Here is a 70,165-nt window from a genome sequence, read left to right as displayed (position 1 = left end):
TTTATGCTGGTAGGTGAGAAGTTTGTTAAGTGAGTTTTGTCCCATGTTACAATTTTTCTCGCCACATGTCTTAAGTGAATCACTGCAGTTGTTAAGTCACCCGGTTGTTAAGCAAATCTGGCTTCCCCCATTGCCTTTGCTTGTCAGGAGGTCGCAAAAGGAGATCCCGTGACCCTGGGATGCTGCGACCGTCGTAAGTGTGAAAGCTGGCTATAAGTCACTTTTTTTTCAGCGCCATAGCAAGTTTTGTCACTAAATGAACTGTCGTAAGTTGAGGACTACCTTCAATTCATGCTGACTCTTTCCTAGAGCCACTTTAGGAATAAACTATGCAGGCCGATGTCTAAGTGGTCAGCCTCCGTGTCTCTGAGCAACGTAGCGCATTCCTAGTTCAATTCCCCCACTGAGTCCTGAAGTCTTTCCTGGACCAAATTTCTTATCTGTCCAGGCAGAGTTAAACGTATGGAAAGGAAAAAAAATAAATGTTTTTTTTTCTGCAGTCCTTTTGAACCACGTTTCTCAACCTTGGCAACTTTAAAGATATTCTGGCGGAGTTCGACTGCCAGAATTCTTCAGCCCGGCGCAAAACAACAATTGCAAAAAACGATTGAAAAGAAGTGAAACCAGGGGTGTCCAACTTGATTTCTTTGCAGGCCAGATCAGCATTCTTTTTTTTAATATATATATAAATTTTTATTTTTATCAAACAGACAACACACACACACACAACAATAAAAAACAGAAAAAAAAAAGACAAAAAAAACCATCATCACATACAGCATGTCGTTTGGTTACAAATGTTTTTACGTCCATATTCTCGAATAAGCATTTACCATCACAGATTTTTCATCTAGTATAACTAAACACCTCACTTTCATTGTACAGTATATGTTCAATTACAATTAGTATTATTGTTTTTTCCCAATAAATCATAATTCCCTTACATTCTTTTTTTTTTTAATAATAAATGTTTTTTTAATTTTAATTGAAACAAGTACAGCATCTTTCTTTACATCTGTAGAAAATGTATCAATCGATTACAGATCCTCCACGGTCAACAAACATAACTCATATTAACTTAAGCATTATTATATATCCATTTTCATTTGACTGTAATTATTATTTAAAAATATTAATACAAGTAATAATCTTGAACAATACCTGCCCACACCAGTGGGTTTCCCTTACATTCTTGATTGTCTATTTGATAGCAGTATACCATTATATAATCACAAATCCCAATGTGAAAAAAAAATTACCATTTATATTTGTATGTCACTATTTTCAATTATGCATAATTCCACCAATCGACTATCGGGTATGCTTATGTTCATTATTGTCCTTGTACATCATACATTCAAACAGAAATCTTATTCCTTCATTTTTCAACAAAATATTCTAAATAGTCACTACATATATATACCGATTTTTAATTATTCCCTTATTAGAGATCAGCATTCTTGTTGTCCTCGATGGGTTGGTAGGGGGTGGGAGGAAGACATCGGCGGGCACAGGGGGCGGCCACATGTGCGTGCAAGGCCCACCATCCCAGCAACCCCATGTGCTCCTGCCGGGATAATCTGGGCTGGGCCTGTATGCCGGCACGCCTGCCGTGATAGAAGCTTCCGGAAGGGCCAGATTTGGAGGCCCTGCTGCTGGACACCTCCCCCCCCCCCGCACACATAGCTGACATAGCAATATAGCAATAGCAGTTAGACTTATATACCGCTTCATAGGGCTTTCAGCCCTCTCTAAGCGGTTTACAGAGTCAGCATATCGCCCCCAACAATCCGGGTCCTCATTTTACCCACCTCGGAAGGATGGAAGGCTGAGTCAACCCTGAGCCGGTGAGATTTGAACAGCCGAACTGCAGAACTGCAGTCAGCTGAAATAGCCTGCAGTGCTGCATTTAACCACTGCACCACCTCGGCTCGACATGTCGGTAAGCAGGGCCGTCATAGAAACAGTAAGGGGCCCGCCCGTGTCGCTTCAGCCCGGTCCATCTCATCCCATCAGCCGCGCATGCACGCAATCCCGGCCCATGCCATCCCAGCAGGCCATCCCACCCCATCCTGGCATGCACACGTGTCTTTCTCCTGTGTGCACGATATGTACCTGCAGGAATGGCATGGGCCGGGCTCGTGCGTGTACACATCCGCCTCTTGTGCAGCCGCCCACCCGCCGTGATTGGGTGGGCCTAGCCGCAGGGACCAGTGACGTGCAATCAGGGAAGGCAGGGCCTCACCACTGTCATCATGAAAATAAAAGAAAAATTAAAAGGAAAAAGGCTGAGCTAGTTGCTGCCAGAGTCACAGTGGATGACTCTGCTTAGTGCTTAACTGTTTAAAAAAGCCTCTAAAAAAGCGCCCTCTACAGGAGGAGGCAGGAGAACCACGTGCCTCATTTAGTCTATCTTTATGATCATGTATTCTTGACCGCTGATCTTGTCGGGATTCCCTCGAGCACAAACAATCTCCTTGAATAGTGAGATTACAGATCTCTTGTTGGATCTCTGTCTCCTTTAGGGACAAAGGCAAAGTCTCCCTACCAGCCAGAAGGTAAAAGTTCCCCTTGCACATGTGCTACTCGTTCCCGACTCTAGGAGGTGGTGCTCATCTCCGTTTCAAAGCCGAAGAGCCAGCGCTGTCCGAAGACGTCTCTGTGATCATGTAGCTGGCATGACTTAACGCTGAAGGCGCACAGAACTCTTGTTCCCTTCCCACCAAAGGTGGTTCCTGTTTTTCTACTTGCATTTTTTACGTGCTTTCGAACTGCCAGGTTGGCAGAAGCTGGGACAAGTAACGGGAGCTCACTCCATCACCCGGCGCTAGGGATTCGAACTGCCGACCTTTGTAGCATCTTAGCCACTGAGCCACTGCATCCTATCCAAGCCAAAATGGTTGGGTAAATGTTGAGGAACATCTCCAGATGTTCATGCTCTCGTCTTTTCTCTCTCTCTCTCTCCCCCCCCCCATTCTGCTCCTCACAGGGCCACATGGATGAAGACGTCCAGAGAATCCTCTTCCAGATTTTGAAGATGCAAAGTCTTCAGGAACAAGGCAGATGAGACGAGGCAACGGGTGGCAGACTCGAACCCGGGGTGGGGTGGGCAGGCTGGGACATTCCCTTGGAAAAGGAGGACGTCAAGGTCACGCCAACTATATCCAGTCCAACGGTGAGCCAGGAATGGGGTAGAGCAGCTGGAACCCAAATGCCTTCGAATTGCTTCACAATCCTTGGCGCCTTCACTTGGCCAATGTCCAAAGCTCTCCCGGCTGAATTTCTGCCTACGATCAAAATGTTGAAGGCTACAGGGTCATTGCAAGGAGATAGAGTAGAAACAGAGATGAAAGATTTAGGGTGGGATGGGGGCGTGACCCCTAGGGGTCAGCTGTTTATTTCCACTGCATCTAATGGCAATATATATACCAGGGGTGGGTTTCTCACCCTGTTCCAACCGGTTTGGTTGGAACAGGGCTGGCGGCGTCCTCGTGCATGCGCGCAGTGCACACATGCGTATTAGCGCCTGTGCGATGCTCCAGCTGCTCCTGGAGGATCGCGCAGGCGCTGTATGCGTTCTGCGCATGCGTGGAAGGGCAGAACTCGTCAAAACCGGGTAAGAAACGCGGGCGGGCGGGTGGATCCTTCGGCGATCCCGGAAGTTACTTACTTCCGGGTTCGCCGACCAACCGGTTCGCGGGGACCGCCGCGAACCGCCTGAAACCCACCCCTGATATATACATACATATATATATATGTGTTGTATTTGTGCTGATAAATAAATAAAGGGAGACTAGTATAGATCTATTTCAAGCTGTTTAGCTCTCATCAGCTAGTCATACCCTTACTGGGATTAGAACCTGTGCTGTATTGCATTTTAGGCAGATACAGCACAGGTTCTAATCCCAGTAAGGGTATGGCTAGCTGATGAGAGCTAAATAGCTTGAAATAGATCTATACTAGTCTCCCTTTATTTATTTATCAGCACAAATACAACACAAATGTATCAAAGGCAATAGTAAAAATATTGGGTTTCTGTCTGGATGGTCTCTTGTGACGAGCCGATAGACAGAGATAGGAAGTAATAGGCTTCCTCCCATATTTGGGCATACCAGGGGTTGTGACACTAAATACATACACACACACGCACACACATATATTGGGTCCCTACTACGCTTCCTTACTGGGGAATCTCAGGCCAGTCCGTCTCTCTGATCACAGACTACCTGCAGGGTTGTCATTTTGGTAAAGTGGGGGAGGGGGCAAATATGTAGCTTGGAGTTCTGTACCAGGGTGTCGGTGTGTGAGTGTGTGTTAAATGGTTGAGTTGGGTGGGTTGGGGGTCACTTCCGCATAATTGTTTTGTAACACGTGCAGAAAAGGATTTCGGCTGCGAAGAAGCAGTGGGATAGAAAAGTAATTTTTTTTTTAACACAGGGAAAGGACAAAGTTGAAGGTAGCCCTCGACTTATAACCCTTCATTTAACGACCAGAGTTACAACAGTACTGGGGAAAAAATGACTTATGACCGTTTCTCACGCTTATGACCGTTGCAGCCACACACACACACACACACACCCACATACACCCATGGTCACCTGATCAAAATTCAGATGCTTGGCCACTGATTTGTATTTACGACGGTCACAGTGTTCCAGGACCATGTGATCGCCTCTTGCGACCATCTCATAAGTAAAACGTCAATGGGGAAGCCTGATTCGCTTAACGGCCATGCTACTCATTTAAGAACTACCGTGATTCACTTAAGAAATGTGTCGAGAACAGTTATAAAACGAGGCAAAATTCACCTAAAGTTTGTCTCGCTTAGTAACAGAAATTGTGGGCTCAATCATGGTCGTAAGTAGAGGACTACCTGAATGGGAAGTCTGGGAGTCTGAAAGCAATTCACTGGATCTGCTGATATTTTACGGAGTGTGAAAAACAAGCCTGCTAAGATATTACATTAGGCCAATGAGTTTAAATTCTTAACATTTAATCCCTGTTAATTGTCTTTTAAAATTGAATTGATTGGGATGAAATGCCCAAAGCTGGGAAAACGTTTAGTAGCCAGGAAAAAAAAATGCAATTGTAGTCTTCCATAATTCTAGCATGCATTTAAGATTGAGTTCTCATGCGGCTTAACTTCCGGATAAGGGCCCAAATAAGATAATGTTGCAAATAAGATTTCCAGCGAAATTATGCAACCCCTTGGCCTTTCCTGTGACTTCCAATGAATTATAGCAATTTGTGCTAAAAGGTAAAATTAAAAAAAAAAAAATCTTCTTGCACTGAGCAGTCGGATATTGTCCAGGGTTCCTGTCGATCTACCTGTATGTCTGGTTTTCACAAAAACCAAGAGGGCAGCCATAGTACTGGCAGTCCTCGACTTACGACAGTCCATTGAGTGACCATTTGAAGTTACAACGGTACTGAAAAAGCAACTTACGAACTTTTTTCACGCTTACGACCGTTGCAGCACCCCCCGTGGTCACATGATTTACATTCGGATGCTTGACAGCTGACTTATATTGACGACAGTTTCAGGGTCCTGGGATCACGTGATCCTCTTTTGTGACCTTACAAGCAAAGTCACTTAACAGCTGTGTCACTAAGTTAACTATAGCAGCAATTCACTTAATAACAGCGGCAAGAAAGGTCATAAAATGGGACAAAACTCATTTAACAACTGTGTTAGGTAAGCTCCCCATTGGGAGAGTGAGTGCGTTCAGAGAAGCATTAAGAGAGTTGTGTTGGACAACACACAAACCAGCATACAGAGACACTGCAGTTGAAATAGGCTTTTACTTTCGTGGAAATAGAGGTATCAGAATCCATCAAACAGTCCAAGTCATACACGGATAAGACAGTCAGTCATCAATGCCTTTCAGTTAAGGGATAATCCAAATAACATAGTCCAGTATCATATAATCAGTCTGGTACTCTAAGTTTGCTAACAGTTGCAAAACTTACAATAGCTCATGGCACTTTCTAACAGCCAGCTTCCAAAACACTCAGATCAGATCAGCCCAGCATTTAATAAACAGAGAACTAAAAGTCATTCTGGCTCCCTCTTTTGGCCGATTGAGGAAACAGCAACCAATCACATTTTACAGTATGATTTAAAGAAACAGGCATAGCATTGTTACATGATTTATATATTGCCAAGCCAACCGTTAGTTTATATTCCTAACAAACTGTCTCACTTAGCAACAGATATGTTGGGCTTAGTGGTGGTTATACAGGTGAAACTCGAAAAATTAGACTATCGTGCAAAAGTTCATTTATTTCAGTAATGAACTTAAAAGGTGAAACTAACATATGAGATAGACTCACTACATGCAAAGCAAGATAGTTCAAGCCATGATTTTTCATAATTTTCCATGATTATGGCGAACAGCTCACGAAAACCCCAAATCCACCATCTCAGGAAATTAGAATATTACATGCAATCAATAAAACAAGGATTGGACATAGAACAATATCGGAGCTCTGAAAAATATAAGCATGCATATGTACTCAGGACTTGGTTTGGGCCCCTTTTGCAGCAATTACTGCCTCAATGCGGCGTGGCATGGAAGCTATCAGCCTGTGGCACTGCTGAGGTGTTATGGAAGACCAGGATGCTTCAATAGCGGCCTTCAGCTCTTCTGCATTGTTCGGTCTCATGTCTCTTATCTTTCTCTTGGCAATGCCCCATAGAGTATGGGGCTGCCCTTGAAGAGTATTCGGCGACTTCAGCTAGTCCAGAATGCAGCTGCGCGAGCGATTGTGGATGCACCTCGCTTCACCCACATAACACCTATCCTCCGCGAGCTGCACTGGCTACCTCTCGATCTCCGGGTGCGCTTCAAGGTGCTACTTGTCACCCATAAAGCCCAACGTGGTAGTGGATCTGGGTACTTGAGAGAACGCCTACTGCCAATTACCTCCACGCGACCTATTAGATCTCATCGATTAGGCCTCCTCCGAGTTCCATCTGCCGGTCAATGCCGACTGGCAACTACGCGGAGGAGAGCCTTCTCGGTGGCAGCTCCGACCCTATGGAACGATCTCCCTGTGGAGATTCGTACCCTCACCACCCTCCAGACCTTCCGCACAGCCCTCAGAATCTGGCTATCCCGTCAGGCCTGGGGCTAAGACTGTAACCCGCCCGAATGGTATGAATGTTGTGTTTTTAATTATGTATTGTCTTATATGTTAAATGTTTGTCTCCCCCTCCCCCTTGGGTTGTGAGCCGCCCTGAGTCCCCCCAGGGAAAAGGGCGGCATATAAATAAACATCTACAATCTACAATCTATGGGGTTCAGGTCAGGCGAGTTTGCTGGCCAATCAAACACAGTAATCCCACGGTCATTGAACCAGGTTTTGATGCTTTTGGCAGTGTGGGCAGCTGGAAAATGAAATCAGTATCCCCATAAAGCTTGTCTGCGGAAGGAACCATGAAGTGCTCCAAAATCTGGTAGATGGCTGCGTTGACCCTGGTCTTAATGGTGGTCCAAAGTCCTGTTGCTCAGTGGTCCAAAGTCCTCTTTTCTGATGAGAGCAACTTTTGCCAAAAGCACCAAAATCTGGTTCAATGACCGTGGGATTTCTGTGCTTGATTGGCCTCTCCATTCTTCCTCCATACTCTGGGTCCTTGGTTTCCAAATGAGATGCAAAAGTTATTGATTGCATGTAATATTCTAATTTTCTGAGATGGTGGATTTGGGGTTTTCATGAGCTGTAAGCCACAATCATCACAATTATGACAAATCAGGGCTTGAACTCTCTTGCTTTGCATGCAATGAGTCTCATCTCATATATTAGTTTCACCTTTTAAGTTGCATTACTGAAATAAATGAACTTTTGCACGATATTCTAATTTTTCGAGTTTCACCTGTAAGTTAAGGACTCCCCGTAGTGCGATAGGAGCTCTGCTTTTGATTAAAATATGCTTCAAGGCTGCCATCTTGTCCTTTCGGGGAGCTCACCCCATATGGACCCCCCCCGGATTCTGTGGCCAATTGACTTGGTTCCTTGATTCTATTCAGGCTTCAAATTGACGCTCTTCCAGGTAGTTTTTTTTTAAAGGTGCATCTTAAAATCTGGAATCTGGGCAGAAGGAAGTGGAGATTGTAAAGCAAAGATGCGAAGCTCTTAAATTTAGGACGGGCAAGATTTGATTGTAGGGATGAGTGAACTTGGTGGGGGCAACTGTCAAATTCTGTGGACCACTGTTGGAATTGTTAAGGAAACGGTCCAGCCTATGTTTTTTTCCCCCTCAATGAGAGATTAGATTAAGATTAGAGATTAAGTTTAGTTTTGCTGTACTGTATAGCAGTGTTTGTTTTTTTCTTTATTGGATTTATATGCCGCCCTTCTCCCAAAGGACTCCGGGCGGCGTACAACATTAAAAAAAACAAACATATTACAAAGGTTAAAAAAGAAATTAGATAAGAGTATCCAAAAACAAACCCAATTAATATTAGCAATAACATTAAAAAAAATAGATTAAAATTAACAATTACATCAATCATTTATTTTGTTTTGTTCAGGCCAGGCAGGATTCCTGGAAAAGCCAACTTTTTAGGGCGCGTCGGAAGGACCGGAGGCCGGGAATTATGCAAAGCTCCGGGCGCAGCTCATTCCAGAGGTTTGTTTACTTGGCAACTTTAAGATGTGGGAATTCTGCCTGAGGAATTCTTGGAGTTGAAGTCCACCCATCTTAAAGCTGCCACAGTTAACAAACACAACCATAGAGAGCCATGTTGCACATACAACCTTGCTTGAAATAAGTGGTGGGTTTCAAAACTTTTTGGAACCTACTCTGTGGGTGTGGCTTCCTTTGTGGGAGTGGCTTGCCGGCCATGTGACCTGGTGGGAGTGGCTTGCCGGCCATGTGTTTTCTCTCTCTCTCTCTCTTTCTCCTTCCTTTTGCCTCTCTGTCCCTTTTTTCTTTTTTTTCATCTCTCGCTCACTCTTTTTCTTTCTTTTTTCTTTTTTTATTTATTTATTTCTTCCTTTCTTTCTCTTTCTCTCTCTCTCTCTCTGTCAGTCTGTGTGTGTGTGTGTGTGTGTGTGTGTGTGTGTAGCAGTGGTGGGTTTCAAAAATGTTTGGAACCTCTTCTGTAGGTGTGGCCTGCTTTCCGGGTCCACTGGTGGAACCTCTTCTAACCGGTTCAGTAGATTTGACGAACCGGTTCTACTGAACAGGTGCGAACTGGTAGGAACCCACCTCTGCTTGAGATCAAGTGATTGAACTCAAACGTGGGGAAAAAAAGGGATTGGACTCAGCCCCCGTTGGATGACCAAATGTCCCTTCCATCTTCTTCGCTTTTTATCTTCATTAGAGCAGATGTGGGCAAATATTGTGGACCACAACTCCCAGAATTCCTGAGCCAGCATGGGAGTTGAAGTCCTCAAGTCATAAAAGGATCACCATTGTTCCCCATCTGTCTTTATAGGGACAAATTTGGACCCGGGAGAAGCTCTACCAGCCAAAAAGCTAGTTCGATGCTGAAGGAACCCCTGTCCCAATTTGCCAGTCCCAATTACCTCCTGTACTTGCGCAACTGTTCCTGACTCCTAGTAGCTCTTCGATGGCGTGCATCCAGGAACAACTCACTGCTGGCATCCGGCTCGCTCTCCCTTGTCTCCTCCCCACTGGTCCAAGGCCCAGGCACCCTCTGGTGGCCAACTAGCCTCTCTGCACCCTGCTCGGAGTCGGAACCCTGTCCAGGGTCCTCCACATCCTCCAGAGCCGACTCATAGGGCCCATCGCTGTCGGAGTCTGGTGGCAGCTCCAATGGCTCCTGCTGGGCCACAACAGGTGTCATTGTCTGATTTCCATTGTGTGGGTGAAGGTACCCAGTGGGCTGGTGGGTGAGCATCCCTGCGGTTGGCCATAATGTCTGCGGCCGTTGTATCTTTGAAACCGAGTTGCAAGTAGCTTTTGTGGAGTCGTTTGTAACTTCAAATGGTCGCTAAGTGACCCGTCATAAGTTGATGACTACCTGTATTCAGAATATGGAATAAGAGTTGGAAGGGACCTTAGAGGCCATCTAGTTCAATCCCCTGCTCAAGCAGGAGTCTTTATACCACTCTTGTCCAATCTCTTCTTGAAAGCCCCCAGTGATGGAGATTCTATGGAGATTCTTAGCCATCCAAATCATAGTTCTCCCAAAGGTGCTTTTTTTCCAAAAAGCAATTGGGCTGTCTTTGTTCTTCCTTGAACAAGGGTTCGCTTCTCATCCCAGAAGCTTCTTTGGTTCTAACTGAATGGCAGAGAACAGAAGGATTTATATTGATCACGTGAAGGGTTAATACCACTTTATAAGGCCTTGGTAAGTCCACACTTGGAATACGGCATTCAGTTTTGGTCACCATTATGTAGAAAAGATGTGGAGACTCTGGAAAGAGTGCAGAGAAGAGCAACAAAGATGATTAGAGACTAAAACATATGAAGAACGGTTGCAGAAACTGGGTATGTCTAGTTTAATAGAAAGAAGGACCAGGGGAGACATGACAGCAGTCTTCCAATATCTCAGGAGTTGCCATAAAGAAGAGGGAGTCAAACTATTCTCCAAGGCACCTGAGGGTAGAACAAGAAGCAATGGGTGGAAACTAATCAAGGAGAAAAGCAACTTAGAACTGAGGAGAAATTTCCTGACAGTGAGAACAATTAATCAGTGGAACAGAAGTTGCCTCCAGAAGTTGTGAATGCTCCAACACTGGAAGTCTTTAAGAAGTTGTTGGACAGCCATTTGTCTGGAATGGTATAGGGTTTCCTGCCTAGGCAGGGGTTGGACTAGAAGACCTCCAAGGTCCCTTCCAACTCTGCTATTGTATATTACTTGCAGTCCTTCCATTCTCCATCATTCACTTAGAACGGAAGAAGCTTCTGGGGTGAGAAGCGAAACATCTTCAAGGAAAAACGAAGACAGCCCAGTTGCTTTTTTGAAAAAAAGCACCTTAGGGACAACTATGATTTGGATGACTGAGAATCTCCTTCATTAGAAGCAAAATACTCAGACCACTCGAAATATTAAGGTGAGTCAGTTTTTGCATTTAAGCCTGTGTGTGTTGTCTGAAGGGCCAACCTAGGTCAGGGTTATTAAGTCAGCTCTCCGTTGGGAGGGCGAGTACGTTCAGAGAAGCGTTGTGAGAGTTGTGTTGGAGAACACACAAACCAGCATACAGAGACACTGCAGTTTAAATAGGCTTTTACTTTCGTGGAAATAGAGGTATCAGAGTCCATCAAACAGTCCAAGTCATCCACGGATAAGACAGTCAGTCATCAACGTCTTTCAGTTAAGGGATAATCCAAATAACATAGTCCATAATCATACAAACAGTCCGGTATGCAAAGTTTGCTAACAGTTGCAAAACTTACAATAGCTCACGGCACTTTCTAACAGCCAGCTTCCAAAAACACTCAGATCAGATCAGCCCAGCATCTAACGAACAGAGAGAACTAACAGTCGTTCTGGCTCCCTCTTATGGCTGATTGAGGAAAAACAGCAACCAATCACATTTTACAGGATGCTTTAAAGCAGCGGTCACAACATTGTCACATGATTTATATATTGCCAACCGAACCGTTAGAATTATATTCCTAACAAGGGTAGCCTAGGGAGACTGGATGTCCACAGCGACTGGGGACTAAGGGCATATCTGGAGGGGCAGTCTGGAGTTTTAAGGGGGGGAACTGACTTTCTTAAGCATCTTTTTTTTTTAAGCATCTTTAAGGCACAATGGAATTTTTAACTCTAGCAATTCTGGTTGGGCACAGAAGGAATGTTGGCAATCTACCATTTTTCATCCTCACATTAAAAAATGGCCGGGGGGGGGGGGAACCCCACTGTTTGAAGCAGGATGCAGGAAGGAATTCTTTACCTCTTCCTTGGCTTCTGGACTGGTGTGGACATCATAAGATAAAGCAACAAGGGAGCAATCCTCCAGGATTGGGCGGCCTATAAATCTACTAAATAAATAAATAAATAAGCTTGGTTAATAATTTCCTTGCATGGTGAAGCCGAGGATCTGTACGAAAATTCACTGTGTTGCTGCTTTTCTTTTCACAATCCACAGCAATAAAACATCTGCCTTCGCTCTGTTTTTAACTCTTTTTCGAAATCTTGGGGAGGTCTGTCAGGTTGATGAGCCTGTTTCTGACAGTTCTCTGACTGACAGAGACTCTACTGTAACCTTGAATTGATCCCTGTTACTGGGAGAAAGGAGGTCCCAGCTGGAGGGATAGAATCAAGATCACACGAAGTGTTAATCCTACCGTACTTTATCATGTCTTGCTAAGACCACACTTGAAATGCTGCATCTGGTTTTGGTTACCATGATAACATAATATTTTTTTTAATTAATTTTATTATTATTATTATTTTGTTACATAAACAGCACATGCCCACACCAGAGGGGAAAGAAAAAATCAAAACACAAAAAAGACAAAAAAACAAAAAACAAGGCAGAGGAAAAAAAAGGAAAAACAAAAGAGAAAAAGAAAAAAAAACTCAGGTATATATTATAAAAAAGTATATCAGCTGGTTACAACATGTTTTAGTGCATCTCTTCCATTCATTCATATTAATTCAAATATCTCAAATGTTTACCATATTGACATCATCATATCTCCACTTTTAGTTGACTACAGTTATTTAAACATCTTTCATCCTTAACTATGCCAAAGATTTAATCCATAACCACATGCTAGCATTTCATTTACTTGTTTGTAAAATCCTCTATTAACATCAAATCCTCATATCCTGTTTCAGCTAAACATCCATAACATTTAATACCAAAAATTCCATCTTCCATATATATAGTTTATTATCATTCTCCTTTCTTTATGTAATTATATCGTATATCGTAACATTTTCCCCATATTAGTTAACATTTAACTGTATATAGTTTTATTTTATTTTTTAATAGTGATAATTATTGTGATTAATAACCTTTGTATATGGTCCAAAAATATTTCCAACCTTCCCTTCTCATATCCAATTATTATTTATCATATCAACTCCACATTATATACATTACCATAATATTTTGATTACCATGATATAAAAAAAGATGTGGAGACTCTGGAAAGAGCGCAGAGAAGAGCAACGAAGATGATTAGGAGACTGGAGGCTAAAACATATAAAGAACGGTTACGGGAACCGGGTAGTTTAATGAAGAACTAAGTTTCCATCCATCGTTCCTCATCTTGCTTTTCGGTGCTTTGGAAAATAGCTTCCCCCCCTCTTCCTCTTTCTAGGAGCCCCTCAACTATTGGAAGACTGCTATCATGCCCCCCCCCATCTTTCTTTTCATTAAACTAGGCATACCCAATTCCTGTAGGAGAACGGATGAGAATGAGAATCGGTGACTCAGAAATTTTACCACAAACATTTGACTCCTACAGTATTTTGCAACGGTGTCGTTGGGTCCATTACCCTGTTGCAAAATATTGCAGAAGTTTGCCACGAGGCCGGCTGGCTGCGTAAGGAACTGATCCTGGAGGGCTGGGTGGCTTTCTCCAAATCTTAAAAATCAGTTGGGCCCCTGGAGCAAGGTTGAGTCCAGCTTGGCTGGGCTTCCCCCTTTGTTTCTGTGGCTTCTGAGCCCCAAATTCTCATTTCTCCTTCCTTTCCTCAGCTTCTGAGCTCCAGCTGATTAGGTGTCATTGTCTGATTTCCATTGTTTCTGACAGTTCTCTAACGGACAGAGACTGGACTGTAACCTTGTATTGATCCCTGTTACTGGGAGAAAGGAGGTCCCAGCTGGAGGGATAGAATCAAGATCACACGAAGTGTTAATCCTGCCGTACTTTATCATGTCTTGGTAAGACCCCTGTCAGCGTTCCAAAATATCATGTAGAATTAAATCAGAGTCCAAGGCAAAAATGACCCTTAAAATTCCAATTTAATAAATCAGACATTTTGGCATTGTGCTATGAAGTCCCAATTCTGGGAATTACATCAGAATTCCACCCAGTTAAAAGTTCATGATCTTGTCCCCACATCCACAATCCATCACATGGTCCAATCTTCTTCTTCCACGATGGCGTCTCCACCCAGCTGCTTCCGGTCAGGTGCAAAGGTGTGGAGACAAAAGATGACCTTGAGCTTCTGGAAAGGATTTTTTTTATTTTTAAAACAACACATTCTACCCCTTGCTGTTCCCCCACCCCTCTTAATGAGAGTGTGGGAGGCCAAAGATTCTTAAAGGAACCACTGCGGGCCTGGCAACCAGACTTGAAATGCTGCATCTGGTTTTGGTTACCATGATACCATAATATTTTGATTACCATGATATAAAAAAAGATGCGGAGACTCTGGAAAGAGCGCAGAGAAGAGCAACGAAGATGATTAGGGGACCGGAGGCTAAAACATATAAAGAACGGTTACGGGAACTGGGTAGTTTAATGAAGAACTAAGGATGCCATAACAAAAGGGATCCAATATTTGAGGGGCTGCCCCAAAGAAGAGGAGATCAAAGTCAACCTCTTCTTCAAAGCACCAGAAGGCAGGAGAAGACACAATGGATAGAAACTAACCAAGGAGATATCTGCGCCGAGGTGGCGCAGTGGGTAGAGTGCAATACTGCAGGCCACTTCAGCTGACTGTTATCTGCAGTTCAGCAGTTCTAATCTCACCGGCTCAGGGTTGATTCAGCCTTCCATCCTTCCGAGGTGGGTGAAATGAGGACCCGGATTGTTGGGGGCGATATGCTGACTCTGTAAACCGCTTAGAGAGGGCTGAAAGCCCTATGAAGCGGTATATAAGTCTAACTGCTATTGCTATTGCTATCGAACCTAGAAATAAGGAGAAATTTCCTGACAGTTAGAACAATTAACCAGTGACACTACTTGCCTCCAGAAGTTGTGGGGTATTCCAACATTGGAGGTCTTTAAGAAAAGATTTGACAGTCATTTGTCTGGAATGGGAGAGGATTTCCTTCCCGAGCAAGGGGCTGGACTAGAAGACCTCCAAGATCCCTTCCAACTTCATCATTTAATTATTCTGCTAGATCCCCGTTGGGAGACTGGGGCAGAAAGACACACAAAAAACCCCTGCATTTCTGTCTGCTTGAAGCCACAGCATGGCAGCCTCACACAGCGGGAAGGTTTAAGGAAACATTCATTAAAATTCGCTTCCCTGGAGCAGGGGACAATTAGCATCCAAATCAAATCATTTCCTTGTTATTTTCTCACTCTTTCCCCGCTAGCTTAGTTTCCCAAGACCCTTTTAAGGCACGATTAAGCCACAATCCATTCCATGCAGGGTGCCGTTTCTTGCCCTGTTCTGACTGCCCGGTTTGAACAGGGCTTATTATATTGCTGGCAAAAGCCTGGGAGATGTCAGACTAAATGACTGGGAAGGGAGGGGGTTGCTTCAAACATCTTCCCACAGGCGCAACAGTAGTAACCGTGAAAGGGATCTTGGAGTCCTAGTGGACAACCATTTAAATAGGAGCCAGCCGTGTGCAGCAGCTGCCAAAAAAGCCAACACAGTTCTAGGCTGCATCAACAGAGGGATAGAATCAAGAACACGTGAAGTCTTAATACCACTTTATAAGGCCTTGGTAAAGCCACACTTGGAATATTTGCATTCAGTTTTGGTCGCCACGATGTAGAAAAGATGTGGAGACTCTAGAAAGAGTGCAGAGAAGAGCAACAAAGAGGATGAGGGGACTGGAGACTAAAACATATGAAGAACGGTTGCAGGAACTGGGTCTGTCTAGTTTAAGAGAAAGAAGGACCAGGGGAGACATGATAGCAGTCTTCCAATATCTCAGACGCTGCCACAAAGAAGAGGGAGTCAAACTATTCTTCAAGACACCTGCGGGTAGAACAAGAAGCAATGGGTGGAAACTAATCAAGGAGAGAAGCAACCTAGAACTGAGGAGGAATTTCCTGACAGTTAGAACAATTAATCAGTGGAACAATTTCCTTCCAGAAGTTGTGAATGCCCCAACACTGGAAGTCTTTAAGAAGATGTTGGATAGCCATCTGTCTGAAACAGTATAGGGTTTCCTGCCTAGGCAGGGGGTTGGACTAGAAGACCTCCAAGGTCCCTTCCAGCTCTGCTATTGTATTATTGTACTAGTCCGCAGAAGTAAAGCTCAGAATTTTTCTTGAGTTACACCAAACTACACAAACCTTTCTCAATCGATAGGAGAAGAATATTTGTAGCTCAGGGTTGAAATGAGGGTTCGTCGGTGTTCACTGAGGTTGGTTGTTTCCTTGCAGATGTTTCATCGCTAATGATGTTACCCGGTTCAGTTATGAAACATCTGCAAGAAAACAACCAAGCTCAGAGAGCGCCAAGGACCCTTCTCAATATTCCTTATTTTTAGAGTGACTTTTTTTCTGCAGCACAGGATAAAATAGTTGCTAAACATATTAAACAGACAAAAAAAGAAAAACTAAAGGACTCCAATGAAAAATAAGAAACCTGTTTGATCAACATAGCCGCAGGGGATTGGTTCTCTGGAAAACAAAGAAGCAATGGGTGGAAACTAATCAAGGAGAGGAGCAACACGGAACCAAGGAGAAATTTCCTGACCATGAGACAAAATAAGTGGAACAACTTGCCTTCAGCAGTTGTGTGCGCCCCAACATTGGAGATTTTAAAGCCATTTGCCTGGAATGGTATAGAGTAGTGTTGGTTAATCTTTTGGACACTGAGTGCTGAAACTGGAGTATACACACACACACTCTGGAACCCGGAAGAGAGCCGCTGGCCAGTGTGCGTGTGCATGGCAGCCAGCGGCATTTCTGGGTTCCGTCGCATGAATGCACACCAGCGTTCTGCAAAGACCAGCTGGTCAGCGCGCATGCATGCTCCGGAACCCGGAAGAGAGCTGCTGGCCGGTGCGAATACATGTGACGGAGTTCCACCACAAAACCGCGCCCGACTAAACCGTGTCGCTGACGTCATCAACAGGGCGACAACAGCGCGGAGACAGAAGCACGCTGTAAACCCTAAACCTAAAATTAACCCCTAAACCTAAACCTAACCCCCCTAAACCTAATCCTAAACCTAACCATAAACCTAACCCTAAACCTAACCCTACACCTAACTCTTAACCTAACTCTAAACCTAAACCTAACCCTAACTCTTAACCTAACTCTAAACCTAAACCTAACCCTAACTCTTAACCTAACCCTACACCTAACCCTTAACCTAACTCTAAACCTAAACCTAACCCTAACCCTTAACCTAACCCTAAACCTAATCCTAATCCTAACCCTTAACCTAACCCTAAAGCTAACCCTAAAGCTAACCCTAAAGCTAACCCTAAACCTAACCCTACACCTAACCCTAAACCTAACCCTAACCCCCCAAACCTAACTCTAAACCTAAACCTAACCCTAACCCTTAACCTAACCCTAAACCTAATCCTAATCCTAACCCTTAACCTAACCCTAAACCTAACCCTACACCTAACCCTAAACCTAACCCTAACCCTTAACCTAACTCTAAACCTAACCCTAACCCTAACCCTAACCCTAACCCTTAACCTAACCCTAAACCTAATCCTAACCCTTAACCTAACCCTAAAGCTAACCCTAAAGCTAACCCTTAACCTAACCCTAAACCTAATCCTAACCCTTAACCTAACCCTAAAGCTAACCCTAAAGCTAACCCTTACCTTAAGTTGAATCGGCTTGCTTTCAAAGCGCTATTTAAAGCGGGGGCTGGAATGGAAGACCTCCAAGATCGCTCCCAGTACTCACCCATCCCATTAATTGCTTTCTATGTTGACTCCCGGATGACTCACTCTGTTCCTCCCATGCGCATGTCTGTGTACAAACCCAACTTCCTGCCTGCCCGTCTATGCCAACCCACATGGCCTTAAGCCAGCCCAGCTTTTCTAAGGCGTGTCGGAGGGAGTTAAGAGATTCGGGTGAGTAAACGGTGCAGCTGTGGAACTTTGCAATCTAAGAGAGCTTGAAATCCGAAGCTTTCTTCTAATTCGTTTCCCAAGGCAAGAGTGATCACGGTGAGTCTCTTTCCCTCTCCACTGCCTAAGATGTGCTTTTCCTGATTTCGGCCCATTTATTACTTCATCCTAAACGAAGCAAAAGACAGATTGGTTTTTGTGAAAAAGACCAAGAACTGCAGAATCCTGAAAAAAAATGTGTCTCCTTCAGCACTGTGGACCCTAATTGTGTATATGTGAAGAAAGAAACGTCCTTCTGGGTTCGGCTCCAAGTGGGGAAAAAGACACGGGAGACATGGAGGCTGCTTGGAAAGATGGTTTTAATGGTGGACAGGGCCACATGACTTGAGCCCTGAACAGAAAAGGGGATCACAGGCTTCAATGTTGGAGAAAAGAGAAGAGAAGCTGAGTCCCTGGTTTTATGCCCTCTCTGGCCTTTGATCTTGATCTTGTGTTCTGATTGGTTGTCAGACTCCCACGGAGCCACGCAGGGGCAACTCCCTAGGCTGCATTTTGAATCCAGGTTTGGTTGAGTCCTCAGATGCCATGTGGGGAGTTGGGTAAAGGGCCAATATTATCATGCCTCAATCCCATCACTCCGGACCTGAAGGGGAGAACTCTTTATTATGTAAAGTGGACTAGCTCAGGTTTTAATGGCTCATTGACAAAGTGGGGATGGGCAGGAAGCTGCAGTGCAGCTATTCTGTCTTTGGAAACATGTTTCTTCCTTTTCACATCCAGAGAAATATTCTGCCTTTCCAATATATCCTAGGATATTTCATTTTTTTCTGGCAGAGGGCTGGGTGATAACTTCCTACAGAATCAAAAAATTATGGGATGGAAGCGACTGTTGACAATTGTATCCTTGGATTTCCAAAAAGCTTCTGGTGACCTTCATACAAGTTTCTTGAGGGAGTTGAGTGACTGTAGGATCGCAGAGGAAGGTCCTCTGAGCGGGTGGTGCCTTGTTTACTACTGGAAAACTACTGGCAGTGAGGCGGAGTAATTCAACCCCCCCCCCAAAGAACGTGTGTGTGTGTGTGTGTGTGTGTGTGTGTGTGTGTGTGTGTGTGTGAGAGAGAGAGAGAATTGGATCAAAATTGGTGGCCAAAGGAGTGGAGGGAGGGAGGAAGGAAGGAAGGAAGGAAGGAAGGAAGGGAGGGAGGGAGGGAGGACGGGAGGAAGGGAGGGAGGGAGGGAGGGAGGTAGGGGGGAGGGAGGGAGGGAGGAAGGAAGGAAGGGAGGGAGGGAGGGAGGAAGGAAGCCCTGCCCCCTGTGAAAAAAACTGAAGATGGAGCAGTGAATGAATAAACCATAAAAGCAACAAACAGTTAATGCGTAAGTAAGCTGAGGAGCAAGTTCTCAACTAAGGAAGAAATATAAGAAAGAAATATAAAAAGCTCAATATGCCAAAACACTTATTTTAGTCTTCATTTAATTACTTGTATTGTAGTCTGATGTAACATCTTTTTAAAGTTAACGTTAGTTAGAAAAGATAGGGTACAAAACTTAAATAATAAAAAAAATTGTACATTCATTTTGAAAAATAAATGCAAGACTTGATTAATTTCATTTCTTTATTTAAAATAGTTTTGGCATGGCGTATGATTTTATTGACTCAGTTGGAAATGATGTGGATGTTGTATCTGATTCTGAGGTATATATATTCTTAAGTAACATAACATATAGCATATTGTCCAAACTTGCTAGACTAATTGATCTTACTACTTTAAAGGGGGAGAGTTTCATGATAAATTATTTTATTACATTTATGTTGCATTTATATATTATATTTATTACATTTATATCCCACATTATATATTTGTATTGTTATTTTAGTGTATATTGTCAATTTCGATAGATATTATATTGATATATCAATACTGATTTTAATCATACTAAATAACAATTACTGCTATTATTTATCAGCATTACATATTTACAGTTTTTAATATTGAGTTAGTCATATTTTAGAATAATAGGGTTATCTTTTAATAGGATAATTGGCAAAATCTAATTCACATGTGATGGGTTGCATTCCAAAGGAATGTGAGAGGACAGGTTGCCTGCAAAATGCCAGGACCCTGTTGGTGCCATGTCTCTCTCTAGCCAGTCTAACGATCTAAAAGCTGAGCAGAGAGCCTTTTTTTTTCCAGGGTGAGGGGAAAAGTATAGTGTTTGAGTGGCACATTTTCATGTCTGGCGTTCATCGGGCTGAAACCTCGCTCGCAATTGGCGCTTGACGCTTGGAAGGTTGCGCAAATGTCCAGCAGACGAGACAGAAGTTCAAACTGTTGCTCTCTTAGGTGCTCAGGCATGAAACTGTGCAGCTCACACACTATACTTTTCCGCTCACACTGAAAAAAAATTAGAGGGAACATTGGTTGAAGGAGGGCGCATAAAGGCTCTCGGGAACTCTCCGGAGTCTCATTAAGACTAAGGTGACCAGATTTTCAGATTGGAAAAGAGGGACGCCCTTGACCGGGGGGGGGGGGGGGGTTGATTAAAAAAACATTTTTTTTGTCAAAAGGTCACCCCAGGACACTGAAACCAGCATAAATACGAATCTGTTGCCAAACAAAATTTTGATCACGTGACCATGAGGATGCTGCAACGGTCGCTAAGTGTGAAAAATGGTCGCAACGGTCGCTAAGTGTGAAAAATGGTCATCAGTCACTTTTTTCAATGCCATTGTAACTTTGGTCACTAAATGTTTTCCCCCTCCTCGAGACTCCTCACTTAGCGACCATCAGAAATACGAATCTGTTGCCAAACATCAACATTTTGATCGCGTAACCATGAGGATGCCACAACGGTCGCTAAGTGTGAAAATGGTCGCTAAGTGTGAAAATGGTCGCTAAGTGTGAAAAATGGTCATCAGTCACTTTTTTCAATGCCATTGTATCTTCCTGATTATTAAAAGTGCAAATTCACTCAGTGTCAATCATGACTCCTGAGTCCATTTCAAAGTATTGTGCATAGAAATTTTTAAAATGGCTTGTTTCAATTTATTTTGGATAGAATCTTTTTTTAAATAGTCTAAGACAATTTAAAAAAAGAATCAACACAGAATACCACTATTTTAAAAAATCATATGCACAATAAATAAAATATTATTTTAAAATACATTGAGCCTATACTCCTTACAGTAAATGACTCATCTGGAAACAAGCCAATAGCAGTTTTGTGCTTTAAAATTTACAGATTTTTCCAAAATCAGCTTAAAGTCCAAATATTTAAAGACCACCCCCCTCAAAGCTATCTTACCAGAGCTTTAAATATCTTCTGGGGAGGCCCTGCTAGTAATCCCATTCATGACAAAGGTAGGGCTTTCTCAGGAGGAAGGTCTCAGCTGGTGCCCATCCTTTGGAAACCTCCTCCAGAGCAGGGAGCCCTAACCTGCTGTCCATTCAGGAAGGCTGTACAAATTATTCTGTCTTCTAGAATCTAGAGCCATTGGGATTTAATATGGTTTTATCACTGGATTTTCTTTTTATAGTTTTTGTGGAATTGTTACAATGATTTTATAATAATATAATTTTATTTGGCATTTTTGTTGCTGTAAACTGCTGAAAGCCCCTGATAGAATACAAATTATTTAATAATAAATTAGGAAATGTGTAGCTGTTTTCTACACATTGGTTTGTTTGAACAGCTGAAATCAAGCCTGTTCACCCAAGGCAATTCTAGAGTAACATGTGCTTCAGGACAACCTCCCTCTTAGACTGCTTTTTAAAAATGAATTATGCCTTGCTTTTCTATATTATCTTCACTGACACTGTTAGTTTTATTGTTTTCTTGAAGAGATATTTTATTATTCTTTTGTAAATCCTTTTGGATTTTTTCATGAAGAATTCCAGTATAAAAATAAAAAAACAACACCATAGAGTAAGCTATCTTTTTCAAATACACTTGCAGTGGCAACCTATTACATATTACCTGGCAAAAGAAATCAGTGTTTCTTAAAATCTCTCCTTGGAGTCCAGAGGGTCAGACCCAATCAAGGGTACTCAAAATTCAAATTTGCCAGCCTATGTTGAAATCCCATCAAACAATTGTGAGAATCCACAGTAGCAGTGAATACTTAGATTTCAATATTTAATGCAATACATATTGATAAATATAACCCATACAAACAAATACCATTTTGGGATCCTGAGAGAAATTTTTTAAAACAAAGACAGTAATATAGATTCAGGCGGCTAACACATACAACTGTAATGTTTTGAACATATTTTTCTCTCTACACTATACAGCCTTCTGATGCATGAAATGAAACTCTTACTCTTAACTCTATAGGCACACAATCTTTCCAGTAGTTCACATACTAGTTGGTAACATCTTAATTTGAGGCTTGATTGGAACATTATACAGTTATTGAAAGACAGTAAAATGGACATCAACAATCTCACACCCTGCTCAAAGTTGTGACAGCAAGTTTAAATTTTTGACCTTAACTATCAAGAAAAAAAACAATTTTAAAACTGGCATGTCAGTGACTTCTTAAAAGTCAGGATGCCTGGTCAAGATTAAATTGCAGGTAGATTTCTTATCACTTTCTAAAAAAAGAAAAATTCAGAACATAACAAATAAAAGGTTGTGAATTTCACAGATGAGACAGAAAACCACAAATGGGCAAATATGACCTACAAAGGCATGAATCTCCCATATTATGGGAATCCCATAAACCCTGCAGATGTTCATAATGAAATTATATTTAACTATTTGGGACAGAAAGACAACACAGACTATTTTTTAAAAAAATTCACCAATATCACACCATAAGATTCTTTATCTTTTCTTTGCAACAATTCCTAATGGCACAAGAAATCTCCATCAATATCTATCCCCAAGAAGAAAACTCTTCTTTAACAGCAAAATAATGTAGAAAAATTACAAACAATAACTCTTTTCAGCTTTATGCACCACCCCAGTAAACACAAATGTTTGATCAGAAAAAATATGTCCAAGATAGGAGCAATAAGCTATACACCATGATTTAGGAGTTTGATTTTTTTCAAAAATAAATGCTAAAATACTAAACTGTATATATGCACATTTAGGTAAATAGTGTTCTGTATACCCTCTCGGAGGCGGCGATGGATCCCAATCACGAACGGACGCCGCCAGCAGATAACTTCCACGCGATTCAGGGGCTTTTGCCAGGCGGCGGGACCCCCGAAAGCGAGAGGAAATTGTCTGCGGGCAGCTGGCAGCGCCCCAACCTCTCCTCCTGCCGCGCGGATCCATTTTGATTCACGAACGGATTCCGTGGCGGTTCAGGGGCTTCTGCCGGGCGGCGGGAGCCCCGGAAGTGAGAGAGGAAGTTCCGGAAGCGAGAGGCTGCCCCGGCGATCGATCCCAATCACGAACGGACGCCGCCCGCAGATAACTTTCCATAACTTTCCGGGCGGCGGGACCCCCGCACGACGTTCTGTGCGGGCGGCAGCCGCTGCGCCCATGCTCTCGGAGGCGGCGATCCCATTCACGAAGAGGCAGCTCCTCGTGGGCGCAGCGCCTGCCGCCCGCACAGAGTGAATTTAATTGGGATCGCCTGCGGCCGCGAGGACCCCTGCACAAATGGAATCCTCGCGGCCGCAGGCGATCCCAATTCACTCAGCCGGGGCGGGCAATTTCTGCACGAACGGACTACTCCTCGCGGCCGCAGAAGGACAGGGAGGAGGAGGGGGCAGCCGAGCCGCCCGCACAGAGTGAATTCAATTGGGATCGCCTGCGGCCGCGAGGACTCCTACACGAACGGAGTATTCCTCGCGGCCGCAGGCGATCCCAATTCACTCAGCCAGGGCGGGCAATTTCTGCACGAATTGCCCGCCCCGGCTGAGTGAATTGGGATCGCCTGCGGCCACGAGGAATATTCCGTTCGTGCAGAAATTGCCCGCCCCGGCTGAGTGAATTCAATTTGGATCGCCTGCGGCCGCGAGGACTCCTCACGGCCGCAGGCGATCCCAATTCACTCAGCCGGGGCGGGCAATCAATTTCTGCACGAACGGACTACTCCTCGCGGCCGCAGGAGGACAGGGAGGAGGAGGGGGCAGCCGCCCGCACGCGGTTCAGGGGCTTCTGCCGGGCGGCGGGAGCCCCTGAACCGGCTGCGGGCGGCTGCAGCTGCCCCCAGCCTCTCCTCCTGCCGCGGCGAGCGGAAAATTCGATTAAAATTAGATTACTCACCAGTCAGCGCAGCTGCAACCTCTTTCGTCTTTTGTAGAAAGGAAATGGAAACTCGCGCAAGCGTGCTGAAAATTTCCCATCCCAGCCAGCTCACTGATTGGCTGGAGTCCAGGCCAATCCAATCAGTGAGCGGGAGGCTGGGCTGGCTTAAATTTGTAGGTAGTAGGTAAAAGGCTAAAAGCACGCTTTTTTTGGCGCTCGCAGCTCCCGCCCATCAGCTGCTAGCTTGCTGGGCTGGCTCATCTGGTAGGATAGAGAACAGAACGATGAGCCAGCCCAGCAAGCTAGCAGCTGATGGGCAGGAGCTGCGAGCGCCAAAAAAAGCGTGCCTTTTAAAAGGCGGGCGGGACGCGGGAAAGTGCATTGGAAAGCGGGTGTGTCCCACCAAAAGCGGGACGTCTGGTCACCTTAATTAAGACGGGCCCTTTCAAACGCAGAGCAAGAGTTCAAGGTTAGCGGGCAGATTTCACAACTCAAAAAGTCTCTTTGTGGATGCTGTTACAGCAACGGGGCTGAAGGATAAAGCTAAATACTTGTTTGTCCAGGAAATTAGAAAAGGGTTTTGGAAACGGACTGTAGGACTTAGGAGACACCGAGAAAGGTGCCAATTTCATGGCAGGGATTTTACCTGGTGATATCGGGGGGATTTGGCTGATTTGAAGCAGGTAACAAAGAGCTTTCTTTGCTTTTCTTGAAGACAACAATGCTCTCGAGCTTGGTGATGTTGCTTACTTGGATGGTTCACCTGAAAGTGTGTTGCGTAGCGCAGGATTCGGCCCAGGATTCGGAAGAAGCCTGGAGAAATTGGAAGGAGATCCATGAGAGAGTATACACCGAAGTGAGTTTGCTTTGTTCTCAAAGAAATGAACGTCTAATTTATCTTTCAGTAATTCTAAGTTTCAATGCTTCTAAGGTTCTTCTCCTTCTCCGTCTTTCTCCTCCTCCTCCTCCTCCTCCTCCCCCTTTTTGCTTTTTAAAAGAAAGTTCCAATGGCACAAAAAAAGAGATGTGGTGTAAACTTGATCTTTGAAGGCGCAAACTTACTTTCTGAAGGACTGTCTTCTATTTCCCTGCATCTTTTTCTAGATTATTGCGGGCTTTGCTCAGGATCTTACAATTCTGTTTCAAACCTAGAGAATATGTAGACGTTGGTACTCTTACACGGGGAAGAGTATCAGAGCTGGGGAAAACGCTCGATAGGTACTCGGAGGCCTTCTACTCTCCTGCTGAACAAAAATCTCACCACTATTGGGAGAAAGGAGTATTGTGTATGTTGACCGCCTTGAGTTACTTTTAAAAATAAAAGGTGGGATAAAAACCGAATAAACCAGATCCATTTTGAGAAGCTAAGATTTAAGCTGTTCTTCCACCCACAAACGATGCGTTGAGATAGGAGAGAATTTAGCCCGTCTCTTCTTGGCTCCCTTAGGAGGAAGAGCCCGCACGGAGAGCCATATGGGAGAAGAATCGGCAGATGATTGAGAAGCACAACCGTGAGGCTGATGAAGGGAAACACTCCTATTGGCTGGGGCTGAATGACTTTAGTGATTGGGTAAGCAAACTCGGGAGTATATCACAGATTCAAAGCTTATGCATGTTGGGCAGTGGTGGGGTTTCAAAAATTGTTCGAACCTACTCTGTGGGTGTGGCCTCTTTTGTGGGAGTGGCTTGCTGCCCATGTGACCGGATGGGAGTAGCTTGCCGCCCATGTGACCGGATGGGAGTGGCTTTCTGCCCATGTGACTGGATGGGAGTGGCTTGCTGCCCATGTGACTGGATGGGAGTGGCTTGCTGCCCATGTGACGGGATATGAAGATGCCGACGACACTTGTCAGAACCACCTTAAATTACCTCACACCCAGCACTGGCATGCATAAGAATATGATGTCAACTTGTTTTTTAAAAGGCATCTTTGGTTTGCGTTAAAACAACTTCAACACACGCAATGTTCTGATTGCACCACAAACGCAGTAGTCATCCTTACCTTTCACAGAGGCCCTGAGTTTGATAAATAGGAGCATGATAGTGTAGAATAATCATATCCAAGGACCAGTGGTGGGTTTCAAAAAAATTTGGAAGCTCTTCTGTAGGTGTGGCCTGCTTTCCGGGTCCACTGGTGGAACCTCTTCTAACCAGTTCCGTAGATTTGACGAACCGATTCTACCGAATAGGTGCGAACTGGTAGGAACCCACCTCTGATGTTGGGGACAATCTTCATAGAAATCGGAATAGAGCTGGAAGGGATCTTGGAAGTCTTCGAGTCCAACCCCCTGCTAAAACATTCTCTCCACACTCTTCTTAAAAACCTCCAGTGTTGTGGTACCCACAACTTCTGGTGGCAAGCTGTTCCACTGGTTAATTGTCCTCACTGTTACGAAATTTCTGAATTCCAGGTTGCGTCTCTCCTTGGTGACTTTCCCATCCATTATTTGTTCTGCCTTCGGGTGCTTTGGAAAATAAGCTGACCCTCCTCTTTGTGGCAGCCTCTCAGATAGTGGAATATTGTTATCCTATCCTCCCTTATCCTTCTTTTCTCTAGAGTAGCCAAAACCCAAATCATACAACCGTTTTGTCATTTTTTTAGCCTCCAAGGCCTTTAATCATCCTAGTTGCTTTTCTTTGCACTTTTTCCAATATATTCCAAGTGTGCTTTGGAAAATGGTACTAATACTTCATGTTAGTGTGCACACACTGCTATTTAGAAGCAGCCCCCCCAACCCCCCATGAGTGAATGCTTGAGTTGGCAGATTAAGTAGCAGCATAAAGATTGCGGGTCCTTAACAGAATAACAGAGTTGGGAGGGACTTTGGTGTTGTGTATGCACAGGTGCGGTTGGAAGGTCTCCCTCTGGTCCGCGCTAGGCACAGGAAAATACTTTAAATACAATACAATAGTAGAGTTGGAAGGGACCTTGGAGGTCTTCTAGTCCAACCCCCTGCCTAGGCAGGAAACCCTACACCACTTCAGACAAATGGCTCTCCAACATCTTCGTAAAGACTTCCAGTGTTGGGGCATTCACAACTTCTGGAGGCAACTTCTGTTCCATTGATTAATTGTTCTAACTGTCAGGAAATTCCTCCTCAGTTCTAAGTTGCTTCTCTCCTTGATTAGTTTCCACCCATTGCTTCTCGTCCTGCCCTCAGGTGCCTTAGAGAATAGCTTGACTCCCTCTTCTTTGTGGCAACCCCTGAGATATTGGAAGGCTGCTATCATGTCTCTCCTAATCCTTCTTTTCATTAAACTAGACATGCCCAGTTCCTGCAACTGTTCTTCATATGTTTTAGCCTCCAGTCCCCTAATCCTCTCTGTTGCTCTTCTCTGCACTCTTTCTAGAGTCTCTACATCTTTTCTACATCGTGGTGATCAAAACTGAATGCCGTATTCCAAGTGTGGCCTTCCCAAGGCATTATAAAGTGGTATTAACACAAAGATGTTCTAAAATAAACTTAAAAGAAAGTTAGTATCATCTTTCATTTGAGCTCTTCTCTTTAAGCATAACTTTATTGAGAACATCATTTTAGCATGTATGGAACAAAACCAACTCTAGCTACTTCCTGAAGTTTTCGCCTAATTAAAGAATAAATTTGTTCCTCCCCTCCCTCGGCCAGGTCACATTGTCCAATTAGGTCTTCTTTTTTTTTTTTTTTTTTTTAAAATATATTTTATTCATTTTTCACATTCCATTTGCAATCACTTATATACAGGGTATTTACTATAAGAAAAGAAAAAAAGAAAAAGGGAATAAAACGAACAAATAAAAAGGAAACACAACTCATCATTCACAACCCCACCTAACCCTTCCATCCTCCATACACCCCATCTACCCCCTCCAACTTCCCTTTCCCCTCAAACCTTCCTTCTCCCCTTACTCCCAGCACACCCTCCTTACATTCCCCTTACTCCTTCCTTACTCCTCCCTCTTCTTTCCCTCTACCTCCCTCCTTGGTGTATGCCTTTATTCGAGTGTTGTTTGATCTGATAAAAGTAAAATGAACCAAGGAAAAAAAAACAAATAAAAAAATAAAAGAAAAAAAAAACCACCGTATATAAATACATTCTTGTTCTTATTAAGACTATGTTAACACCCCCCCCCCCCCCCCCCCCCACAAATCCCCATCCCCAATCCTCCCGACTTCCCAGGGCCCACACCTGGCACTACCTTCTGTCTAAAATATCTTGTATACATATGGATTAAAAAATAAAAGTAATATGTCAAAAGAAAGAAAAACAGAAAAAAAAAGAAGAGAGAAAAGAAAAGAGAAAAGAAAAAAGAAGAAAAAAAAAAAGAAACCACTCTTTGTGTTGATCTCAGCCCCCCATCTTTATCTATGCTTAAATAGTATAAATCATTCTATCTATATTTTATTCTCGTCTCTTACTTCTTTGCTATTTACCCCAACCTTCTGTAGACTCTCCCGTTCCTCTTCCTAAACCTCATGATCCCTTCCGATAAGATTTAAGCAACGTGGTTCATGCCACATATTCAAATATGACTTTACAGAAGAGTAATCAAACTTTCCCTTCTAGTAAAATTTAAACAGCGTAAATGATCTTTCTTAACCTCCTTTTCAAACAGTAATTCAAAATAATCTAGCCAAGCTTCCCCTTCTTAGTAAAATTAAGCAGCGTAGATCAAATATTACTTTACACAGAAATCAATTTCTATCTTAAGATAATTCCAACCGACTTTCTCTTCTAATAGGATTTAAATAACGTAGTTCATTCCACATGCATTTTACCCTCATCCCTTACTTGTCTGATATTTACCACTATCAAATTTATACTAGCATTTGTTTAAAATCTAACTCAAAGCAATTTCAACCAACTTTCCCTTCTAATAAAAGTTAAATAGCATGGATCATTCCACATATTCAAATAATACTTTCAGCAAGAGTCAGTTAACCTTCTGTTTTAAAGTAGTCCCTTCTAACAAAGTTTAAACAACATAAATCATTCCGCATTCTTTTTACACTTATCTTAAGATAATCCCAACCGGCTTTCTGTTCTAATAAGCCTTAAACAACGCAAATCATTCCACATATATTTTACCCTCATCCCTTGCTTGTCTGATGTTTACCACTATCAAATTTATGCTAACGTTAATTTAAAATCTAGCTCAAAGTAGTTTCACCCAGCTTTCCCTTCTAATAAGAATTAGTCCGCTTTTTCTACCGGAGAGAGGTCTCAAACCCCCATTCAGTCCTCAACTTTGGCGAGTATTTTGAAATGTCTAAATTCTCGATCTCCGTTTTTCTGCTTCTCCGAGGGAGGAAGGGCTACCCCCTCCATCTTGCAACCACATGGCCTGCCGTTTGCCTTCTCCTTCCGCTTGTCTCTCCTCTCTTCCAAGCGAGTCAGGAAGTCCCGCCTTCAGAATCCTGCAATAGAAATCTTGAGCCTCCGAAACAGAGTTAAGACGAAATCTTTGATTCTCAAATGTAACCGTGATGCCGGCAGGGGCCTCCCATCTGTATCGAATCTGTTGACTCCTAAGATCCTTAGTTAAAAAGGTGTAGTCCCTTCTTGCTTTCAGCATCTGGAAAGGAATATCTTTGAAGACAATCAGGTCCTGGTCATCAACTCGGAGACTGTTATTATGAAACTTTTGCACAATCGCATTTCTAGATTCTTTTGTAGAAAAATGTATAATTATGTCCCTCGGGAGCTGTCGCTGTTCCGCTATCAATGAGTTCTGGCGATAGATTTTCCGAATCTGCCAATCAAAGTTAAGTCCCGGGCTTCCCACCGCATAGCTGAAGGCTTCAGCAAAGGTCTGTTTCAAATTCTCTTGCTCCTTTTCACGGAATCCTCTGACTCTTATTGCAAATGCCTTCCTATTAAAATTTATCATCATGAGCTGTTCTTCATTGTCTCTAATTTTTTGTTGTAAAATTTGAATATTGGTAGTCAAATTAAAATTAGCCTTCTCCAAACTTTCCAATTTGTTCTCTATTTCAGCAGAGTAATCTGACAGGGCAGACACGGCTGCAAACGTATTCGCCTTCATTTGATTAACTTTAGACTTTAAATCATCATATAGTTCCAATACAAATTCCTTAATTTCTTGTTTAAAGGCATTAAACATTTTAAAGAAATATTCCTGTGTTAGAAATTCTCCAGTAGAGGGCATAGGAGACAAAGGCTGTGGTTCCAGTAAAAATTCTTTAAATTCTTTAGACACATTTGTAGCAAGACGCTTCTTTGACCTGGGTGCCATAATAAATAAACAAGTAAGCAGCGCTTTGCTCCCCTCTATTTCCAAAGAAGAAGAGTTTATTTTGTTAAGGAGCGGTCTGCAGGAAGGTAAAACCGGCTAAGTACATCCACTATCAATCATCCACGGAGAGAAATCGCCATTTTGAAGTCCATTTAGACAAAGAAGTCTCTAAGACAAATGGTGCTGGTATTTAAGATAGTAATAAAAGCATAAATCTCACAGGGGTGGGACCCGCCCGTATCAATTCTAGCTTGAAAAAACTTTGTTTTGTCCTGGGGGGGGCTAGCCTGTCTGGGGCTGCCAAAAAAAAAAGGCAGCTGAGAAGAACTGGCTGGAGATAAAAGCTCTGCTCCGGCTGGATCTAATCTCTATCCACAGCCAAAAAAAAGAAAAAGGCTGTGGCTTACGAATAGACCCTGGCCTACAGAGCTACTCCCTGCCCCTTTTTTAGCCAAAAAGGGGTGCTATCTATGATCTTATTTAGATATACAGACCAGATCTCTGAGGAGCTCGGTGGAGCCCTCCTCGGCAACAGGCCACGCCCCCAGGAAGTCCTCTTTCATTTGAGCTCTTAACTCCTCTTTTGTTAGGCTAACTCTAAACAGATTATATCGTTCCTCGCTTCTTCAGTCATAAACTATCTGGAATTTCTTAGTCCCGTATTTATTTTGAATATAGTCAATCCATCTTCTCCACTCCAGTTTATATCTCTCATTGGAGTGATCCTTGAGATATGCTGATATTTTAGCCATCTCTGCTAAGTTTGTTACTTTTAATGTCCATTCTTGAATAGTAGGCAAATCTTCCTTCTTCCAGTATTGCGCCACCAGCAGTCTTGCTGCCGTTATTAAATGCAAAATCAAGTTAGTCTCTATAACAGTACAATCAGTAGTTATACCTAACAAGAATAACTGAGGGGGTAAACTTTATCCTTTTTTAAAGAACATTTTGCATAATCCACCATATTTTTATCCAAAATGCTTTAACATCCTGCCTCTTTCGACTGTTCTGTGCTGAACAGGGTTTTCTTTTTTTCTGTAAATATGTTTTATTTTTTCATTTCATTTCATACAGTCACATATATACTGTGCATAACCGGGGCATATAACATTGAACAATAAACACAGCCCTCCCTCTTGTCAACAATACCCCCCAAAATACAAACCCAATATACCACTTCGACCCACCATACACCCTTTCTTTCGCCCCCCTCCAACTTTCGTTCTTCCCTCCAACGTTCCCCTCTACCCTACTTCCCCTCCCCCTCTATCACTCCTCTCTCCCAATACACTCCCTCCCTTCCATCTCACCCTCCCTCCAATCCTCTCTCCCACCCTCTCTACCCCTCTTTCTTCTTTCCCTCTGCTCCTCCCTTCGGTGTATTTCTACTATCTATCAATATATTCAGCTTGTCCTATTTTTACACTAGAATTAAAGAGCAACAGTATACAAGTGCAATCATATTACTTTAAAATCTAGCACACACTATATTTCCCCCCTCCCCCCTCCCCCCTAAGACCCCATCTCCCTTCCCCCCCCCCCTGACTTCCCAGAGCCCGTACACGGTGTAGCTTTTTAACAAACACAGTCTAAAATATATTAAAACAAAGGAGATTAAAAAAGGGAAAGAAAGTCAATAAGATCTCTACGTTGAACTCAGCTTTTTGCTGTTACCCAAACTTTAAGCAGTTTAACTTATTCCTAATCTTAATAGGGTTTTCTTGACCTGGTTACTTGAGAGACTGTCTCCTGCCAATCACCTCCCAAAGACCTATCAGATCCCACAGACTAGGCCTCCTAGTCACCAGCCAGAAAGGAAAACATCTGTCAGCATCATTTCAGTGAGAATGGGGTAACTTTGGCTGCCGGCTTCTTCTGGCTCTTCTCTTTGTTCCTTCTCTTACTCTTACAGAGCTGTTTTCTTTATAAACAGACAGGAGTCACGGAGGGATCTGAATCCTGTTTTACTTAGGATTTCCTTTCCTTCCTTGCTTATTAAAATCCTGTCGTTTATCTGGAGTTCAAAGCTGTTTCTGCAGTTCCCCATCTTCCTGTTTTTCCCCCCCACAAAAATCACACGATATAGGTCAGGTTCATCCAGGCAAACCAAAGTGCTGATTTCCAGATTCCGCTATGCAATTTTGGGGATGCAACTGACTGGGATGTACGGTGTGTCCAGTGCTTATTTCAGCCTTGAACTCCCATCCTGTCACCTTATCATTCTAGCAGGGATGTGCAGTCAGGGGAGGCAGAGCCTCACCACTATCATCATGAAAAGAAAAGAAAAATGTAAAAAGAAAAAGGCTGAGCTAGTTGCTGCCAGAGACACCATGGATGACTCTGATTAGTGCTTAACTGTTTTAAAAAGCCTCTTAAAAAGCGCCCTCTACAGGAGGCGGCAGGGGAACGACGTGCCTCATCTAGTCTGACTTTTTATGATCACTCGAGCAGAGTTAAGCAAGGGTTAAAAGCCAAAAAATTTCTGACGTAGATGAGGCATGTTGTTCTCCTGCCTCCTCCTGTAGAGGGCGCTTTTTAAGAGGCTTTTTTAAACAGTTAAGCAGAGTCATCCACACGGTGACTCTGGCAGCAACTAGCCCAGCCTGACCTCAGTTCTTGCCTTTTTCCTTTTATATATTTTTTTCTTTTCATGATGGCAGGCAAGAGCAGAGTTGAAATCCTCTCTGAAACAGCTGGAAAAGGTACGTGTGGGTCAGAGGGAGGGGGAGGAATTCAAACTTCATCCTCCTGGTGCAACTTTGTGTGTGTGTGTGTGTGTGTGTGTGTGTGTGTGTTTGAGAGAGGGGGGAGGGAGGGAGAGAGGGAGGAAGGAGGGGAAGGGAGAAGAAAAAGAAAAAGAAAGAAGGAAACTTATTTAGCAAAGGAGAAAAAAAAATGCTGTCGCTTTAAATCGGAACTGAGCATGCCCAGCTGTGGAATTCTGGGAGTTGAAGTCCACAAGTCTAAAAAAAAATTGCTGCCTCACCAGCCATAAACCTCACCGCACGTCACTGCATTCTAGCCATTTCACTATTCTGCTAGACAAGCGTTTCTTGCTCACAAACAAGTTTGAGGGGGGGGGGGTGGATTAAAATGGCAGGATACAATATTGTCCAAACTAGAGAAGAGGAACGGGCCCACATCAGCCTGAAACAGGTAGTAAGCCTCATTCTGATCACTCTCGCTGTCCAATTTGTAAAGCCAAATGTAATGACCTCGGAGAGGAAGACATGTAAACAGTCACAATGGGGTCTGAAGTGCCTGGGATCATGTTATTTGTGGTCAGAGAGACATTCACTTATTTCCTGGATTCGGCTTGCCAGATGTCTTTTCCAGGAGTTGAGACAAGAACGACTGGAGGAATCTGAAGGGATCAGAGCATTCACAACTTCTGGAGACAAGCTGTTCCCGATTAATTGTGCTGTCTGGAAATTTCTTCTCAGTTCTAAGTTGCTTCTCTCCTTGATTAGTTTCCATCCGTTGTTTCTTGTCTTGCCTTCGGGTGCTTTGGAAAATAGGTTGGCCCCCTTTTCTTTGTAGCAGCCCCTCAAATACTGAAATCTTGCTCTCGTGTTACCCCTAGTTCTTTTCGCTACTCTAGACATACCCAGTTCCTGCAACCGTTCTTCATGTTTTAGTCTCCAGGCCTTTAATCATCTTAGTTGTTCTTCTCTCCACTTTTTACAAAGCCTCAACATCTTCTTTGTAATGTGACCAAAACTAGATGCTGTATTCCAGGTGTGATGTTACTAAGGTAAAGTAGGACGTCAAGTGAGATTTGGACATTAAGTGTGAAACCTACTGGGTCTGGCTGGACAGCCTCTTGGGGCCCCTTTACTTCTATATTAAAAGCCACATAGACAAGATTTGGAACTTGCAAAAGAACAGGAAGCCTGTGCCTAACCACAAGATGTCAAAATCTATGTTAAAAGTCCTAGGTTCAATTAAAGTTCGTTAATGACACGTACTCCATAACAGAAGGAGAAGTAAGACCCCCATCTCCTTATAAGGCTTCTCTCCTCAAGGTAACCACTAAGAAATGTGCTAAGTGTTTCCGTGTTGCGCTGCCTTTGAGAATGTATAAGAATGCGTGCTTTGATAATGAAGGTGGTTCAGAACTTACAATGCTAAGCCATGGGCTGGCTTTCTGAACCTGGCTGTCAAATAAACTTTTCCTGTATCTCGAGAAGTCTAAAGCCTGTCATTTTCTGGGTTCCACCACAAAACTGCGCTCGACTAAACCGCGTCCGACTAAACCGCATAGCTGACATCATCAACAGGGCGACAACAGCGCGGAGACAGAAGCACGCTGTAAACCCTAAATCTAAAATTAACCCCTAAACCTAACCCCCCTAAACCTAATCCTAACCCTAAACCTAACCCTAATCCTTAAACTAACCCTAAACCTAACCCTAAACCTAACCCTAAACCTAACCCTAAACCTAACCCTAAACCTAACCCTAAACCTAACCCTAAACCTAACCCTTACCTTAAGTTGAATCGGCTTGCTTTCAAAGCGCTATTTAAAGCGCCATTCTTTCTCCGCGCTGGCTGTTGTCGCCCTGTTGATGACGTCAGCGACGCGGTTTAATCGGGGGTGTCTTAGTTGAGCGCGGTTTTGACAGGTCATGCATTTTCTGCAACAAAGGTTTTATCAAGCGGTACTTTTAAGCCCTAGAAAGCCTCCTTTTAAGCAAAAGGTAATGGAACTTCATTCTTCTCTCAGACCGATGAAGAATTTAACCGCATGGCGGGAGGTTCTTGTTGTGAGATGGAGGATCCTGACAATGCTTCTCAAGGCTTTGGCCATGCGCCAGACATTTAGCAGGCACCCAAGCCCAAGAAATGCCACCAGAGATCTTATGGCACTTCAAGAAAAGACCAGGTGAGTCCTTGAACAGTCTTGGGTAGGTAGCTCACTCTAACCCAGGGGAGGGGGTCAAACTCAAGGCCCGTAGGCCAGATCCAGCCTGCAGTGGGCTTAAATCTGACCCAATGGGCCCAGCCTGGAGATATCAAAGGATCGGTCTGCAGTGCCTCTGCTGTCCAAAATGGGCCATGCAGGAGCCTCATGAGTCCCATCCCCTCCCCCAATGGACCGTTTTCAGCTGGCAGAGTGCTGCAGGAGGCCGTGGAGATTGAGGTTTTGGTTCACCAACAAAAGGACACCCGACAAAAGCGTGCCCGACTAAACCGCGGTGACAAAACCGTGAGTTCTAAATCGCGCCGACAAATGAGCGCTGAAGTGTGTCGACAACAGCGTGCCGACAGAAGCGCACTGTAAACCTAACCCTAACCCTAACCCTAACCCTAACCCTAATCCTAAACCTGACCCTGACCCTGACCCTAACCCTAACCCTTACCTTAACTTAAATCACACTTCTGTGGGTGCGCTGTTGTCGGCGTGCTGTTGTTGGCGCGCTGTTGTTGGCGCGTTGATGACATCGCGAGTTTCGCACCGCGGTTTTGTCGGCGCGCTTTTGTCGTGCGCGCTTTTGTCGGGTCACGGAGGTTTTGGCCAGCAGAGTGTTGCATAAACCGATCTCAGGGTTATCCCATAAAAATAATGTCCAGCTGCAAAATTCCAGGCGATCCAACCTGGGACCGTCATAAAGGGAGGAGCAGAGGAGGGCCCGTAGTCTTCCATAGCCCAAGGCCATTGAGGGAAGGTGGACCCTCCCAAAATTACATTCTAGCACCTCCCTTAAGGAAGGAAGACCACAAAGCCTATCAGAGGTCTTGGGAGGAGAGGTATTTTTTTCTTTTTTTCAGCAAAAAGTCCACCGGGGGTTTCCAGCCAGTAAGAGTGACTAAATTAGTAGACCAGTGAAATACTGTGGACATAATATACTGTGTTTTCCCCAAAATAAGACAGGGTCTTATTGTCAGCCTCTGCTTTGCTGTTGCTTCGGCTGCCATGAAACGGGGAGGGAGGGCATGGTATTTGGGAGGGGTTACTCATTGTGCTGGAGGAAGATTCTGGAGTTCACCGGTTGATCGGAGTACGCATGCGTGCGAGTTTCCCGCCAGGACTATCGGCACCGACATTCCATCTTCGTGATGCCTTTTGAAGTTATCTCGCACCTGACACTTGGGAGAATTATGATTGGACTGTATCTGTGATGCCAAGGGGTGGGGAATGGGCTATTCTATATATCAATCGCTTTCGCACCTAAATATTCAGATTTCGCTTCGCTATGCCTTTAATCACTTTTAATTAATAAAAGTACACTTGATTTCCACACATGGAGTCTCGTGGTCTTTCTTTCCTAATTATTTAATGGAGAGGTGCTGACAGTAAGCGAAATCTCACTAACACCCCACCAGGAGAATACAATCTTCCGTGGGGGGGTGAAACTACAAGGAGAAACCGAGAAAATGTCTTTGCACGCAAGCGATGAAGAAATTGAAAAGGAGACTGCTGATCCATCATTACCTGAGAGGATGGCTGAGCTGGAAATAGCGGGCCCTGCGATCCCCCCCCCCCCCCCCCGTTGGTCCTTGTCCGTGGGACAAAAGGAAGACAGTGCAAGCTGGGATGCTGGAGTTACCAGAAGAAAACATCAGGAGAGGCCGCTTGAAGCGGGGGCCGAACGAAGGCCCCGAGAAAGAGTTCAGCCGGAGGACTTGGAACAAAGGTACTCTAGGCAAAGATTCGGGGAGGGTGAAGAGGCCGAGGGGGAATGGGAGCAAGCTAACCCAGAGACAGCTTCACCCCCCCCCAGCCAGGGGGGCTGCCAGAGCAGGGGTTTCCCCCCCCCCAGAAGACGCAGAATGGCTAAAGTCCCTCCCTTAACTGTAAGGTATGATGGAAATCCCAAGAAGCTGGGCCTCTTCATTATGCAAGTTTATAACTTTATGGAAATTTATGGGCCCGATTTAGAATCGGATGCCATGAAAGTTCGTATGGTGTTACTTGCTTTGGAGGAGGAAGCTGCTGACTGGATGATGGGTCTGCATCAAAGCAATTCCCCCCTCCTGAGGAATTTTGATGCTTTTATGACTGCATTCAAGAGACGATTTGATGACCCCCTAACTGAGAAACGGGGAAAACTGAAATTTATGACCCTCACACAGGGAGATAGGCCTGTGACTCAGTACATTCAGGAGTTTCAACACCTTTGTAATTATATGAGAGGATGGTCTGAAGAAGCCCTTTTGGATAAGTTCGCTTTGGGCTTGAATGAGGTCATTTATCAACAATGTGTTAATCGCCACCTTCCTAAGCGCGTTACTGCTTGGTATGAAAATGCAGCAGATATTGAGCTTGATTTAATTAGACTCCAACGTGCAAAAGAAGAGAGAGAAAAAGAGAGAGAAAGAGCAGCAAGATCTCCCCCCCAAACACACAAGCCCCCTTTCCGAGTGAGGAGCGAAGGAAAAGGAGGCCCCACAGGCAAAGTCAAGCCGTTCACATGCTTTCGTTGCGGGAGGGGAGGCCACCGCACTCCGGAGTGCCGTGCTAAGCTACCCGCGACCCCCCCCACCCCCTGCCAAGAGGGAAGGGAAATCAAACAAGGCCCCGGACAAAAAGAAAAGGGAAGCTGCTTTCGCTGAGGATGCCACCCCCCCCCGCGTTTCACACAGGACATGGAGGGAGAAGCTGACGCCTCTACCAACTCCTCTGAGGATTCCGATGACGACGCCTCGCCTCGCTGGGTGAGTTCAAACAAAGGCCCCATGCTGATCCCAATAGAGTTAAAGATTCCGCCCGATGGGGTGCCAGAAAACCTTCCCGCCCTTCTTGACTCAGGCTGTTCCCGCTGTATGATCAATCCTGCTATGGTGGAGAAATTGGGCCTCAAGTTAAAAACTTTGAAAACCCCTATTGTCTTTTGCCAGATAGATGGGTCCATAGCAGGGGGTGGCCCAGCCCATTTCTATGCTGAACCTCTAGAGATGAAAATGGGCTCCCACACCGAATTGATCTCTTTTATTGTGGCTCCCGGAATGGACAGGCCCCTCATTTTAGGCCTCCCTTGGCTTCGAAAATGGAACCCTCGCATAAATTGGAGGGAGGGATGGTTACGCATTCGCACGAGCACGCCTCCTGAGGGGAAGGGCGTTTCCCCGGAGCCTGTTAGCTGCAGTTCTGCTTTGGCCTCCAGAGGGCAGGAGAGGATTGAAGGAGAGGAAAAGATTCCAAAAGTGTATTGGGACCTGAGAGGAGTTTTTAGTGAGGAATCTTCAGATAAACTTCCGCCCCACAGGCCTACTGATTGCTTCATCGACATTTTGCCCGGGGTCAAGCTTCCAAAGCCCCAAATATATTCCATGTCCCCTAGGGAGATGGAGGAAATGAGGAAATTCATTGATAAAAATTTAGAAAGAGGTTTCACTGAGCCAGCACGCCCGAAAGTAGCCGCCCCTGTGTTATTCAGGGAGAAGAAAGATGGCTCCCTGAGACTATGTGTTAACTTCAAAAATCTGAATGGGATCTTGGCCCAAAACCTCTACCCATTGCCATTAATGAAGGACATGTTAGCCCAATTAGGGAAGGGCCGTATTTTCACTAAACTGGACCTCAGAGAAACATACTATAGAGTCCGCATAAAGAAGGGGGATGAGTGGAAGACTGCTTTCAACTGCCCCCTCGGCTGTTTCAAGTTCCAGGTGATGCCTTTTGGCCTGCAGGGGGCGCCTGCAGTTTTCATGCAATTAATTAATGAGATCTTGCATGACCACCTTTACAAGGGCGTTATCGTATATTTGGACGATATCCTTATCTATACTCAGACTTACGCTGAACACGTCGCTTTGGTCCGCACTGTCTTGAAAAAACTCAGGGCCGCTGAACTGTATGCCAAGTTGTCCAAGTGTGAATTTCACCAGGCGAAGATTGACTACCTAGGGTATCGTATCTTCCCCGCTGGCATTGAGATGGACACTGGGAAAGTAAAGGCGGTCACTGAGTGGGAGGCGCCCCTAACACGCAGGCAATTGCAAAAATTTTTGGGTTTTGCTAATTTCTACCGTCAGTTCATTCCTTCTTTTGCCAAAATTGCGCTTCCTATCACTAATTTGTTGAAGTCCAAAGGTGGGCCTAAACCTAAGCCTAGCAAACCACTAGATTGGACCATGGAGTGTCAAGCTGCTTTCGAGAAGTTGAAGCGCCTCTTTGCTGCGGAACCGGTTCTGAAGCATCCCGACATGGACAAGCCTTTCGTCATCCAAGCCGATGCCAGTGACGTCGCTGTTGGGGCCGTCTTGCTACAAGCCAACGACCAAGGTACTTTGCAACCTTGCGCTTACACCTCCCGCAAGCTCACAGACACTGAAAGGCGTTGGGCCGTTTGGGAGAAGGAGGCATTTGCAGTGCGATGGGCCCTGGCCACGTGGCGCCATTTTCTTGAGGGCGCTAAACACCCTTTTGAGGTGTGGACTGACCACAAAAATTTGCAGGCTTTGAGGACCCCACGCCGCCTATCCCCTAAACAGATGCGCTGGGCCCAACATTTCAACCGTTTCAACTTCACACTCAAGTACATCCCTGGGGGAAAAAATTTCATGGCTGACGCTTTGTCCAGGCTCCCTCAATACAACTGCTCTAAACTGAGTATTGTTCAGCCTGTCGTTCCCACATCCAGCCTCGCGGCTCCAGTGGTCACTCGCCAGCAGGCACGCTCGAAAGTGGAGGTGCCTCAAGATTTTCTTTCTGACCTCAAACGGGCCCTTCCCCAGGATGACTGGTTCCAGCAGCATCAGGATGAGTGTACGATGAGGGACGATTTACCGTGGATCGGAGCCAAGCTTTACGTCCCCGCCTCTCTTCGTCTCGTCGTCCTACAACGAGCTCACGATTCTAAGTTGGCGGGTCACTTTGGCTTCGTGAAAACATTACCCCTGGTGAAGAGAAAATTTTGGTGGCCCTCTTTGAAAAAGGACATTGAACTTTATGTTGCCAGTTGTCCGGTCTGTGCAGCCGCTAAACGGCCACCTGGAAAACCACAGGGCCTGCTTCAATCTGTGGCCCGCCCTGTCGCCCCTTGGAAAGAAATTTCGATGGACTTCATTGTCGAGCTTCCTGAGAGCCAGGGGCACACCGTCATTTGGGTGGTTACGGACTTATTTTCAAAACAAGTTCATTTTGTCCCGTGCCACAAGATTCCTTCGGCTAAGGCTCTCGCTAAACTTTTCATTTCCCACATTTACCGTTTGCATGGGGTGCCTGATCGCATTGTTTCCGATAGGGGTGTCCAGTTCACTTCGGTTTTCTGGAAGGAATTTCTTAAACGCATTGGCTCCGCCCAGGGGCTAAGCTCCGCCCACCATCCTCAGACTAATGCTTCTGTGTTTGGACATTTTCTTCTCTGCCTGCCCTCGCTGCTGTGGAGTCTTTGCCTGTTTCCTACCCAGCACTGACTCTTGTTGCCTTGGCCTGCGACCACCTGCACTGGCCCTGTAACAACCGTACCCGTTTGACTGCTTACCACCTGTTATTGCCCCTGGAACATCTACTTCAAGCAGCGTCCATCTGATATAACAAACTGCTGGCTTGTTAGACCTGGGTGCCGCTGCAATTGGGAGATTGCTGTGGCTAAGTTTCTTGGAAGACATCGCCCCTGCGTTGCTTGGGAGTTTTGACTTAGCTATGATCACCATCTTTACCATCCATCTTAACTGGCCCCTTCAATTATGTTTCATCTTTATGGACTTAACCGCTGGCACCCCCCTGCTGTGGCACTTTAACATCTGGCCTCCTTTGACCGCGGCCTCTGGATTTTTAGGCTCGCTGGCACAGCCCCACCCGGCTTTGACTATTATCATCATCACCATCCGCCATTGCCTCTGGGGCTCTATCTGGGACAGTGCCTATGCAAGAAGGCCCCCTGCTTCTCTCAATTGTTCCGGACTTTTTGGACCTTTCCAGATCTGCAGAAGAGGGGGATACGAGTTACTCCCCTGTATACTTTGCCTGGACCATAGCTGGACGCCAGTTATCTTAACCACCTTGAATGCTGAGAGCCATTTGGCTCTGCCTGAACTCGCACCTTAACAGCTGCGCAATCTATCCTTTCTTTCTTCTTCTCTCCCTCCTTTTTCTTTCTTTTGTATGGGATGTGCATGCGATATGTATGTAATTGAGAGAATGACCCCACTTTTTATTGCCATTATTGTTGTATTTCTGTGTTTTTTAATTATTACGTGGGGACTGCCTGGGTGAGCGAATGAGTACGTTTGATTCGGAGGACCTGCCAGGGAATGCAGGGGTCATTGGGGTGGTCGGGGGGACTATGGACACGGGAGTGGGCCGGAGCATCACGGCCGTAACAGGGAGGGGCAGATATGGCGGGGACTTTAGGGCTGGCCATTACCGGGGAAGGAGGGCTCGCTACGTTACAGAGATCCCTCCTTCCGGCCCTATGAGTCCCACTCCAAGGCCAGATGGCGCGAGTAATCAGGACCCTGGTCTCAGGCTGTTGTCGCTAAATGCCAGGTCTGTAGTTCATAAGGCTCCCCTCGTCCGTGACTTAATTTTAGACGAGAGGGCAGACCTGGCATGTATTACTGAAACCTGGCTGGGCCCGGAGGGAGGAGTCCCCCTCCTAGAGATGTGCCCAGAAAGATTTCAGGTGCTCCATCAGCCGAGAGCTCAGAGAAGGGGTGGGGGTGTGGCTATTGTTATCCGAGAGTCCCTAGTACCTCGTAGGATCCCTGCTCCGGAGCTTGTCGGGTGTGAGTCCCTGCTGGTGAAGTTGGACCTCAAGGGTCAAGTGGGTTTGCTGTTAACGTACCTGCCTCCCAACAGCGTTGCAGCAGCCCTCCCCTCGCTCCTCGAGTCGGTAGCCGAACTGGCAATTGAGTTCCCCAGGCTTATGGTTCTGGGGGATTTCAATCTGCCTTCGCTCAGTGAACACTCTGATGGGGTGCAGGAGTTCATGGCTTCCATGACAGCCATGGGCTTGACCCAAGTAATTCGGGGCCCAACCCACTCAGCGGGTCACATGCTTGACCTCGTATTTCTCTCGGAGCAGTGGACTTGTGATCTTGGTCTAAGGGGTAGTGAGATCATACCCCTGGCGTGGTCAGATCACTGCCTACTGAGGCTTGACTTTCAGAGACCAAACCCCCACTGTAGGGAGGAGGAACCGACCAGGTGGTTCCGCCCCAGGCGACTTATGGACCCTCTGAGGTTCCAGACAGAGCTTGGGGTTATTCCTGATACCCTCGCCCACAGTCCGGCGGAGACTCTGGTTGCTGCCTGGAACTCGGCAGCGGCGGAGTCTCTTAACCGGATTGCGCCACTACGGCCGCTCCGAGGCAGTGGATCCAGGAGGCCCCCTTGGTTCACCGAGAAACTCCGGGAGAGGAAGCGCCGGAAGAGACGCCTAGAGCACTTATGGAGATCCAATAAATCCGAATCGAACCGAGCACTTCTAACATCTTGCATCAAGGAATACATCAGGGCAATCAGGACGGCGAAAAGAACTTATATTGCCACCTTGATTGCCTCCGCTGAGTCGCACCCAGCCGCCCTGTTCAGGATAACCCGTTCCCTCCTAAATAGGAGGGACACGGGGGATCCTCTGCAGGGTAGGGCTGAGGATTACGTCCAGTTTCTAGCGGACAAAGTTGCTCGGTTTCGGTCGGACTTGGACTCCAATTCCGCAGATCCAGCCGAGGCACAAGGGGATAATCTGGTAGGCCATCGCTGGGTTGAGTTTCAGGATGTTGCCCCTGAGGACGTGGACAAGGCCATGAGAGCTGTGAGTGCCTCCACATGTGTACTGGACCCGTGCCCCTCCTGGCTGGTCGCTAACAGCAGGGAGGTGACACGGGGCTGGATCCAGGCGGTTGTTACCACCTCCCTTTGGGAGGGGGTCTTTCCCCCCGCACTTAAAGCGGCGGTGGTGAGACCCCTCCTGAAGAAACCATCTTTGGATCCAGCCGTTCTTAACAACTATCGTCCAGTCTCCAACCTCCCCTTTGTGGGGAAGGTTGTTGAGAAGGTGGTGGCCTTTCAGCTCCAGCGGTCTTTGGAGGAAGCTAGTTATCTTGACCCATTCCAGTCTGGCTTCAGGCCTGGCTACGGCACAGAAACCGCTTTGGTCGCATTGACCGATGACCTCTGGAGAGCCAGGGACGGAGGCCACACCTCCATCCTGGTTCTCCTTGACCTCTCAGCGGCTTTCGATACCATCGAGCATGGTATCCTTCTGCGACGACTGCGGGTGGTGGCGGTGGGAGGCACTGTTTTGCGGTGGTTCTCCTCTTACCTCTCGGACAGGTCGCAGTCGGTGTTAGTCGGAGGGCAGAGATCGACCCCTAGGCCCCTAACATGTGGGGTGCCGCAGGGTTCGGTCTTGTCCCCCCTACTTTTTAACATCTACATGAAATCGCTGGGCGAGATAATTCGGCGGCACGGGATAAAATACCACCAGTATGCGGACGATACTCAGTTGTATCTGTCCGCCCCGTGCCAACTCAATGAAGCGGTGGACGTGATGAACCAGGGCCTTGAAGCTGTTAGGGACTGGATGAGGGCTAACAAGCTTGTGCTCAACCCAGATAAGACCGAGTGGCTGTTGTGTTTCCCTCCCACTAATTCGGCAAGTATTCCATCTCTCAGGCTGGGGGGTCAAACACTATGCCCCTCAGACAGGGTCCGCAACTTGGGAGTCCTCCTGGACCCACAGCTGACTTTTGAACACCATTTGTCAGCTGTGACCAGGGGGGCATTTGCCCAGGTTCGCCTGGTGCACCAGTTGCGCCCTTACCTGAACCGGGAGGCTCTCACAACAGTCACTCGTGCCCTTGTGACCTCTAGGCTGGAGTACTGCAATGTGCTCTACATGGGGCTGCCCTTGAGGAGTATTCGGCGACTTCAGCTAGTTCAGAATGCGGCCGCGCGAGCGATTGTGGGTGCACCTCGCTTCACCCACATAACACCTATCCTCCGCGAGCTGCACTGGCTACCTGTCGATCTCCGGATACGCTTCAAGGTGCTACTTGTCACCCACAAAGCCCTTCATGGTAGTGGATCTGGGTACTTGAGAGACCGCCTACTGCCAATCACCTCCACTCGACCAATTAGATCCCATAGATTAGGCCTCCTCTGAGTTCCATCTGCCGGTCAATGTCGACTGGCAACCACGTGGAGGAGAGCCTTCTCGGTGGCAGCTCCGACCCTATGGAACGATCTCCCCGTGAAGATTCGTACCCTCACCACCCTCCAGACCTTCCGCACAGCCCTTAAAATCTGGCTATCCCGTCAGGCCTGGGGTTAAAGACTGTAACCCACCCGAATAGTATGAATGTTGCGCTTTTAATGATGTACTGTCTCATGTGTTAAATGTTTGTTTTCCCTCACTTTCGAGTTGTAAGCCGCCCTGAGTCCCCCCAGGGAAAAGGGCGGCATATAAATAAACTACTCATAACTCATAACTAATGGGGCTTGTGAGAGGACTAATTCTGTTTTAGAACAATATTTGCGTTGTTTCATCAATTATCAGCAAGATGATTGGGTGGACTTGCTCCCGCACGCTGAGGTTGCCTACAATAATTCTGTACATAGCAGCACTGGTTTCGCCCCTTTTCGTGTTGTTTTTGGTCAAGATTTTGTTCCTATTCCTGAGCTGCCTCGTGACCAACCGCAAGTTTCTTCCGTCGCTGAGTGGAGCGAACGCCTGAGCCATGTTTGGCCTTTGACTCTTGCTACTTTGGATGCTGCGCATCGTGCTCATAAAAAACAAGCGGATAAGAAGCGTGCGCAACCTTATCAGTACAGGGAGGGTGACCTGGTTTACTTGTCCACCAAATTCCTTCAAACCACACAGAAATCGAGGAAATTGGGGCCTAAGTATGTTGGTCCATTTCCCATCCTAAAAATCATCAATCCTGTTTCCGTTCGCTTGCAACTGCCCAAGCATCTCCACCGTGTTCATCCCGTGTTCCACGTTAACCTCATTAAGCCTGTTCGTGTTTCTACTTTACGTCCGCCTGTCGACCCTCCACCTGCTCCCCTGTTAGTTGACGGTGAACAACATTTTGAAGTTCGTGAAATACTGGACTCTCGCCGGCTGCGTAATTGGGTCCAGTACTTAGTGGCTTGGAAGCACTTTCCTCCCTCTCATACGGAATGGGTGGACAAGTCCCATGTTCGTGCCCCCCGGCTGCTTCGACAGTTTTATTCTGCTTATCCTGACAAGCCTTGATTTTTTTTCTTCCCCCCCCCCTTCTCTCTTCTGTGTTTTGTTGTTCATCTGTTTGTTTGTGTTTTCTTGTTTTCCAGGCCTGACCACCTTTTTCCGGGGGACGGCCGGATGTCAGCCTCTGCTTTGCTGTTGCTTCGGCTGCCATGAAACGGGGAGGGAGGGCATGGTATTTGGGAGGGGTTACTCATTGTGCTGGAGGAAGGTTCTGGAGTTCACCGGTTGATCGGACTACGCATGCGTGGGAGTTTCCCGCCAGGACTAACGGCACCGACATTCCATCTTCGTGATGCCTTTTGAAGTTATCTTGCACCTGACACTTGGGAGAATTATGATTGGACTGTATCTGTGATGCCAAGGGGTGGGGAATGGGCTATTCTATATATCAATCGCTTTTGAGCCTAAATATTCAGATTTCGCTTCGCTATGCCTTTAATCATTTTTAATTAGTAAAAGTACACTTGATTTCCACACATGGAGTCTCGTGGTCTTTCTTTCCTAATTATTTAATGGAGAGGTGCTGACACTTATTTTCTTTTGATTGGGCGGCCTATAAATCTACTAAATAAATAAATAAATAAATAAATAAATAAATAAATAAATAAATAAATAAATACATAAATAAATAAGCTTGGTTAATAATTTCCTTGCATGGTGAAGCCGAGGATCTGTACAAAAATTCACTGTGTTGCTGCTTTTCTTTTCACAATCCACAGCAATAAAACATCTGCCTTCGCTCTGTTTTTAACTCTTTTTCGAAATCTTGGGGAGGTCTGTCAGGTTGATGAGCCTGTTTCTGACAGTTCTCTGACTGACAGAGACTCTACTGTAACCTTGAATTGATCCCTGTTACTGGGAGAAAGGAGGTCCCAGCTGGAGGGATAGAATCAAGATCACACGAAGTGTTAATCCTGCCGTACTTTATCATGTCTTGCTAAGACCACACTTGAAATGCTGCATCTGGTTTTGGTTACCATGATAACATAATATTTTTTTATTAATTTTTTTTAATTATTATTATTTTGTTACATAAACAACACATGCCCACACCAGAGGGGAAAGAAAAAATCAAAACACAAAAAAGACAAAAAAACAAAAAACAAGGCAGAGGAAAAAAAAGGAAAAACAAAAGAGAAAAAGAAAAAAAAACTCAGGTATATATTATAAAAAAGTATATCAGCTGGTCACAACATGTTTTGGTGCATCTCTTCCATTCATTCATATGAATTCAAATATCTCAAATGTTTACCATATTGACATCATCATACCTCCACTTTTAGTTGACTACAGTTATTTAAACATCTTTCATCCTTAACTATGCCAAAGATTTAATCCATAACCACATGCTAGCATTTCATTTACTTGTTTGTAAAATCCTCTATTAACATCAAATCCTCATATCCTGTTTCAGCTAAACATCCATAACATTTAATACCAAAAATTCCATCTTCCATATATATAGTTTATTATCATTCTCCTTTCTTTATGTAATTATATCGTATATCGTAACATTTTCCCCATATTAGTTAACATTTAACTGTATATAGTTTTATTTTATTTTTTAATAGTGATAATTATTGTGATTAATAACCTTTGTATATGGTCCAAAAATATTTCCAACCTTCCCTTCTCATATCCAATTATTATTTATCATATCAACTCCACATTATATACATTACCATAATATTTTGATTACCATGATATAAAAAAGATGCGGAGACTCTGGAAAGAACGCAGAGAAGAGCAACGAAGATGATTAGGAGACTGGAGGCTAAAACATATAAAGAACGGTTACGGGAACTGGGTAGTTTAATGAAGAACTAAGGATGCCATAACAAAAGGGATCCAATATTTGAGGGGCTGCCCCAAAGAAGAGGGGATCAAAGTCAACCTATTCTTCAAAGCACCAGAAGGCAGGAGAAGACACAATGGATAGAAACTAACCAAGGAGATATCTGCGCCAAGGTGGCGCAGTGGGTAGAGTGCAGTACTGCAGGCCACTTCAGCTGACTGCTATCTGCAGTTCAGCGGTTCAAATCTCACCGGCTCAGGGTTGACTCAGCCTTCCATCCTTCCGAGGTGGGTTAAATGAGGACCCAGATTGTTGGGGGCAATATGCTGACTCTGTAAACCGCTTAGAGAGGGCTGAAAGCCCTATGAAGCAGTATATAAGTCTAACTGCTATTGCTATTGCTATTGCTATCTAACCTAGAAATAAGGAGAAATTTCCTGACAGTTAGAACAATTAACCAGTGGAACTACTTGCCTCCAGAAGTTGTGGGGTGTTCCAACATTGGAGGTCTTTAAGAAAAGATTGGACAGTCATTTGTCTGGAATGGGAGAGGATTTCCTTCCCGAGCAAGGGGCTGGACTAGAAGACCTCCAAGATCCCTTCCAACTTTGTCATCCAATTATTCTGCTAGATCCCCGTTGGGAGACTGGGGCAGAAAGACACACAAAACAAACCCTGCATTTCTGTCTGCTTGAAGCCACAGCATGGCAGCCTCACACAGCGGGAAGGTTTAAGGAAACATTCATTAAAATCCACTTCCCTGGAGCAGGGGACAATTAGCATCCAAACCAAATCATTTCCTTGTTATTTTCTCACTCTTTCCCCGCTGGCTTAGTTTCCCAAGACCCTTTTAAGGCACGATTAAGCCACAATCCATTCCATGCAGGGTGCCGTTTCTTGCCCTGTTCTGACTGCCCGGTTTGAACAGGGCTTATTATATTGCTGGCAAAAGCCTGGGAGATGTCAGACTAAATGACTGGGAAGGGAGGGGGTTGCTTCAAACATCTTCCCCAGGAGAAAAGGCTAAAATAATTTGGGATCCTTTAACTTGGAGGGGGTAATGTGTGAGAGGAAAATTGCAGAATAGCAATAGCAGTAGCAATAGCAGTTAGACTTATATACCGCTTCATAGGGCTTCCAGCCCTCTCTAAGCGGGTAGAACAAGAAGCAACGGGTGGAAACTAATCAAGGAGAGAAGCAACCTAGAACTGAGGAGAAATTTCCTGGCAGTTAGAACAATTAATCAGTGGAACAATTTCCTTCCAGAAGTTTTGAACGCCCCAACACTGGAAGTCTTTAAGAAGATGTTGGATAGCCATCTGTCTGAAACGGTATAGGGTTTCCTGCCTAGGCAGGGGGTTGGACTAGAAGACCTCCAAGGTCCCTTCCAATTCTGCTATTGTATTATTATACTAGTCCGCAGAAGTAAAGCTCAGAATTTTTCTTCATTTAGATAAGGTTTTATTTCTTTTAAAAAACACAAATATTTCATCATTCGTCAATCATTAAAACATTGAAGTACAATTTTTTTGTATGCCCCTCCCTCCCTCTACCCCCAACCCCCCTCCTCCTTCCCCCCCCTGACTTCCCAGAACCCGTACACGGTATGGATTTTTAACTAACACAGTCTAAAATCTATTGAGAAAAAAGAAATAAAGAAATTAATGACATTCTACATTGACCCTAGCTTCTTTTTACTGAACTGACTTTTAACAGTTTAAATCATTCCTGATCTTAAGTATAGGCTAACTGGAATTTCTTGGTCCCATATTTATTTTGTATATAGTCAATCCATTTTTTCCAGTCTCGTTTATATCTCTCATTTGAGTGATCTTTAAGATATGCCGATATTTTAGCCATCTCGGCTAAGTTTGTGACTTTCAATGTCCATTCTTGGATTGTAGGCAAGTCTTCCTTCTTCCAGTATTGCGCCACCAACAGTCTTGCTGCAGTTATTAGGTGCAGAATCAAGTTAGTCCCTACCACTGTAAAGTCAGTACATATACCTAGTAAAAATAACTGAGGAGTAAACTTTATCCTTCTTTTAAAAATATTTTGCATAACCCATCATATTTTTATCCAGAATGCCTTAACCTTTTGGCAGGTCCACAATATATGATAATATATAGCATCGAGAGAACCACACCTCCAACATTTAGGCTGTATAAGACCAGTCAAGGTTAGCAGTGGGGTGGAACTTAGAAGGGTTAGTGAAACTAACAGTAATAATTTCTGGTAACCCACTACTTTCGGACCAGCCAGAATTTTTCTTGAGTTACACCAAAGTACACAAACCTTTCTCAATCAATAGGAGAAGAATATTTATAGCTCAGGGTTGAAATGAGGGTTCGTCGGTGTTCACTGAGGTTGGTTGTTTCCTTGCAGATGTTTCATCACTAATGATGTTACCCAGTTCAGTTATGAAACATCTGCAAGAAAACAACCAAGCTCAGAGAGTGCCAAGGACCCTTCTCAATATTCTTTATTTTTAGAGTGACCTTTTTTCTGCAGCACAGGATAAAATAGTTGCTAAACATATTAAACAGACAAAAAAAAGAAAAACTAAAAGACTCCAATGAAAAATAAGAAACCTGTTTGATCAACATAGCCGCAGGGGATTGGTTCTCTGGAAAACAAAGAAGCAATGGGTGGAAACTAATCAAGGAGAGGAGCAACCCAGAACCAAGGAGAAATTTCCTGACCATGAGACAAAATAAGTGGAACAACTTGCCTTCAGCAGTTGTGTGTGCCCCAACACTGGAGATTTTAAAGCCATTTGCCTGGAATGGTATAGTTTAGTTTAGTTTAGTTTATTTGGTCTTGTATGCCACCCACTCCTGAAGGACTCCAGGTGGCTTACAATAGACAAGGGAAGGGGATAAATCAACAAAACAACACTTAAAAAAAACACAACATTCACAATTTTCATGGGGCTGGATATTTCACAAGCCCCCCGGCCTGCTGGAGCAGCCAGGACTTGGTGGCTTTGCAGAAGGCCGGGAAGGTAGTAAGTGTCCGGATCTCCATGGGGAGGTCGTTCCAAAGGGCTGGAGCTGCAACAGAGAAGGCTCTCCCCTGGGGAGTCGCCAGCCGACATTGGCTGGCAGATGGAATCCGGAGAAGACCTAACCTGTGAGATCTAATCGGTCTATGGGAGGTAATCGGCAGGAGGCGGTCTCTCAGGTAGCCAGGTCCGATGCCATGTAGGGCTTTATAGGTGACGACCAGCACCCTGAAGCGGGTCCGGAGACCAATGGGTAGCCAGTGCAGCTCGCGGAGGATAGGTGTAACGTGGGTGTACCTGGGTGCACCCACAATTGCTCGCGCGGCTGCGTTCTGGAGTAACTGAAGTCTTCGAACACTCTTCAAGGGCAGCCCCATGTAGAGCGCATTACAATAATCCAGTCTTGAGGTCACAAGGGCGTGAGTGACTGTCTGAAGGGCCTCCCGATCCAGGTAGGGTCGCAATTGGTGCACCAGGCGAACCTGGGCAAAGGTCCCCCTGGTCATAGCCGACAAATGATGTCAGCTGTGGATCCAGGACTCCCAAATTGCGGACCCTCTCTGAGGGCCGTATAATTTCACCCCCCAGCCTGAGAGATGGAATACTTAGCCAATCTTATAGAGTAGAGTAGAGTATAGAGTAGTGTTGGTTAATCTTTTGGACACTGAGTGCTGAAACTGGAGTATACACACAGACACACTAGAACCCGGAAGAGAGCCGCTGGCCAGTGTGCGTGTGCATGGCAGCCAGCGGCATTTCTGGGTTCCATCGCGTTCTGCAAAGACCAGCTGGTCAGCGCGCATGCATGCTCCAGAACCCGGAAGAGAGCTGCTGGCCGGTGCAAATACATGTGACGGGGTTCCACCACAAAACCGCGCTTGACTAAACCACGCCCGACTAAACCGCGTCGCTGATGTCATCAACAGGGCGACAACAGCGCGGAGACAGAAGCACGCTGTAAACCCTAAACCTAAAATTAACCTCTAAACCTAAACCTAACCCCCCCAAACCTAATCCTAAACCTAATCCTAATCCTAAACCTAACCCTAAACCTAACCCTTAACCTAACCCTAAACCTGACCCTTAACCTAACCCTTAACCTAACCCTAAACCTAATCCTAACCCTTAACCTAACCCTAACCCTAACCCTTAACCTAACCCTAACCCTAACCCTAACCCTAACCCTAACCCTTAACCTAACCCTAACCCTAACCCTAACCCTAACCCTAACCCTAACCCTAACCCTAACCCTAACCCTAACCCTAACCCTAACCCTAACCCTAACCCTAACCCTAACCCTAACCCTAACCCTAACCCTAACCCTAACCCTAACCCTTAACCTAACCCTAACCCTAACCCTAACCCTAAAGCTAACCCTAAACCTAACCCTAAACCTAACCCTTACCTTAAGTTGAATCGGCTTGCTTTCAAAGCGCTATTTAAAGCGCCCTTCTTTCTCCGCGCTGGCTGTGGTCGCCCTGTTGATGACGTCAGCGACGCGGTTTAATCGGGCGCGGTTTAGTCGAGCGCGGTTTTGACGGGTCACGATGTGACGGAACCTGGAAGAGCAGCTGGCCATGGTAGGCGTACCCACAGAGAGGGGTCTGTATGCCACCTCTGGCACGCGTGTCATAGGTTCGCCATCACGGGTATAGGGTCTCCTGCTTGTGCAGGGGGCTGGAATGGAAGACCTCCAAGATCGCTTCCAGTACTCACCCACCCCATTAATTGCTGTCTATGTTGACTCCCGGATGACTCACTCTATTCCTCCCATGCGCATGTGTGTGTACAAACCCAACTTCCTGCCTGCCCATCTATGCCAACCCACATGGCCTTAGCCAGCCCATGTTTTCTAAGGAGTGTCGGAGGGAGTTAAGAGAGCCGGGTGAGTAAACGGTGCAGCTGTGGAACTTTGCAAGCTAAGAGAGCTTGAAATCCGAAGCTTTCTTCTAATTCGTTTCCCAAGGCCAGAGTGATCACGGTGAGTCTCTTTCCCTCTTCACTGCCTAAGATGTGCTTTTCCTGATTTCGGCCCATTTATTACTTCATCCTAAACGAAGCAAAAGACAGATTGGTTTTTGTGAAAAAGACCAAGAACTGCAGAATCCTGGAAAAAAATGTGTCTCCTTCGGCACCGTGGACCCTAATTGTGTATATGTGAAGAAAGAAACGTCCTTCTGGGTTCGGCTCCAAGTGGGGAAAAAGACACGGGAGACATGGAGGCTGCTTGGAAAGATGGTTTAATGGTGGACAGGGCCACATGGCTTGAGCCCTGAACAGAAAAGGGGATCACATGCTTCAATGTTGGTGGAGAAGAAGAGAAGAGAAGCTGAGTCCCTGGTTTTATGCCCTCTCTGGCCTTTGATCTTGAGCTTATATTCTGATTGGTTGTCAGACTCCTATGGAGCCATGCAGGGGCAACTCTCTAGGCTGCGTTTTGAATCCAGGTTTGGTTGAGTTCTCAGATGCCATGTGGCGAGTTGGGTAAAGGGCCAATATTATCATGCCTTAATCCCATCACTCCGGAGCTGAAGGGGAGAACTCTTTATTATGTAAAGTGGACTAGCTTGGCCTTCTTAATGGCCCATTGACAAAGTGGGGATGGGCAGAAAGCTACAGGCAACTATTCTGTCTTTTAAAACATGTTTCTTTCTTTTCACATCCAGAGAAATATTCTGCCTTTTCAATATTTCCTAGGATATTTCATTTTTCTGGGAGAGGACTGGATGATAACTTCCCATAGTGGGAATCGGCAAGATATCTAAATGACCTGATCTCCCCAAAACAAAGAATAGCTTTCTCCAGAGCCAGATTTAACATTCTTCCTTCAGCACTCCTCCAGGGCAGGTATAAGAGAACACCTATAGCAGAACGGGTTTGTATATGTGGTAAAGGAGAAGTGGAAGATAATTCACATGTTCTATTACACTGTGAGCTATACAGAGCTTGTAGGTCTGCACATATTCTCCCCTTATTAGAGAGATTGCCAGGGAGCGCAGACCATTTTTATCTATGCTTCCTCCTCCAGGACACTAACCCGGTTACCACATATGCAGTGGCAAAGTTCTGTGCTGCTGCAATGTCCATAAGGAAAAAATTGGCTACAGAAATATAGCACCATCCTGTACCAATTATCTGGACATACCTCTAACAATCTTTGGACCATTATGTTATGATCCACTTTTAATGTCAATACTTTTTAATTATATTTTAATGTTAGTATTTTTTTAGTATGGTGCAAAAACTAATGTGTGTTGCTGGTCTTTGACCGTAATAAAGATTTTACTTACTTACTTCCAACTCTGTTATTCTATTTCTATTGTACTCTCCTAGCCATTTCTCACACTTGTCAAAAAGCAGTATTTGTATAAGCCTGTGTTTGCTTAGTTACGGCTACGCAGCATTAGGCAGATTAATACAGTAGAGACAAGAAACCACATGTGCATATTTTCCGGAAACACAATACCAATATTTACCTTATCTTGGCTCGGTCTATATCCAACTGCAAAGTCATTTGAAACCTATCTGGCATTCAATCATCTGTAATCTGAGTCTTTCTATTCTTGTAGACGGAGTTCGTATTTAATGCTGGTAGCGGCTCCTTAAGCTTGGGAATGTTGCTTTGTGCGAGTATCCTCACTCTTACAAATAATTGCTGGTATAGTCCTTGATTTACAACAGTTCACTTAGTGACGGTTCAAAGTTACGACGGCACTGAAAAAAGTGATCGTTGCAACATCCACATGGTCAGATGATCCAAATTCAGCCACCTTGGCCACTGACTCCTATTTATGACAGTGTCCCGGGGTCACGCGATCCTCTTTTTTGTGACTTTCTGACAAGCAAAGTCAACGCGGGAAGCCAGATTCACTTAACAACTGTGTGGCTAACCTAACCCTTGGAGTGATTCATTTAACAGTTTTGGCAAGAAAAGATCATAAAATAGGGCAAAAGTCACTTAACAAATGTCTCAGCCACAGAAATTTGGGGCTCAATTGTGGCTGTAAGTCGAGGACTACCTGCGTTTGGAGGCCCATGTTGGTTTTATTATCTCGGTCGACAGATGGACTAAGTTCAACATTGTTGTACTACAGTGTAGAAGAGAAAGGGGGATTGTAAAGTACAAATTTGCTCTGCAACGTAAGTACTTCTTAGCACAGTGTTGTGGCCCAGCAGGAGCCGTTGGAGCTGCCACCAGACTCCGACAGTGAGGGGCCCTATGAGTTGGCTCTGGAAGATGTGGAGGACCCTGGACAGGGTTCTGACTCAGAGCAGGGCGCAGAGAGGCTGGTTGGCCACCAGGAGGCGCCTGAGCCTTGGACCAGTGGGAAGGAGACAAGGGAGTGTGAGCCAGACGCCAGCAGTGAGTTGTTCCTGGATGCACGCCATCGAAGAGCTAATAGGCGTCAGGAACAGTTGCGCAGTTACAGGAGGTAATTGCACTCAGCTGGTGGTCATTAGGCTCCTCTCCAGACTATAAAAGGACTGCTTGTGCACACGTCTCTCTTGCAGAAGTCAACACAGGAACTAATGTCGCTGCCCAAGCTTGTCTGTGCCGGTTTGCTGCCAAGGACCTGTCTGTCTGTTAATTAAATGCCGTAACTCATCTTTGGCTCAGAGTGTGTGTTGGTGTGGGACGAGGGGGGTCAGAACACACAGTAACATATCTGTTGTGGCTCAGCAGGAGCTGTTGGAGCTGCCGACGGACTCCGATAGCGAGAGACCCTATGAGTCAGCTCTGGAAGATGTGGAGGACCCTGGGCAGGGTTCAGACTCCGAGTAGGGACCAGAGAGGCTGGTTGGCCACCAGGAGGCGCCTGAGGCATGGAGCAGCGGTGAAAGCCAAAGGGAGTTTGTCCCTGATGTCAGGCACTGGAGCAGTGGGGAGGAGCAAAGGGAGTTGATCCCGGATGCCCGGCAGAGAAGGGCGGAGAAGCGGAGGCAGCAATTACGGAGACAGACTCATAGGAGATAATCAGGCCCAGGTAGTTGTGATTTGGCTCCTCCCAAGAGAGTATATAAGAAGAGACTTTGGGAGGAGACCTTTTGCAGGACACAACTGTTATACTAGGTTGGATAAGCTCATGTGTATCTCTTATCTGTGGGAGTCTGGGTTGCTGCCAATGTCTTGTCTGTGAGTAATTACTGTGAATAAAGCGTGGCTAACAGTAAGCTTGTGTTGGCATGACTCACCGGTTGGATGGGGGGGGGGGTCAGAACACATATCCATGCTATTTTTATTTTTAAAGTCCAGAGCAGTGAGATAATATTTGGAAGTGGCTCAAACTTGCTTTATTCATCTATAAACTTGGTACATGGATGACTTACTCTCTGGGAAAAAAATACTCTGGGGGTAAGACACCCCTAAAGCTCCTCAGGGTGTGTGTTTTGTTAAGGTACAGCCTGTTGTGCCTTAAAATGGCTTCTGCTGTACAGCACAGTGGCATTGCCATGATAACAGCTTCATGATACTCCACAAGAGGGTTGCTTCTGGTAAAATAGAAAATCCAACGTTAGAAATTGTTTGGTCTGGATATTCCCCCCCCCCCCTTATAAATACATACCGGGGCAATGCTGGGTTATCAGCTCTTTGCAATATAAGAAGGGGGAGGAAGACAAGTGGAATGCAGAATAACAGAGTCGGCGGGGACCTTGGAGGTCTTCTAGTCCAACCCACTGCACAATCAGACTTGCAAGATTCTGTTATTACAGCCATTTCAAGAAAAGGCCACATTTTGATACTGGCAATCCGGAGCACCTTTGTGTTCTCAGTGTGGGAAGTTATCATCCAGCCCTCTCCCAGAAAAATGAAATATCCTAGGAAATATTGAAAAGGCAGAATATTTCTCTGGATATGAAAAGAAAGAAACATGTTTTAAAAGGCAGAATAGTTGCCTGTAGCTTCCTGCCCATCCCCACTGTTAATGGGCCATTAAGAAGGCCAAGCTAGTCCCTTTTACATAATAAAGACTTCTCCACTGCAGCCCCAGGGGGTGGGATGGGAGTAAAGGGATGATAATATTGGCCCTTTACTGAACTGACCACATGGCATCTGAGAACTCAACCAAACCTGGATTCAAAACGCAGCCTAGAGAGTTGCCCCTGCATGGCCCCATGGGAGTCTGACAACCAATCAGAATACATTTCTTACACAGGAACAGGAAACAGAGAGGTGGGACTGAACAGGTTATAAAAAGCCTAGCAAGCCCCTCCCTCAGCCCTTCTCTTCTTCTCCACCAACATTGAAACCTGTGATCCCCTTTTCTGTTCAGGATTCAAGCCACGTGGTCCTGTCCACCATTAAACCATCTTTCCAAGCAGCCTCCATGTCTTCAGTGTCTTTTTCCCCACTTGGAGCTGAAGCCAGAAGGACGTTTCTTTCATCATCAGCAAAGGAAAACAAGGCACATCTGAGATTAATTTTAAAGTGGATTGCTGCACCTCCGAGATCTCAAAGCAGACAGTGAAACAAGCACAGCTTTTGTTATCCTCTCTGCAAATCTGAATTGCCTCTATTTTACATGCTGCTGGAGAATGGCGTTCTGTTTCCAGATGTGGAAGCCTGCCCCAATGTGCTGTCCAGTTGCCAAAAAAATAATAAAAATTCTGGTCTACATGAACAGAGGGATAGCATCAAGGTCACAGGAAGTGATAGTACCGCTTTATACTGCACTGGTGAGACCATACATGGAATAATGCATCCAGTTTTGGTCTCACTCCCAGTATAAAAAAGGAGATTGGAGATGGAATCGTATGATGAGGGGCTGAGAGAACTGGGTATGTCTAGCTTATCAAAGAGAAGATTTAGAGGGAGATGATAACTGTCTTCCAGGACTTGAGAAGTTCTCACGGAGAAGAGGGGATTGTTTTATTCCTCCAAAGCATGTGGGGGCGGGATAAGAAATAACGGGTAGAATTTTTCTAGTGATCCAACTAGAAGAAAGAAGACATTTCCTGACATGAGAACCATTTTGTTGTTGTTAGTTGCGAAGTCGTGTCCAACCCATCGCGACCCCATGGACAATGTTCCTCCAGGCCTTCCTGTCCTCTACCATCCTCTGGAGTCCATTGAAGCTCACACCGACTGCTTCGGTGACTCCATCCAGCCCCCTCATTCTCTGTCGTCCCCTTCTTCTTTTGCCCTCCATCGTTCCCAGCATGAGGCTCTTCTCCAGGGAGTCCTTCCTTCTCATTCGGTGGCCAAAGTCCTTGAGTTTCCTCTTCAGGATTTAGGATCTTCTAAAGAGCCATCAGGGTTGATCTCCTCTAGGACTGACTGGTTGGATGGCCTTGCAGTCCAAGGGACTCAGAGCAGGAGTCTTCTTCTCCAGCACCAGAGTTCAAAGGCCTCCATTCTTTGGCACTCAGCCTTCCTTATGGTCCAACCTTCACAGCCATCCATTGCAACTGGGAAAACCACAGCCTTGGCTATACATGAGAACAATTAATAAGTGGAATTTTCAAAAGGTGTTTTTTTATTTTATTTTAAAAAAAGCAACTGGACTATGCTTTTTCTTGATGAAGACATTTTACTTCTCATCCAAGAAATTTTTTTGGGGTTCTGACTAGATGGTGGGATGGATTACTTCCTATTGGTTCATTAGTTCATCCAGTCAGAAATAATCCTTCCATCCGTCCCCCCCCCCCCCCCCCCATCATCATTCAGAATTGAAGGAGCTTCTCAGAGAAGCGAAACGCCTTCAACAAAGCCCACATGCCTTTTGAAAAAGCACCTTTAGGTTTCAGGTTTCAGGTTTCGTTTTATTTATATGCCGCCCTATTCCCAACAGGACTCAGGGCGGCTCACAAACCCAAGAGGGGAAGGGAAACATAAGAACTACAAATACAAACCTTTAAAATAACCAACAGACACACAATCGAGAGGGGAAGGGAACTCATCAACCCCAGGCCTGCCGACACAGCCAGGTTTTAACGGCTTTTCGGAAGGCCTGGAGAGAGGTGAGGGTCCGAATCTCTGCAGGGAGTTCATTCCAAAGGGCCGGAGCTGCCACAGAGAAGGCCCTCCCCTGGGTAGTAGCCAGATGGCATTGGCTGGTAGACAGAACCCGGAGGAGGCCAACCCTGTGAGATCTAATGGGTCTTTGGGAGGTAATTGGCAGCAGGCGGTCTCTCAAGTACCCAGGTCCAATATTATGAAGGGCTTTATAAGTGACGACTAGCACCTTGAAGCGTATCCGGAGACCAATCGGTAGCCAGTGCAGCTCGCGGAGGATAGGTGTAACGTGGGTGTACCGAGGTGCACCCACAATCGCTCGCGCGGCTGCATTCTGGACGAGTTGAAGTCTCCGAATGCCTTTGCAACACCCATGATCTGGATGACTGAGAATCTCCATAGATGTTCAATCAGTGGAATGGCTTGCCTCCTGGAGCTGTGGGGGCTCCATTAAATGAGGCTTTCAAGAAGAGATTGGACAGCCGTGGAGATAGTGTAAGTCTCCTGCCTTGAGCAGGGGGTTGGACTAGAAGACCTCCGAGGTTCCCTCTAGCTCTAGGATTCTATGTTCCGTGTTCTAAATATATCTGTCAACTTCACTAGCCAGGAAGAGAACCAGTTATTGGTTGTAATATAGCAGGACTTGAAAATGGCTTTGGAAGATGGCTAGATCTGCAGGGTTAATTTCCTTTTCCTGAAAGGGTCGAGCCAACCCTTTTGAAGATGTTAAGTCTCTGAACTCAAAGTTAAAAGCCAGGTCTTCTCTTTTAGTTGTCAACTCTCTCATCTCAGGCAGCTGATCTCCTGGTTTGGAAAAAGTGGCAGTTGAGGATGAACAGCCAGTTCTTTAACCAGTTGGGAAAAAGTAAAAAAGAGTCACCAAGATCGATCCAACCACATCGATCTGAGTTCTTTCAAGGTATTGTTGGAAGAAACGTCCTTCTGGGTTCAGCTCCAAGTGGGGAAAAAGACACTGGAGACATGGAGGCTGCTTGGAAAGATGGTTTTAATGGTGGACAGGGCCACATGGCTTGAGCCCTGAACAGAAAAGGTGATCACATGCTTCAATGTTGGTGGAGAAGAAGAGAAGAGAAGCTGAGTCCCTGGTTTTATGCCCTCTCTGGCCTTTGATCTTGAGCTTATATTCTGATTGGTTGTCATGCTCCCATGGGCCCATGCAGGGGCAACTCTCTAGGCTGCGTTTTGAATCCAGGTTTGGTTGAGTTCTCAGATGTCATGTGGCGAGTTGGGTAAAGGGCCAATATTATCATGCCTTAATCCCATCACTCCGGAGCTGAAGCGGAGAAGTCTTTATTATGTAAAGTGGACTAGCTTGGCCTTCTTAATGGCCCATTGACAAAGTGGGGATGGGCAGGAAGCTACAGGGAGCTATTCTGTCTTTTAAAACATGTTTCTTCCTTTTCACATCCAGAGAAATATTCTGCCTTTCCAATATTTCCTAGGATATTTCATTTTTTTCTGGCAGAGGGCTGGGTGATAACTTCCTACAGAATCAAAAAATTATGGGATGGAAGCGACTGTTGACAATTGTATCCTTGGATTTCCAAAAAGCTTCTGGTGACCTTCATACAAGTTTCTTGAGGGAGTTGAGTGACTGTAGGATCGCAGAGGAGGTCCTCTGAGGGGGTGGTGCCTTGTTTACTAATGGAAAACTATACTGGCAATTTTCACAAGAAATAAGATAGAAACCAGAAAGAAAATGTAGTGTATTTCTCCATGAAGCAGGCCATCAATCTGTGGAAGACGATGCCACAGTATGTGGTGTTCACTACCAGTTGAGAAGGCCTTTAAGAGTAGTTTAATGAAAAGGAGTGATATGAGAGCAGTGTTCCAATATCTCAGGGGTTGCCACTAAGAAGAGGGAGTCAAGCTATTCTCCAAAGCACCCGAGGGCAGGACAAGAAGCAATGGGTGGAAACTAATCAAGCAGAGAAGCAACCTAGAGCTAAGGAGAAATTTATGAAGAACAATTAATCAGTGGAACAGCTTGTCTCCAGAGGTTTTAGATGCTCCAACACTGGAAGTTTTAAAGAAGAAGATTACAACCATTTATCTGAAATGATTTAGGCTGTACTGTGTAAGCAACGGGTTAGACTAGAAGACCTCTAGAGTCCTTTCCACCTATGCTACTCCTTATTTTAGTACACCAGTTCTAGAACTACAAATGGCAATAAATTTGGAAAACAGGAATGGGTACCATCCAGTGTTGGTATTCAAATAATTTACCAACCAGTGTTCTGCCCTAATGACCTGCTGGGTAGGCGGGGCTCAGTGATCATGTGATCATGTGGGCGTGGGCAAGTCAATGTCACTCAGGTCGATGGGCACTTCGCCTTAGTTGTTACAATGGTAATAAGGGTTAACCGGAGAGGCAGTTTCTGTAAGCAGGGCAATAAGGATTAGGCTAGAAACAACACCAGAATGTTTCCTTCCTGCCTTCCTTACAGGATTAGCCCTGCAAAGTGGGAAAAACCAAAATAAGATTTCTTCCAACAACCGGTTCTCTGAACTACTTAGAAAGTTACCAACTGGTTCTCTCGAATAGGTGCGAACCGGCTGAATCCCACCACTGGTACCGTCAAGGCAACAGGAGGAGGCAACATGTACCATAATCTTTTATTTGTGGGCTTCCAAGGTGATTTTGGTTGACCACCATGTGAGAGAGAACACTGCCGGGAAATGATCTGGCAGGGATATTCCCATGAGGTCACCAGGCCTTGATTTCATCATTTGGATTGTGAGCCGCCCTGAGTCCCCCCCAGGGAAAAGGGCGGCATACAAATAAACACAAATACAAATCAGCTGTTCCATGTGAACCAAAAACTTAAGCTGTGAAAAAGTGGCATGTATGCTTAAAATTAATCTCATTAATAACTAATTGGTACTGGGAAGACTGCACTGTGAAGCTAGAATGATGCATTCTCCTACTTCTCCAAGGAATTTACACTCCACCCCACTCAAGTGCTTGCAGCTGCTGTAATTGGGCTTCCCACCCCTCCCCGGCCTTTCAAAGCTAGGTCACTGAATATCAGGGGTGGATTCCTCCCAGTTCTAAGCTCTTCTCTAGAAGAGGTTCCACAAATCTACCGTGCCGTTTAGAACCGGTTCCAGCTCCCTCTCCACCCTCCCCGTCCGCACATCATCAAGATGAAGACCGAGAGGAGGAATTCTGGGAGTTGAAGTCCACAAGTCTTAAAGCTGTCAAGTTTGAACACCCCTGGGGTGTTTTTTTTTCCTAAAGGGTCAGGGGTGCGAAGGTCTTGTAACTTGACAGTTTTAAGACTTGCGTGCTTCAATGCCAGAGTTCCTGAGCCAACATGACTGGAGGAGGAATTCTGGATTTGAAGTCCACAAGTCTTAAAGCTGTCAAGTTTGAACACCCCTGGGGTTTTTTTCCTAAAGGGTTAGGGGTGTGAGGGTCTTGTAACTTGACAGCTTTAAGACTTGCGTGCTTCAGTGCCAGAGTTCCTGAGCCAACATGACTGGAGGAGGAATTCTGGGAGTTGAAGTCCACAAGTCTTAAAGCTGTCAAGTTTGAACACCCCTGGGTTTTTTTCTTCTAAAAGGTTAGGGGTGTGAGGGTCTTGTAACTTGACAGCTTTAAGACTTGCGTGCTTCAAATGCCAGAGTTTCTGAGCCAACATTTTGGTTGCTAAGCAAGAGCGTTGTTAAGTGAGTTTCACCACATTTTACAAGTTGGCCACGCCCACCCAGTCACATTGCTGGCAAGCCACTCCCACAAAGCAGGCCACACCTACAGAAGAGGTTCTAAAAAGTTTTGAAATCCACCACTGCTGAATATGAATAGGGTTGGAGACCTGGATATAGAGACCCCCACATTCTCTTACTGCCCAAATCAGCACTGATTAATGATGAGCCATCCGAGACATTTTTTGACACTTATTGGGCTACATATATCCAATGAAGATCACACAAAGTGTTAGGACCACTTTGTAATGCCTTGGTAAAGACCATACTTGGAATACTGGATCCACTTTTAGTCACCACAATATTAAAAAAAGAAGATGTTGAGACTTTAGAAAGAGCAGAGAAGAGCAACAAAGATGATTAGGGGACTGGAGGCTAAAAACTATGAAGAACGGTTGCAGGAACTGGGTTTGTCTAGTTTAATGAAAACAAGGACTAGGGGAGACATGATAGCAGTCTTCCAATATCTCAGGGGTTGCTACAAAGAAAAGGGAATCAACCTATTCTCCAAGGCACCTGAGGGTAGAAGGAGAAGCAATGGGTGGAAACTAATCAAGGAGAGAAGCAACTCAGAACTAAGGAGGACTTTCCTGATAGTTAGAACAATTAATCAGTGGAACAGAATTTGCCTCCAGAAGTTGTGAATGCCCCAACATTGAAAGTATTTAAGAAGATGTTGGATAGCCATTTGTCTGGAACGGTATAGGGTTTCCTGCCTAGGCAGGGGGTTGGACTAGAAGACCTCCAAGGTCCCTTCCAACTCTGCTATTGTATTGAAGGTTTGAAGGTTTATTAACATTTATTGAAAGAGCAATAAAGAGGATTAGGGGACTGGAGACAAAAACACATGAAGAACAGTTGCAGGAACTGGGTATGTCTAGTTTAATGAAAAGAAGGACCAGGGGTGACATGATAGCAGTCTTCCAGTATCTCAGGGACTTCCCCAAAGAAGAGGGAGTCAAACTATTCTCCAAAGCACCTGAAGGAAGGACAAGAAGCAACGGATGAAACTAACTAAGGAGACGAGCAACCTGGAATTAAGGAGAAACTTCCTGACAGTGAGGATAATTAACCAGTGGAACAGCCTGCCACCAGAAGCTCTATCACTTGGGGTGGTTTTAAGACAAAGATTGGACAGCCACTTGTTTGAAATGGTAGTCTCCTGTTTGAACAGGGCATTGGGCTACACAACCTCTAAGATCCCTTCCAACTGTTATTGTTGTTTCTCTTCCCCCCTCCTCTTTCTCTCATTCCCTCCCTCCTTCTTCCACCCACCCCCAGGATGGGGCTTCATCCAAAGATCTGCACTGCCCCCCCCCCCCGTCCCTCAGCAGCAACAGGAGTGCTTCAAACTTCCTCTGAATTCTTCACTGCGAGAAGTTTATTTATTCAGGCTCCCCTTCTGTCACACGTGCTATCTATCCTCTGACCGAGTATCTCGGTTTCCCATCTCTCCTAGTGTATCTTTTTCCTGCCAATTCTCCTGGCTGCAGTTTCTGTCTGAGAGTAACGCATAACTCACAGGAGTGGCGCAGGGGAAGAAAAACAAGATTCCTGGCCAGTCCATTCATTTTTTTTTTGATGTGAACCAGGAGGGAGCAGGGAAAGCTGTGTTTTCCTTCCCCCTCACTTCCCCGTCCCAAATTCCAACAAATATCCCGGAGTAACAGGGGAGGAGGATTTTCAGCTGGCTAGCGGAGACTAACAATTGGCTGCTCTCACGCCCTCCTGATGTTCCCATCCTCAGAAGAAGATCAAAGTTGGTGAATCAGACAGCCACGAACAGGGCATGCAACTGTCCTAAATTACATGCGCTTTATCCTGGCAGATAGGTTGAAGGAGGGCGCATAAAGGCTCTCGGGAAACTCTCCGGAGTCTCATTAAGACGGGCCCTTTCAAACGCAGAGCAAGAGTTCAAGGTTAGCGGGCAGATTTCACAACTCAAAAAGTCTCTTTGTGGATGCTGTTACAGCAGCGGGGCTGAAGGATAAAGCTAAATACTTGTTTGTCCAGGAAATTAGAAAAGGGTTTTGGAAACGGACTGTAGGACTTAGGAGACACCGAGAAAGGTGCCAATTTCATGGCAGGGATTTTACCTGGTGATATCGGGGGGATTTGGCTGATTTGAAGCAGGTAACAAAGAGCTTTCTTTGCTTTTTCTAGAAGACAACAATGCTCTCGAGCTGGGTGATGTTGCTTACTTGGATGGTTCACCTGAAAGTGTGTTGCGTAGCGCAGGATTCGGCCCTGGAAGAAGCCTGGAGAAATTGGAAGGAGATCCATGAGAGAGTATACACCGAAGTGAGTTTGCTTTGTTCTCAAAGAAATGAATGTCTAATTTATCTTTCAGTAATTCTAAGTTTCAATGCTTCTAAGGTGGTCCTCCTCCTCCTCCTCCTCCTCCTCCTCCTCCTCCTCCTTTTTGCTTTTTAAAAGAAAGTTCCAATGGCACAAAAAAAGAGATGTGGTGTAAACTTGATCTTTGAAGGCACAAACTTCCTTTCTGAAGGACTGTCTTCTATTTCCCTGCATCTTTTTCTAGATTATTGCGGGCTTTGCTCAGGATCTTACAATTCTGTTTCAATCCATGCCCCAACCTAGAGAATATGTAGACGTTGATACTCTTACACGGGGAAGAGTATCAGAGCTGGGGAAAACACTTGATAGGTACTCGGAGGCCTTCTACTCTCCTGCTGAACAAAAATCTCACCACTATTGGGAGAAAGGAGTATTGTGTATGTTGACCGCCTTGAGTTACTTTTAAAAATAAAAGGTGGGATAAAAACCGAATAAACCAGATCCATTTTGAGAAGCTAAGATTTAAGCTGTTCTTCCACCCACAAACGATGCTTTGAGATAGGAGAGAATTTAGCCCGTCTATTCTTGGCTCCCTTAGGAGGAAGAGCCCGCACGGAGAGCCATATGGGAGAAGAATCGGCAGATGATTGAGAAGCACAACCGTGAGGCTGATGAAGGGAAACACTCCTATTGGCAGGGGCTGAATGACTTTAGTGATTGGGTAAGCAAACTTGGGAGTATATCACAGATTCAAAGCTTATGCATGTTGGGCAGTGGTGGGGTTTCAAAAATTGTTCGAACCTACTCTGTGGGTGTGGCCTCCTTTGTGGGAGTGGCTTGCTGCCCATGTGACTGAATGGGAGTGGCTTGCCGCCCATGTGACCGGATGGGAGTGGCTTGCTGCCCATGTGACTGGATGGGAGTGGCTTGCTGCCCATGTGACCGGATGGGAGTGGCTTGCTGCCCATGTGACCAGATGGGAGTGGCTTGCTGCCCATGTGACTGGATGGGAGTGGCTTGCCGCCCATGTGACCGGATATGAAGATGCCGACGACACTTGTCAGAACCACCTTAAATTACCTCCCACACAGCACTGGCCTGCATAAGAATATGATGTGAACTTGTTTTTTAAAAGGCATCTTTGGTTTGCGTTAAAACAACTTCAAGACACGCAATGTTCTGATTGCACCACAAACGCAGTAGTCATCCTTACCTTTCACACAGGCACTGAGCTTTATAAATATGAGCATGATAGTGTAGAATAATCATAACAGAAAACATCGCACTGTGATCGATAAATGTAAAAATAAAGCGAAAACCTTACCCTAACCCCCCCAAACCTAATCCTAAACCTAACCCTAAACCTAACCCTTAACCTAACCCTAAATCTAACCCTTAACCTAACCCTTAACCTAACCCTTAACCTAACGCTAACCCTTAACCTAACGCTAAACGTAACCCTAACGCTCTAAACCTAACCCTAACCCTTAACCTAACCCTAACCCTAACCCTAAACCTAACCTTTACCTTTATGTGAATCGGCTTGCTTTAATTTTATTTTTATTTCAATTTTTAATTTTTTTCGTCGCGCTGTGATGATGTCAAATGCGCGCTTTCGTCGAGCGCGCTTTTGTGGACCGCGGTTTTGACGGGTCACGCTTTTCACTACTCTAGACATCCCCAGTTCCTGTAACCGTTCTTCATGTTTTAGTCTCCAGGCCTTTAATCATCTTAGTTGTTCTTCTCTCCACTTTTTACAAAGCCTCAACATCTTCTTTGTAATGTGACCAAAACTGGATGCTCTATTCCAGGTGTGATGTTACTAAGGTAAAGTAGGACGTCAAGTGAGATTTGGACATTAAGTGTGAAACCTACTGGGTCTGGCTGGACAGCCTCTTGGGGCCCCTTTACTTCTATATTAAAAGCCACATAGACAAGATTTGGAACTTGCAAAAGAACAGGAAGCCTGTGCCTAACCACAAGATGTCAAAATCTATGTTAAAAGTCCTAGGTTCAATTAAAGTTCGTTAATGACACGTACTCCACAACAGAAGGAGAAGTAAGACCCCCATCTCCTTATAAGGCTTCTCTCCTCAAGGTAACCACTAAGAAATGTGCTAAGTGTTTCCGTGTTGCGCTGCCTTTGAGAATGTATAAGAATGCATGCTTTGATAATGAAGGTGGTTCAGAACTTGCAATGCTAAGCCATGGGCTGGCTTTCTGAACCTGGCTGTCAAATAAACTTTTCCTGTATCCCGAGAAGTCTAAAGCCTGTCATTTTCTGGGTTCCACCACAAAACCGCGCTCGACTAAACCGCGTCCGACTAAACTGCATAGCTGACGTCATCAACAGGGCGACAACAGCGCGGAGACAGAAGCACGCTGTAAACCCTAAATCTAAAATTAACCCCTAAACCTAACCCCCCTAAACCTAATCCTAACCCTTAACCTAACCCTAAACCTAATCCTTAAACTAACCCTAAACCTAACCCTAAACCTAACCCTAAACCTAACCCTAAACCTAACCCTTACCTTAAGTTGAATCGGCTTGCTTTCAAAGCGCTATTTAAAGCGCCCTTTCTCCGCGCTGGCTGTTGTCGCCCTGTTGATGACATCAGCGACGCGGTTTAATCGGGCGCGGCTTAGTTGAGCGCGGTTTTTACAGGTCATGCATTTTCTGCAACAAAGGTTTTATCAAGCGGTACTTTTAAGCCCTAGAAAGCCTCCTTTTAAGCAAAAGGTAATGGAACTTCATTCTTCTCTCAGACCGATGAAGAATTTAACCGCATGGCGGGAGGTTCTCGTCCTGTGAGGGAGGATCCTGACAATGCTTTTCAAGGCGTTGGCCATGCGCCACGATTTCAGCAGGCACCCAACCCCAAGAAATGCCACCAGAGATCTTATGGCACTTCAAGAAAAGACCAGGTGAGTCTATGAACAGCCTTGGGTAGGTAGCTCACTCTAACCCAGGGGTGTCAAACTCAAGGCCCGTAGGCCAGATCCAGCCTGCAGTGGGCTTAAATCTGGCCCAATGGGCCTGGAGATATCAAAGGATCGGTCTGCAGTGCCTCTGCTGGCCAAAATGGGCCATGCAGGAGCCTCATAAGTCCCTCCCCCCCCCATGGACCATTTTCAGCTGGCAGAGTGCTGCAGGAGGCCGTGGAGATTGAGGTTTTGGTTCACCGACAAAAGGGCACCTGACAAAAGTGTGCCCGACTAAACCGCGGTGACAAAACCGTGAGTTCTAAATCGCACCGACGAATGAGCGCTGAAGCGTGCCGACAACAGCGTGCCGACAGAAGCGCACTGTAAACCTAACCCTAACCCTAACCCTAACCCTAATCCTAAACCTTACCCTAACCCTAACCCTTACCTTAGCTTAAATCACGCTTCTGTCGGTGCGCTGTTGTTGGCGCGCTGTTGTTGGCGCGTTGATGACATCGCGAGTTTCGCACCGCGGTTTTGTCGGCGCGGTTTTGTCGTGCGCGCTTTTGTCGGGTCACGGAGGTTTTGGCCAGCAGAGTGTTGCATAAACCGATCTCAGGGTTATCCCATAAAAATAATGTCCAGCTGCAAAATTCCAGGCGATCCAACCTGGGACCATCATAAAGGGAGGAGCAGAGGAGGGCCCATAGTCTTCCATAGCCCAAGGCCATTGAGGGAAGGTGGACCCTCCCAAAATTACGTTCTAGCACCTCCCTTAAAGAAGGAAGACCACAAAGCCTATCAGAGGTCTTGGGAGGAGAGGTATTTTTTTCTTTTTTTCAGCAAAAAGTCCACCAGGGGTTTCCAGCCAGTAAGAGTGACTAAATTAGTAGACCAGTGAAATACTGTGGACATAATATACTGTGTTTTCCCCAAAATAAGACAGGGTCTTATTTTCTTTTGACCCCCGAAATAAGCACTTGGCCTTATTTTCGGGGAGGTCTTATTATTTTTGAGGTGCAGGAGGTGGAGAGCGTGGTGACCTCGTGGCTGCTGCTGTGTTGCAATATTTTTTTTTGGGGGGGGGGGCTTATTTTAATGCATGTGCTCCAAAGCCCGATTGGGCTTATTATCTGGGGAAGTCCTATTTTCAGGGAAACAGGGTACTTGTAATGTACTATAAATTATTACTAATATTAAGTCCTCCTCTACGGCTGTACCAGAGGTAGTAAAAAAAAGATTGGCAGACAGTGGGGCAGACAGTTTTTAGAGACACCTGGAGAAATAGTCAGTTCGTTTATGCTCTGCTCCTATATAAAAGAGTCACGCCTTCTAGCAGCTGGAGACTATGTTTTTAATTTCTACATCAGTGGTAGTCAACCTGGTCCCTACCGCCCACTAGTGGGAGTTCCAGCTTTCATGGTGGGTGGTAGGGGTTTTGTCCAATACTGAAGCATTTTCCTTTTTTAAAAATTTAATTGATTTTTTAAAAAAAATGTCATAGCAGTATTTAAAAACATTTTCATTACTGTGGAACCGGTGGGCGGTTAGAAAATTTTACTACTAACAGAGATACAAAAGTGGGCGGCAGGTATGAAAAGGTATGAAAAGGTTGACTACCCCTGTTCTACATTATGGAATTGAGACTATTTATGCCAGAAAGTAAATCTTCTTTTGTCTGGAATAGCTATTTTGAGTGCAAAGGGGGAAAAAAATGCATCTTGAGCCCGTGTCAAACGGATATCATGGCCACGCCCGATCTTGCCCTTCGAGGTCAAACACAGCCCTGATGTGGCCAAAAAAACCCTTGCACCAAAAAAAACCCCCTGTTTATTTGCTCCCCCTCCCACCTCAGGAAAGATTGGATTGGATTTATCGGATTTATATGCCGCCCTTCTCCCAAGGACTCAGGGCGTCGTACAACATTAAAAAAAACAACACATATTACAAAAGTTTTTAAAAAATCAAGTAGAATATCCAAAAAACAAACTCAATTTAGATTAGCAATAACATTTTGAAAAGAATTTCGATTAAAATTAACAATAATCAATAATTTGTTTTGTTCAGTCCAGGCTGGCTTGAAAGAAAACTTTCAAACTCTGCTTTGCAGCTAGGACTATTGTGTTTTCAAGCAATTAAATCCTATTTTTCCAAGATTCTCCTGTAAGTTGGCAGGGATGTCTGGATTTAGGTGCCAAACTAGGACAATCCTGCCAGACCAAGGCAATAAGCCTGCTTTTAAGCCTTGATACCCACTTTACAGTCGTTCTATCTGTATCACAGTTTATTGCCTTTCCTTTAATCACGTAGCTCCACTGTCAAGTCTGAATCACTAAAGGGCGATTATTATTTTAACAGCTGGCTCTCGCCTACAGAAGAAAACAGAGGAAGCATCATTCTGAAAATTTGGGAAGGCTTTGCCTAATATCCAGCAACGGAACCAAGAAACTGTTAGGAAGGAGATGCGGATGCGTAAGCCGTTACCGACGCCGTTGCCAAAAATGTTGTAAGCTGGCTTTCTAGTTAAGACAAGGCTGTGCGACTCAAGATCGCTTATAATAACGTAAGCAGGATTACATAGAATCTAGCAGATTTCCCGTCTGCCAGGCAAATAGATTCCCCCACGTTAGAGCTGTCTCTTGTTTTTTTGCTATAATACTTAGTTTCCTAGTACTATGGCCTTTTGTCCTATCCTGCAACATGACATTTAGATCTAATATGCTGTTTCATCTTTTAAAATATATGGCAATAAATCCAGAGGTGGGTTCCTACCAGTTCACACCAGTTCGGTAGAACCGGTTCGTCAAATCTACCGAACCGGTTAGAAGAGGTTCCACCAATGGACCCGGAAAGCAGGCCACACCTACAGAAGAGGTTCCAAAAATTTTTTGAAACCCACCACTGCAACACACACACACACACACAGAGAGAGAGAGAGAGAGAGAGAGAGAGAGAGAGAGAAAGAAAGGAAGGAAGGAAG

The 70,165-nt window shown here is 45.2% G+C and overlaps 2 protein-coding genes across 5 annotated transcripts; both read left to right on the top strand.

Moving 5' to 3' along the window:
* The first annotated feature begins 17,829 nt into the window (after positions 1–17,829).
* On the top strand, positions 17,830–69,882 carry LOC116520466 (cathepsin L1-like). Of its 4 annotated transcripts, none has more exons than XM_032234875.1 (6): positions 17,830–17,985; positions 19,516–19,522; positions 64,168–64,263; positions 64,859–64,981; positions 67,027–67,185; positions 69,544–69,879. In XM_032234875.1, exons 3-6 carry the CDS (start codon positions 64,168–64,170, stop codon positions 69,706–69,708), a joined length of 543 nt encoding a protein of 180 aa, XP_032090766.1. In that variant the 5' UTR covers positions 17,830–17,985; positions 19,516–19,522; the 3' UTR covers positions 69,709–69,879. The 4 variants fall into 4 exon arrangements, with proteins under 4 accessions (XP_032090766.1, XP_032090823.1, XP_032090619.1 ...); XM_032234932.1 differs by lacking the exons at positions 17,830–17,985; positions 19,516–19,522 and adding exons at positions 52,115–52,260; positions 54,199–54,205; XM_032234728.1 differs by lacking the exons at positions 17,830–17,985; positions 19,516–19,522 and adding an exon at positions 52,115–52,260 and having other exon boundaries at positions 64,129–64,263; positions 69,544–69,881.
* Positions 19,549–35,191, top strand: LOC116520706 (cathepsin L1-like). Its single transcript, XM_032235050.1, has 4 exons — positions 19,549–19,582; positions 24,812–24,952; positions 25,544–25,666; positions 35,058–35,191. The coding sequence occupies exons 2-4, from the start codon at positions 24,818–24,820 to the stop codon at positions 35,154–35,156; spliced, it is 357 nt and encodes a 118-aa protein (XP_032090941.1). The 5' UTR covers positions 19,549–19,582; positions 24,812–24,817; the 3' UTR covers positions 35,157–35,191.
* Positions 69,883–70,165: the final 283 nt, after the last annotated feature.

The sequence above is a fragment of the Thamnophis elegans genome, chromosome 1 (assembly GCF_009769535.1).
Source record: "Thamnophis elegans isolate rThaEle1 chromosome 1, rThaEle1.pri, whole genome shotgun sequence".
Classification (NCBI taxonomy): Eukaryota; Metazoa; Chordata; class Lepidosauria; order Squamata; family Colubridae; genus Thamnophis; species Thamnophis elegans.
Note: the sequence above shows the minus strand (reverse complement) of the source record. Positions and strands in the feature narration are given on the sequence as shown.

What these genes read in the sequence shown, in the direction of transcription:
- LOC116520466 (XM_032234794.1), top strand. Translation starts at nt 64,135, where the DNA reads ATGCTCTCGAGCTGGGTGATGTTGCTTACTTGGATGGTTCACCTGAAA. An exon ending in ATGAGAGAGTATACACCGAA is followed by an intron (nt 64,264 to 64,858) that starts GTGAGTTTGCTT and finishes TGGCTCCCTTAG; the next exon opens with GAGGAAGAGCCCGCACGGAG. An exon ending in TGAATGACTTTAGTGATTGG is followed by an intron (nt 64,982 to 67,026) that starts GTAAGCAAACTT and finishes TTCTTCTCTCAG; the next exon opens with ACCGATGAAGAATTTAACCG.
- LOC116520706 (XM_032235050.1), top strand. Translation starts at nt 24,818, where the DNA reads ATGCTCTCGAGCTTGGTGATGTTGCTTACTTGGATGGTTCACCTGAAA. An exon ending in ATGAGAGAGTATACACCGAA is followed by an intron (nt 24,953 to 25,543) that starts GTGAGTTTGCTT and finishes TGGCTCCCTTAG; the next exon opens with GAGGAAGAGCCCGCACGGAG. An exon ending in TGAATGACTTTAGTGATTGG is followed by an intron (nt 25,667 to 35,057) that starts GTAAGCAAACTC and finishes TTCTTCTCTCAG; the next exon opens with ACCGATGAAGAATTTAACCG.